The sequence below is a fragment of the Rhinolophus hipposideros genome (assembly GCF_964194185.1).
Source record: "Rhinolophus hipposideros genome assembly, chromosome: 14".
In the NCBI taxonomy this organism is placed as follows: Eukaryota; Metazoa; Chordata; class Mammalia; order Chiroptera; family Rhinolophidae; genus Rhinolophus; species Rhinolophus hipposideros.
Genome location: NC_138060.1, coordinates 38,102,876 through 38,174,964, shown reverse-complemented (window position 1 = coordinate 38,174,964; position 72,089 = coordinate 38,102,876). Strand labels below are relative to the sequence as shown.

At 38.7% G+C, this 72,089-nt stretch overlaps 1 protein-coding gene across 1 annotated transcript; it reads left to right on the top strand.

Moving 5' to 3' along the window:
* Window positions 1-53,190: 53,190 nt before the first annotated feature.
* DAZL (deleted in azoospermia like) lies at window positions 53,191-64,457 on the top strand (the record flags this gene model as incomplete). Its single annotated transcript, XM_081072824.1, has 11 exons — window positions 53,191-53,256; window positions 55,758-55,904; window positions 56,189-56,280; window positions 56,814-56,865; window positions 57,278-57,341; window positions 57,435-57,571; window positions 58,652-58,723; window positions 59,466-59,516; window positions 60,445-60,558; window positions 61,643-61,741; window positions 64,404-64,457. The coding sequence occupies 11 exons, from the start codon at window positions 53,191-53,193 to the stop codon at window positions 64,455-64,457; spliced, it is 948 nt and encodes a 315-aa protein (XP_080928950.1).
* Between the last annotated feature and the right edge of the window lie 7,632 nt (window positions 64,458-72,089).

Genomic DNA, 72,089 nt, shown 5'->3' with positions numbered 1-72,089 from the left:
CCCACTCAGAAACTGCTAGCAGATCCAACATCACCTACATCAGAGGGTAAGTAATTTGCCCAAGGCCACAATACTAACTAATGGGTGATGGAGCAAGCCTTCAAACCCAGGCAGCCTGTCTCCAGTGGACAGGTGTTTAACCATCCTCTATTCCATTCCATATACTTCATAGCATGTGGACACAGTATGTGGACAACTATGTAAATAGTGAGTACATTTATTTAATGAGCTCGGAGTCAGGGATTCCCTGTGCCTCTCCGAATAAAAATAGCTTGCTGAATTGAATGTGATCCTATTAACAATCCTATCACTTAAACATGACAGCCTCTAACACAAGCTTGTTACCTTCATCTGCTGAAATAGTGATCTGTTCCAGTGCTGGGGTAAAAATTGCAGTATGGACTTCTAAAAAGGAGGCATGTTAGCTTCCAACACAGCAAACTCCCAAGGAAATATTCAAGGGAAATTTTAACTATATGCCATTTCTGCCCAAATCCTGGCTTTAGAACTGAATTCCTATTTAAGATGTGTGTGGTGCTGAGTACTGGACATGGAAACCCAGTCGTTATCCCCACATGCACTTACACTCTCAGCGACCTCCTTCCTTCTGACAGAACCCTAGTTTTTGTTCAGGGCATCAATGTATCCAGCCACCACTGATGAATATGATTGGTCTGTGGCAATCACGACAATTCTCTTCCCAGCTTTCCCATCCTCCCTTGGCAGCAAGACTGCATGGCTTAGTTCTAGCCAATGAGATATAAGGGAAAGTCTATTGCAGGACATCTGGAAAAGACTTTCTTAATAAAGGGAGATGGAAACAGAATGAGCCAGACCTTCCTTTCTTTCTGCCTTAAATGCATATATGATGGCTGGAGAAATGAGGAAAAAATAACATAGACATGAAAAAAACAATAGATACACCACCCCTGCCATCACTGAGCAATGAACCAATGACCACTACCAAACTTATTGTTAGGTGAAAAGTACACACCTCAAATTCTTTATGTTTTTGTGGTCATGTTTCCTTTTACTTGTAGCCAAAAATATTCCTTTAGTGATATACCTGTTCCAAAGGAGCTTACCATTCAGTTGGGCAAATAGACACTGATTATAAATAGGTATCTAGATAGATGGATGGGTAGATAGATAGATAGATATAGATCTGTGCTATAATTATATTTGATTTACAAGCTGAAGTGTGCAAAATATGTCTCTCCATAGTCTTTCAAATTCACTTTATTTATTTATTTTTATTAAGAGGCCCTTATTGTGCAAAGCAGTGGAAACTTAATTTCCTCAGTTCAGGCAGGGCTTCTGCTATTCCATGCAGTTGTTTCTAAAGGGTACTGGGGCAAGGTAAACTTCCTTCCAAGATATTGGTGGAAGTAGGTATCTGGTCTTAGGCATTATTTCTCTATACCAGTATCTGTGGAGACATATTCATTCCATCTGGGACCCACATTCCTGATTACAGGTCCTCTGGGCTCAGTCCTGTCAGTGACTTCCAGGTATTTTAGAGTACATAAGGAACCATTTGCGGTTTTCACGCCATACAAGGCCACGAAAAACTGTGGAGCTGCCTAAATCTTCTACTCTATGCCCCCTCTCAAGCTGCACTGTCCAGTGTGGTAGTGTAAGCAAACATGCTTATTTAAACTTAAATTAATTAAAAACATTTTTAAATAAAAATTTAGTTCCTCAGTCACACTAACCACATTTCAAGCGCTCAATAGCCACAGGTGGCTAGTAGAAAGCACATTTGGCAACACAGAGATAGAACATTTCCATCACACTGCAGACAAATAGGATTGTGCGCTGCTCCTAGACCCTGCCATACCTTTGTGAGACCACCTTAGGCCCTATCTGCTTGCTCATGCCATGTAGCCGCTTCTTCTCAGGGACCATGCCACATCTCAGGATTTTGTTCCAGGTGAAGTTCTACTTATAATGAAATCTCATATACCCCAAATGGAGATTCTACTCCCTCCCTTCCCCTAGGCCTTGGTTTAGGAGGAACAGGGCAAAAGCCGAGTCTCAGGGACCCACTGGAATCATTGCTGTCCTGCCTTCTCCATCTTACCTCACCACTAGCTGCTAACCTGTGCGGCTCTTAGCCTTTTTATTCTGAAGCTGCGAGGCCTTGCTGGTCCTCATCACATATTTTTGCCAACCTATGGTCTTTGCCAGGCCCCTCCAGGCAGTGCCTAAGCTTATAAATCTCAAAATCCAGAAAATTCCTTTTCCTGAGGAGTCCACCTCTGTTTGAGGCAGAAAGTATCCAATAATAGTTTCGAATGTTATCCCACCACATAATCACACAAAGAATATATAATTACCATCTGAATGAGTGTGAAGTCCATGATTCAGGGAGAAAATGTAATAAGGGGATCTGACCTAGTTTTGGGGCAGGGGTTCAGAGAAGGTTGTCTGCTCTACCTTTGATACATCTAGAATCTGATCACTTTTCTGCATCCCCCACCACCTGTGTCTCACTCACCATCATCTCTCACCTGTAGTTATCCTGTAATCTCTCCACTTGCTCCCAGCTTCTTCTCTTGTCTATTCTCCACACAGAAGCCAAAGGGATCCTTCAAAAACAAGTCAAATCATGTCACTCGTCTGCTTGGACTTCCGCAGTAGCTCTCCTTATCACCTGGGGGAAATCCAAAGTTCCTATCATGGCCTACAAGGTCCTCCATGACCTGTAGCCATTTCCTGTTACCTTGAGAACATCATCTCCCTTGCTCTCCTCCCTGGTGCCACCATACTCCAGCTACATTGGCTTCCTTGCTGTTCCTTGAACTAGCCAAGAGCACTCCTACTTTCAAGGTCTTTGCACCTGCTGTTCACTTCCTCATTTCCTTCCTGTCTCTGCTCAAATGTCCCCTTTAGCAGAGACACCTTCCCTGTCACCAGTCTAAAGGAACAGTCCCACCCCTCCTTACTGTGCTTTATTTTTCTTCTTAGCACACCCAGCCTTGTGATATATTGCATATTTTCACATGTGTTTATTTTGTGCCTCCCCCACTAAAATATCAGCTCATGAGTAAAGGACCCTTTTCCCTTCACCCAGAAGATTGCCTGGCACACAGGATATATATATATGAAAGAAGTGACCTTTGAGCTGAGAACAACTAAAGAGTGAGCAGGAGGATGAGAGTTGGAGAGGGGGATGGGGGAGAATGATCATTTCAGGAAGAAGGTAACAATTGTGTAAAAGCCCTGAGGTGGAAGGAAGCATGGATAAATTAAGAGATCACTGCAGTTCAAGTACAGAGAGATAAAGTAGTACACAGTGAAGGGTAGTAGTAGGCAGCAACCAGATCATAAGGGCCTCCCAGATAATGCCACGGTCAATGAGAGGCCAGTAAAAGATATTAAGTTGGGTAGGTGATATAATCAGATCTATTTTTTGAAAGTGTATTCTGGATGTGCTGGGGAAGGGACAAGGGAGGGGCCCTAAAAGACCCAGGGAGAGATTCTATAATGTCCTCAGGAGAGAAGATGGTGGCTGAGAACATTTGATTCTCATTAGTAACATGTGGTTTAAGTACAACTTTCTAGGAAGATATCTATTTGATAAGCATCCCTGCATTAAAAAACAGAAGATAAATATCTGCGTGGGTATCAGACATGATAGTCATTTTGATAGCAGTGCATTTAGATTTTATGAATAAGAGGATGTCTAAAAGAGTCAAATAACCTACTAAGACAAATAAAATATATTTCAAGTGAGTATATAAATATTCATAAAAATTGCTATATGTTGGGCCACCTCTACCTGGGAATGGATTTTCTTGATTTGCACCTTTGATCTTCCAGTTAAAATGTCTACTCATTCTCACTTCTAAAACCTACGTGAAGATAACATAGTCATTAGCCACAAACACAGACCTTACATTTCTATAACTGCATCACAGGATCAGATTATTTCTGATAGTTCTAGTTACATCTGTCAATTAGAGGACCATTAAAGCACCTCCTTTTCTTTTTCAGATAGAAGATGATTCACTTGAAAAGGGCATCTGTGTTTTAAGGGCACATATTATACCTTCGGGTTATGGAGAGAAATTCTAAAACAAAATCATTGATTTTTTAAAACTTTTTAAAACATGATTTTTTAAAACTGTTTTTTCAAGGTTATGAAATATTAAGACCTCTTCATGCATACTATTTTTTATTTTAGCAAGAAGAGCTGTAATTCCACACAAAGAACATCTCTCCCTCCTGATTTAGGTTGGGCCCCTACATTCCTTTTACCCGGCAGGAGTTGGCACACTTATTACTAGTTAACTACCTGTGTCCATATCTTTCACCACACTGGCCCCAGAGCCTAGCCCCGTTCCTAGCACAGAGTAGGGCCACAACACAAACTTGAGGATTATCTAACTGACTATCTCCTCAGTCCCTTACTGTCCCATCACATTGGCAACACTGACGTGGGAAGCTGTGTGATGCAGGGAACAAATTGTCCACCTGAACTCAGAGTAGGCTGAGGGACGTGGGCAGGGCATCAACAGAGTCTGCTAAAATATCCTTTTCTTTTCTTTTTTATTTATCTGATTTACAGGAGTTATCTGTATAGTCAAACTACTATTTCTTTGTCAGTTATTCCCACTTTGTCACCTCCAATCGATAACCTGTGTGTTAACTTTGTTTATGGTAACAGAAATCTTTATTTTTGTGTGTCATTAATTCCATCCGTTATCTCCTTTATGGTTTTTACTTTTTGTCATCTTAAGAAATCCTTCTCCATTCCAATGTCCCAAAAAATATTCTACATTTTCTTCTAGTAGACGTATAGCTTTCTTTTTCATATTTGGCTTTTAATCTATCTAAAGTTTATGTATTTTAGATAGATTATATGGAACATACATTACATAGATAAAGTACATGGAACAAGATAGAGATCTAGTCCTAATTTTCCCCATATTGTGAGCCAGTTTTCTAGAGATTATTGATGAGTTAGTTATCCATTTTCCCCCTACCAGGTCATGATGCAACATACGTACACCAAGCCCCATGCACATATGGGTTGGTTTCTAGGGTCTATCCACTTGGCAGCCATTCAGCTCTTCAACTCATCCTTCATTTTGGAAATTACATTTTTTATATCCAGTATCTTTTGTTGACTTTCCTTCAAAACTACTAATTTTTGTTTCATATTTGCAATGTCTTACTTAGGATTAAGATTCCTATTCATATCTGTCAGTAGGTCTCCTCCTTCTACTGTGGGTTGTTCTCTTTGTGGTTATTGTACCATAGTACTTGTTTTCTTAAATTGCCCCATAATTTTTGCATGGGAGCCTATTTTCAGTTATTTGAGAACTTTAACCACTGCTGCTTCTGAGGTCTAACTGGGAGAAGTAGCAAAAGCCCTGCTCAGGAAGGTGTGGGGAATGAGTGAGATACATCTCACAGGTGAGTGTTCCTACTACTGATGGCCAAGCTTAATAACACCAAGTTTTCCCCTGGGTGCCTCTCATGGAATTGCCCCAACCCTCACCCCAAATACCAGCATCTTCCTGAGACAGCCACCCAATTTGGCGTAAGTGGTGGTCCTTATCCCACCCAAAATCTCTCTTAATCTGCCATCTCTGCTACCCTTGCCCCACTCTCACCCAAGCCTTTTTTTTCCAAACAAAACATCCTAAGATCCTTCACTCATTCCTCATTACATGGCTTTCCAACTTCTGATCATTTGTCAATAGGCATATTTTAATTTGGCTTTCTTAAGATATGGTATCCAAACAGAAATACATGGTGTTCATATGGTACTATTTGAACAGGTAAATATCAAGTTTATAAAAATTCTTTCTGTTTCCTTTGTTTAAACCAAGAAATTTTTGATGAGATACTTTAATTGTTAAGTTTCTAAGAGGAAATCATAAGATGTGAGAAAATTATCTGAGCAAGGGAGAATGAGATTTCTATAACCATAGAGTAGAGTGGACAGTGAGGAAAGAACCAACAGAGTGATTAAAACAATATTAAGCTGTTTTCTTAGGCATGTATATTATTAGCCACACCTGGGACAGAGATGTCACAAGGAGACTAAGGAGAAGACACAATGAAATGAAAACAAACAAACAAACAAAAAACCCCAAAGAATATGAGTATATGAACAGGGAAAAGGAAGATTTTGGACTTTGGGAAAATCAAGAAAAAATGAAATTCAGAAATGTGAAGCCCTGAAATTTCCCCATTCACTTCTGAGGGCAGTTTTAGAACTGACAAAAAAAAAAAAAAAAGATTATCTTTTCAAGTGAATGAAATTCATAATATAAATTATTTTCATATTGCTACCCAATCTTTGCCCTCCAAAAAAATACTTCTGAAAGGTACCCTGTTTCCCCAAAAATAAGACCTAGCTGAACCATTAGCTCTAATGTGTCTTTTGGAGCAAAAGTTAACGTAAGATCCGGTCTACATTATATTGTATTGTACTGTATTATATTGTACTGTACTATATTATATTATATCATATCATATCATATCATATCATATCATATCATATCATATTATATTATACCGGTCTTATAGTAAAATAAGACTAGGTCTTATATTAAGTTTTGCTCCAAAAGACGTATTAGAGCTGATTGTCTGGCTAGGTCTTATTTTTGGGGAAACACAGTATGTAATAGGGACATTTGCTTGTAAAACTGTTTAGAGGAATGTCTGGAACTAAATCAGGGAGTGTGTTTTTGGCAGATAAAACCACTGGTTTTGAAATTTAAGAATATTTTCATTCTTAAGTATAGGAGACAATAAAATGAAAAATGTGTATTAAGAAATGGAAAGAATTTTACTATTAGCTAATTCATATTATTCCCTCTTGTGGATCCAAGTTTCAAAGGCGTGGGGCTTATATGTGTTTGTGGAATGAATGAAAGAAAATGTATAAATAAGTGAAAAATAAGATGGAAAAATAAAGAAAGAAGGCGAGAGGGAAAGAAAGAAGGAAAGAGTATTGGTAGCACTATCAGAATTCAGGACATCAGTGACATGTGAATTCCTTCACACGTCTCTACTGAATTGCAGTGGTTAGGACCAAAGCACTTGCAGACTCTTACTTTATGCTTCTTTTATTCCTCTATTTTCTGGGGCTTATCGAAGGAGTTAGTCAGTATTAGCAAATGTATCAAATTGATGATGATGATGATGGTAGTGGTGGTGGTGACACAGATACCACCCTTTTTTCTGCTCCTATTTCTATGAGAATTCCCTGAAAAAGTTATTTCATGTGTTCTCTCCTCCATTCACTACTGTACCCGCTCGAGTTCCTCTCCTCCCCTTCTTTCATGAAGTCAGTCCAATCACGCATTTTCCCCTACCACACCCTCAGAACAGGGTACCCAGAGATCTCCACTTTGCTAAACCCAACCAGTGGCCAAGTCTCAACCCTTATCTCTTTGATTTGTCAGTAGCAGAGACATCTAGCTGACCATTTAGAATTCCACACTTGCTGGCTTTCCTCCCCGTTGCCTCTCTGGCTGCTCTTCCTGGGGCTCTTTGTTGTTTCTCTTCATTTCCCTGACCTGTAGGAGTATCCCACGGCTCCCTCTTACTTCTTTTTATATCAGTGTTCGTTTCCCTCTATATGTTGACTCCCTAATTTTAACTTAATATACGTCTTTAGAACGTTAAAAATGAAAGTTATGCATGCTATAGTAGATAGAATAATGCCACGCCCCCCAACAAGATGTCCATGTCCTAATCCTCAGAACCTATTAATATGTTACTGCTATGAACAGAATTGTATCCCCCTAAAATTCATATGTTGAAGCCCTGTCCCCGAGTGTGGTTATATTTAGAAACATGGCCTAAGGAGGTACTTCAGGTTAAATGAGATCTTAAGGTGGAGCCCTGATCCATTTGGATTGATATCTTTATAAGAGGAGACATCGGAGAGCTCACTCTGTCAGCCATTGGAAGACACTACGAGAAGGCAAAGTCTGCAAGCCAAAAAGAACTCTTACCAGGAACCAAATCAACCAGCACCTTGATCCTGGACTTCCCAGCCTCTAGAAATGTGACAAACTAAAGTTCTGTTGTCTAAGCCACCCCGTCTATGATGTTGTATTATAGAAGCTCAAGCAAACTAATACAGTTACCTTACATGGCAAAAAGATCTTCACAAATGTGATTAAGTTAAGAATCTGGATATGGGTAGAGTATCCTGGATTATCCAAATGGGCCCACTGTAATCACAAAGAACCTCATAAGAGGGATACAGGAAGGTCAGTGTCAGAGAAGACATGACGACAAAAGCAGAGATCAGATAGAGATTTAAAGATGCTACAGTGATGGCTTTGAAGATAGAGGAAGATAAAGATGCACCAAAAATATAAGCGAGGCTTACTGGACAGATAGAGGGACAGACACTTAGACATGTGATGAAGCAAAGACAGCAAAATATTAGTGGTAGAATCTAAGTGGTGTGTATACCGGCAGTGCCAAAAAAACGTACACAAGTGGACACTTCGGTCAACGTTACTCAAGCGGTAGTTCGCCGTAATCAGAAGTGTCTGGACGCTGATGGTAACCACTTTGAGCACCTCTCGTAACTGCAGAAGTCAAACGTGACTTACATTCATTTTTTGTTACCGAAATACATTGAGCATTGCAATTGTAACAGTTTTTTTCCTTTCTTAAAATGCGTATACATTTTTTTTGCACCCTGTATGTGGGTGCTAACTTAATTCTTTCAACCTGTCTGTATGTTTGAAATTCAAAAGAATAAAATGTTGGGGGAATGCAAACAATTAGGTAAATATGATTTTTCCAAAATTTTTGTTACTTGGTTTTAGAAAGGAAAAACATGTGTCTTCTTGCTTCTTCCCTCACAAAGGCCTTGAATTTCTCTCAGTGTTTTATGCTTCTACCTATTTACACTGCCTGATCCCCCTTCTGACTAAGTGTGTGTATTTTAGAAAGGGCCTGAACACAGCAAAAGTGGTTATAATCAGGCCCTGTGGAGACTGAAGACTTAACCTTGACTTAACCTTGACTTAACCTTGTTGCTATTGACTTAACCTTGACATCAATAGCAACAAGCAATAATCAACTGGGTTAATGAGCCTGAGGGAAAAAGTATGTAACCCCATGGAATGCTAACATGCGGGTTGGTAAATGAATCAGCTTGTGACTTCTTATCAAACCTCAACTACACAAGGTCCTCTGAAAACTGGTAATTATCCTTACTTCAAAGGGAAAAAAGCCAGGAAGAAAGAAAATTGATGCTACTTTCAAGAACTATATTCCACTTCTAGCTTATGAGAAAATTCTTGTTTTCATAAAGAAAACAGGCAGTGTCTATAGGCCTTTCTGTCCAATAGGGAGTGGGATCAACAGACAAATCTCCGATGTGACTTCTTGTATCAGAAGTTTGCCATTTTGTATATTTCAATAGCTACAGAAGCCATAGCAGGAAGATGTGGGGAAGAAAATTGGCTTCTTTGGAATGTCATCTGATTGGAATGTCATCTGACACAGAATGGGGGGGTGGTATTATTTGAATATATTAGCTGCTGTTTTCCATACCAAGTAATGAATTTTTTCTTACTCTCCACCTTTCCCCATCATGACTGCATGGTGAGGACAGGCTGAGGTCTGTGGGTTTCTGCCTAAGAAGGCAGACTGCAGAGAATTTATAGTCCAATTCTGGCCTTTTTGAGTTTCTAAGCAGATCTTTGAAATTCATGACAGAAAAACATGAATTTTAATTTACCAAAGCTGTGCTTTTTGAGAGATAATGTAGTTTGGAATTACAAAATCTTGGTTGGAGTATCAAAAAGAAAGCTCTGAAGCAATTAGGGTGTACGCTATCATGTGACATTTTGCCAGGAGCTGAGACAAAGGCCAGACCTCTCTTTTGAGAAGATTCTTCACTACATACTTAATTTCTCTGCACTTCAGTTTCCTCATTATGAAACGGAATTTAAAATATTGACTTTGCTGCCTTGTTTTTAGGATTAAGGGAGACATTGTAGGTTAAGCTCCCAGCACAGTGCCTGGTATATACTGGCACTCCTATCCTTTCCCTTCTTCCATTCCCCTGCATGCTCAGGTCACCTCTGAGGGACAGAAAAGCAGACTCTATCCTGAATATTTAATAACACATGCAATGAGATAAGAAAACCACATTCTCTTAGCCACTGGAAGCCTTGTCCTCCCAGGTAACCAGAATTCATCTTAGAGAAAGAATTTTATCTTTTTGTTTGAGAAATTATTTTTATTAGTCCTTGGGATGTGTGCTGTTCACTGATGTTTCTGGTTTTCCTCCTCCTGGCAGATGGTAGGATATGCTATCCTCCCTCTTGAAGTTAGGTGCAGACATGTGAGTGGAAATGACACACGGAAGACCTTATGAGTCAGTAAAAAAAATTGGCCACATTTCCTTTCCCCTCCTACGTTGACAGCAACGTTTGATAGTGGAGTGTCCATCAGTTTATGACCTTGAGGAAAGATGACGAAGAACAAAGCCTCCAGCTGACCTATAATGAACTATGTCATGAGCAAGAAATAACCTTTGTTGTTTTAAGGCACTAATGTGTAGGGGTTGTTTATTACTGTAGCAAAACCTAGCCCATACTCTCTGATGTCATGCCTTAATGTATAGGAGTCTCTGGAGACCAGTGGTAGCTATAATGGCTTTGTATGGGATAAGAGGAATGAATGTTTTGCTCCATTGTTGGAAGAGGAGCAAGAACACGGACGCGAAGCCAACAACTGGGGAAAGGCTGTGCCCAAGGGAGATGGTATATGCTGTCTATTTCCACAACATCCACTAGAGAACTAAGACTTCAGCTTGTCTTTCACAGCAAATTGTTCCTCTCCGTTTCTTGGGCAACACCTGATTATACTGAGAGAACAATATTACCCAGGAAAATTCCAGGGCATTAAAGAGCCTTTCAGATTTGCGAAATATTGAATTCTGATATTTAGCCCCATTTATGAAAATATGTGGTATTTATGAAAGCCTTTCATTTTTATAAAGGTTCCACAGTTACATTAAAAAGTCATGACAGATGACCTTGGTCAACTTCTCACACGTTTACGAAAGTTACTAAGTAAGAGGTAAAAAGAAATAGAAGGATTCCCAGGGTCAGAGCTCCCCAGTCCTGCCCCATGCATGCCTCTGACAACACCGAACCCACAGGCTGTCAGCTTCCACTGATCACCAGAGACAAAAAGCCCAAGTGGTAGAGCCCTGGAGACTGGGATCAGAAAGCTGGTTTTGACTCCTTTCCTTGCCATTATTTAATTAGATGATTAAACCATTGACTTCACCTCTCTGAGTTTCACTTTCCTATCTTTGAAATAAGGAAACTACTATCTGCCTCATAGGGTAGCTATAAAGAATAAATGAAATGCTACATATAAATTACGTACACTTAGTGAGTGTTGCCTGTCTTGTAGTAAGCTTTCAAGCAATGACAGCAATTACCTCTTTAAAGAATTGCTTTTTATGCAATCCAGGGGGAGGGGGATTACTTGCTGTAAGATATAACATTTCTTTGTCATTGCTATTAATCTTATGATATCTTTATTATGAAGGAGTTCTATTCATAGGGAATTAATTAGTTGAGACATTAGCCCCCTTTTTAAATTGATATAGGAGCCACAAAGTGAGGTTTGGAGAGAAAAAGGAAACTCAGGTCCTGAATGTAACAGACCCTCTACATTGAATTAGAAATGTTGATTGTCATCCAAATAACCCATTTTTCCCACGTGTCACCTTTGAACTGTGTATGTCCTATATGGGCCTGCATGATCTAGCGTCTCCCTAACTGCCACCACCTTACCCCACACACACCTTACTCGTGTGGCGTGCTCAAGGCCCACTGACATATTTAACACTTGACATTATTCAAGCAAACCTTGCTGCTTCCCAGGCATTTACTGTCTAGAATGTTCGTCCATATTCTCTTGTCTTCACTAACACCTATATGCTTCTGAATGCAGCTTAGCTCCTACGCAGGGTAAACTCGAGACAAGCGGAATCTGGACGAGCAATGACTGTAGAATTCTTATAGAACCCTGCTCACCGCTTATCATCTGCTCCTGTGGGCAAGTTCCTTAATCTCACTAAGCCTCCTTCCCTCATCTGATCAGGTGCCGGAACACTGCATCTACCTTCCTTGAGCAATTATGCGGGTTACATGAGATCCTGAGAGGAGCAAGCCCAGCAGTGCCGGTCACCCTGCAGACCTCTCCCAATCCTGTCCCCTTCTCTATTCTTCCATGGGCTGACCCCTCTCTCCAGAGGACTCAGGGACAGGGGCAGAGGCAGAAACCTCAAAGCAGTCAGGACTCCCGCCCAGCCTGCTGCATGGTGTGTGGCTCCCAATAGAAGCCCATTTCCAAAGGAGCTCCCCAGCTGCTCCGCCCTGGAAGTGTTGCCTTTTGTTATAGTAGCACCGCTTCCTTACCCACCCTTGTCCCCCCTCTGGAGTCTTGTTATTGTGCGGGGTGTCAGGCGGGGTCTCTGCTCCCGCTCCCCACATAAGAACACAGGACATGGTGAGGCCAAACAGGAACACCCACGGAGCCATAAGTAGGGGAGTCATACCACTATATTCTCACCGTCGGCATCCACCTCTCTGCAATCCGCTCCTGCTAGCCACCATTCCTTTCTGCTGGCGTAGCCACGGCAGTTATATTAGTGGCCAATGGCTTACGGGTTACAGCTGACGGCCAACTAGCCACAGCTGCTGGCATCTGATCACAGTTGATGGTCATTTACTACCCGAGCCAGCACCTTTCTATGTGAGGCCGAGAGCCTGGAAACTGCTTTCTGGGGTTCTGTCCCCACACTTGTGCTCTCAGAGGACCACAGGGGCTTTAGTATTCACAGTAATTCTCATCACAGTCACTAGAAGATGGCACGGCTAGGTCCTCCGGAGGCCTCAGGAGCACCTCCCTGCTCTACTGAGAAAGTTGAGAGCTGCCCCGGAGCACTGTTTCTCAAACTTCAGTGTGTGTTAGAGTCACCTGGAGGACTTGTTAAAACCCAGATTGCTGGGCCTGAGCTTGGGATTCTAACAAGTTCCCAGGTGATACTGATGATGCTCGTCCAGAAGCAGCCTTCAAGGATTGCATTAGAGAAGCAAGCCTGGGAAAGCTCACCCTAGCACCCACTTTTTCCTGCCCTTTTATTTCTTTTAAGGGCCTGAGGCAGGGCACAGGCTGCTCTCCCATGGCTCCTGCTGTGTTCTCCTGTTCTTAAAGGGCCTTCCTGTTTCCTCACCCCATCTGGGTCCTCTTCTGGTTTCCAAATGATAGTTCCTCTCACCCCCAACTCCGGTTCTCTCCCTTGAGACCACGCTTGTCTCACCGACCATGGTGTCCTACTGCCTAGCAGAGTGCCTGGCAGAGCAAACACTCATAAATAGGTACTGAGCTAACTGAATGATTTCTCTATATACATGATTTTTCATCAGTCAGCATAAACTAGGTTATGCTACTATAACAAACAACCCCAAAATCTCAGTGGCTTAAAACATCAGAGGTTTATTTCATTTAAACGAATGTCCATTGCATGCTGGCAGGGTGCTCTCCTCCTCATCCTCACTTCAGGAGCCTGCCTGAAAAGCCATTTGGAATATGATAGTGAAAGTGAGAAAGCATATGGAAAAGCTCACACCAGCTCTTTAATGCTTCCACCTAGAAATGGCAGGCATATTTGGCTCATAGTACAATGGCCAAATCCAGTCACATTGCTGTGACTTCGCCAATACCCAGTCATGCCATCACAAGTAGGAAAGGAGAACATGGACCACAGGGAAGGAGCCCTATATCTACTCTCCGCTAACTGTAGCCCCGTTTTCTCTCCTTGTTTCCAGACTTGTGTTTTCAAATGCCTATTAGACATTTAAACCTGGCTGATCCTCTAGTATGTTGTTTTCAAAACTGAACTTATTTTAACCCCATCCAGCCCGTTTTTCTTTTCCTTTCTCCATATTACTGAATATAGCCATAGCAAAACCTGTGGGTTCTAACCCTGGGCATTGTCTTTGCCTTTTCCCCTCCTTTGCACAGACAATCAGTTGCCATATTCAAGCAATTACATACCTCAGTCCTTGAATCCTATCTTATACCCTACCCGAAACTACTCCACTCCTATTTATTCATTCCACAAGCAGGTACGACACCCACCATGTGCCAGGAACTACACTGGGCTCTGGAGATATAGCAGTAGGCAGCAGAGTCCCAGCCTGGCCTCATGGAGCTTACAGTCTTAAAAAAGACAGAACGCTGACAAATGACCACACATGGAATCATTTAATTAAGGTTGTAATACCTGGTGTAATGCAGAGGAAAGAAGGCCATGAAGCACTCCCCAGGGGAAACTGACCTAATCTGGGCAATTGAGGACTTTCCTAAGGAAGTAACATTGAAGCAGAGATTTAAGGGTTGAGTGGTGTAACATAAACAAAGAAGGAGGATGTGTTCCAGATAAAGGAAACCCCATGTGCCATGACTCCAGTTTAAAACCCTATTACCTCTTTTGTAAAACAGTTGCAGGAGTCTCCTCCTCTATGGTCTCCCTGCCTTTGCTCTCTACCTGTCCAGTGCTGCAAAAGATTAGGAAGAGTAGGAATAATCTTCCTAAGCAAAGGATTTGCCATGCCATCCCCTCACTCAAACATTTTTAGTGAGTCTCTATTGCCTCAAAATAAAGTGACTTTCGAGGTCCTCCAGTTTTACCCTAATCCATCTTTTTGCCATTTTCTCCCACTTATCCCCCTCACTGATGGTCAAGCCAAACCAAACTGCGCACAGTTCTCTTTACACACACTTTCCAGGTTCTAGCTTTCCAACTTCTAGTCCTTTTCTCTGGCTGGAATGCCTGTCGATTCCTTGGGTCAAGATTCCACCCATTCTTTAGATACCACCTCATCCATGAAGTTTTTCCTTGTAAAGCGGTCATAAGTAACTCCTCTCTCTGCTTAATGCCAGTGATGCTTGATATGACTTTTTCTAAGGTATCTTTTGTGACTAGTGTTTATATGTATACTTATCCCTCCAGGAGACTGTAACTTCCTTACAAAGGAGATCTGACTGTGACGAACTTCCGTTTTTCACAGGAGTCCTTACAGGGTTTTGCACTTAGTTGCAGCTGTATGACTGCAGAGCCCATCACTGTCCCCAGTGTCTGGACTCAGGGATTTGCAACCCCACCTCTTGCCCCATTTCTCTTTTTCACATAGCAGGTGCCCCTGAGGATGGTTTGAGGGATCCCTTCATGTCTTAGAGGGAGATCTAAGCTATATTCCACTTCATCTAGTCTCTGGAACTTTCTTAAACCTCTCGGAAAACTTTTCCTGTCAAGTAAGATACATGCTCCTCTCTCCCTAGTCTAGTCTAACCACTGTTTGCTGGCTTTGAATGGACATGTTTCCAGTTCTTTACAGGGGTTGGGGGTTAAGGACCAGGGGAGCTCATCCTGCCTTTGGAGACTACCTGACTGAAGAGCTAGTTTGAATACTAGCTCTCCAATCTAGTAAACCTGTGACTCTGGACAACTGCCTTAAGCTTACTGAGTCTCTTGTCATTCATCCACATGATGGGGATAATTGTGCACCTGTCCCCAGAGAGAGTGAGAACGTACATTGCAAATGTTTTGTCTCTTGTTTCCTCCAACAAATATCTCAATAAAAAATTGCTAATCCAATCTGCTTTGCTTCCCCTTACTTTGTTCCCCCTTTAACCTCTCTATCTCCATGAAACGGCCAGTTAGTGCCCATTACTCCCACACCTCCATCTCCTCCTTTCCTGCCCTTAGCCTCCCCCCTACACCCACCGTGCCCTTCTGAGGTGCCAGAGCTGGAGCGAAATATACAAGTCCCAGGAGCAGACTGATCTCAAACTCAACCATTTAAACTTGCAGCTTCTATTGTCTGAAAAGTGGAAGGCTTTCACTCTGGATCCCAGAGAGCGTGCTCTTTGTCTCCCCTGGGCCACACCTCATCCAATCATCATGGCTGCTCTGACACCAGCTGCCACTGAGCAGCTTGACGTTCTCCCTCTGTTTACTCCCCTTCCCAGCCGGCTCACTTCCCGAAGGAGCAGAAAGGAATGAAGAGTTCCTCTTTTCTTGTCCATAGTGGTCCAGCCAAAGCCTGAAGATTTTGGCCTGGCTTTGTTCCAAAGTACCATATTACAGCCTTTCTGCTAAACTATTGTATAACCACAAGGAAGATCCCTGGAAAGTCCAGGCAAAAATTTTAATGGGCAAATTGTAACCAACTCCATTGTGTTGTAGGCTTGAGTTTGGTGGTCACAGGCTGTGGGAGCTCAGACAGCTTTACTTCTGAGGACCAGGGATAAACCTGCAGGAAATGTTCTCAGGTCCCCCAACCATAAATGCAAACATTCTGGGAGTCTAGAGGTAGGCACCGATTTTATGAAATCGTCAGACCCAAGGTTGCATGGGTGATTTGGGGCCAGGTCAGGATGATGACCCAATACCAAAGATGCTCCTTCCAGTCTCTTGAGTCTATGCAGCCCATGACTCTGGAAAGCGCCCATTATAATCAGCCAAGGGTTTTCAAGAGCAAGAATATTAGAATAATGGCTAACACATGCCAGCTACTGAGCTAAAGTGTATATGCATTAACGCTTTAATTGCCATAACAGTCCTAGAAAGTAGTCTTACAGAGGAGGTAAAAGAGGTCCTTATTCCACATGGATGCACTACAACTCTCCCTCACCTCCAGCAACGTAGGGGGCTTGCTTTTTAAGTCCAGCGGGCAGCATCCAGCTACATTTTATACTATATACAAATGTTGCGAATTACTGATTTGCCATGTTAACCCTCGGCTATTTTAATAGAGGAAGAGATTGTGTGTGTGTGTGTGTGTGTGTGTGTGTGTGTGTGTGTGTGTGTATTAAGAAGCATACTGTTCCTGGTCTTAGTTATCCACACCTAACAAATGACCAGTTTATTGATCCCCATGCTTATAAGCCAAGCACCTATGCCCAAATAATGCCCTATGCCAAAATAAGACAAATTCAATAAGTAATGTAAAGTTCTAATATCTGTAAACTGTAGACACTCTTTATTTTACAGTTTGTTCCCTAACATTGTACCTCATTGTTTTAACATAATAATTATGATAATAGCTAACGTTTCTGAGCACTTCCAATGTGCCAGATCCTGAGCCCAACACATACATGCTCCCTCATTTCCTACCACAGCCACCCTCCGGGCAGAGCCCACCAGTGCTCCCAGGAGGGACGCTCACAGAGATGGAGGATCTTGCTGAGGTCATACAGCTGGGAAGTGAGACACTTGGGTTAGATGCCAGGCTTTATCTGCCTCTAGAATCCATGCTCTTAACCACATAGTACAATGGGGTAAAAGTAGCTGAAGTACTTTAAAATTTTGATTAAAAAATAAAGAGTATTAGGAACAGAAGGAGAAAAGGGGGGGAAGTCTGTGAACAAAGGAGACCTGGTCCTTCCAGCAGAAATCCTCCCTGATTCCCCTGCAGAATGAAAGGCTCAAGCCCCAGGGAAGCAAAAGCATGAAAGGGCCAGGAACCTGATTCAGAACCTTCACGGGGTTGGGGTGCAGAGCTTTGTGTATCACCTCCACACTTCCTTTCTTCAAATTCACTTCAGCTTTCCCGAACTGTTATCATTCTGTTCCAACAATGGCCTTTCTCCCTGCTTCAAAAACCATCATCTGTCTTAGTGGATGATTTGTATTGACACCCTCTTCTCTTTAAGATTCCTGACTAATAGGAATGCATATTAGGAATTTATAAACTTGGTTTCAAAGACACCACAGGAACAGTATACAATTTTTCACACATTGCTTTGTCCCATTCTAAGAAAAAAAAATAAGCCTACAATGGAATATAGTGAGTTAAAGGAAAGGTCTTAAGTGATAGCAATTGATTTTCTGTGAAGTCTTTCCTTAGAATGCCTTTTAGAAAACAGCAGGGGTCCCCCCACACACTTCCCAGGGGTTCTCAGAACAATTTTCCCTTCTTATCTTGCAAGGCTTAGCTGACACAGAGGTGTCAAGCCACATAGGAGAGGTGTGGGAGCTCAGCCCCAACCTTCATTATCTATTCAGGGAGGAAGGAGTTGTCTGAAACCAGCTCTTATGTCACACCAGCAGCAGCAGCATTTAGTCAGATAATGTGGACCTAATTACCACTTTTAATCTGGTGGTGCAGTTGGTGCTGGTGCGGGGATGGGGTAACTAACAATCTAAAAGTTTATAATATGGCTTCTGTTTTAGGACAGGTTTTAGAGCCTCCTGCTAAAATGGGGTAGCCTCCTGGAGGACACAACCCGTGTCACCAATGATTTCTGGATCACATTCTTCACAATGGAAAAATCAATGGGAAGAAACATTACAAACTACTTTTTTCCTAAGAAGAGCCATTTGTTTACAAAATTTTGCTAGTAACATTAAAAAATATAAAAGAAATCGGTGAATAATAGGTGCATAATTTTAATAATGCATTTGATTTAACCCAATATAGCCAAAACATCATCACATGTAATCAATATTTAAAAATTTAGTAATTCTGCATTTTTTTCATACTAAATTTTTGAACTCTGATGTGCATTTTACAAGTACAGAACATCTTAATTTGGACTAGTCACATTTTAAGTGTTCTATTGAGGAGCACGTGGCTCATGGCTATTGCAGTAAACAAGGCAGATATGAATGTTGCTTAATGTCAGCACATGTGTACATTGCTTTAAGCAGATCTTAATAATAAAATTCAGGACTCATACAAAAACAGAGCGCAAAACTCTTATCATTATTTCCACTCTCTGTCAAGCAAATTGCAAGCACCTTGAAGGAAAGGACCCAACTCATAGACCAACATGTTTATGAATGATGTTGATAATTTTGTGGTTGATTGGATTTATCTGTTTGGATGGTTTCTTTAAATACCAATTACTAGTCTGTTGGTCAAATTTTATATTATTCTATTTCTAAACATTTGAGTTTTGGAGAGATCTCCACACTCTTATATCCAACCACCTAGGCAACCTCTCCACTTAAAGACATCTCAAAGTCACCTTGTCCAATACTGAATTTTTGCTCCATCCTCCCATGCCCCATCAAAAACAAAATCCTTGCCCCACCTACAGTCTTCTGCATCTTAATTGATGGCAGCTCCACCTTTGAAGTTACTCAGGCGAAAATCTTAGAATTATCTTGATTCCTGGATTTCTGTCACACCATGTATCCAACCTTTCAACATATCATGTTGGCTGTACCTTAACATTTACCCAGAATCCACCACTTCTCACCAACTTTCCTATTATCGCCATGGTCTAAGCCATTACTCTCTCAATTCAGGATCCAGAAGACTCTTTTTAAAGCCAAAGTCATATCAGTCTGTCTTGCTTAAAAAACTGCTGGTGACCAAGTAAAAACCAAAGTACTAACAATGCATGCCCCATAAAACTAAATATGCTCTGCCTGTCCTCCCCCATTACCTCTCAAACCCCATCTCTTCGCTCTCCCCTTCACTCTTTCTGCACCAGTCACGTTGGTTTCCTTGCCATTCCTTGAATGTGCCAGGCATGCCCTGCCCAAGGACCTGTGGCCTTGTAGGCACTCTTCCTCTAGGTAGCCACATGGCTCACTCCCTCACCTCCTTCAAGCCTTGCTCAACTCTCCCCTTCTAAGTGGTGCCTCCTCTGATCAATCTAGTTAATCCTGCCCTCTGTCTCCCATCTATTTCCCAAGTCCACGCACATGGCAGGCACTGAATAAATATTTGATGAATGAGAGAATTTCTGTTAGGCAAAATGAAGTATACCAGTACAATTTTCAATAGCTTGAAAATATTTTTCTCTCGCCCTCCACAGACAATTAATGGGCAATTTTGTTCAGTATTAAGTGGATTATACAGCAAAATGCAGGACCTGTTCTTCACAGATTTACAAAATCAATAAAATGTCTCTTCCTTACCATCCCACCTTGTCTTTCAACACTGTGTCCCCACCCATCTCTTTTACTTTCTATTCTGTGTATATTGAACACCAATTGAAGCCAGTTAGCATGAACACAACAGAACAGTGATAGAAATGTTCTATATCTTCACTGTCCAATATGGTTACTAAGCACTGGAAATGTGTCTGGCACAATTGAGGAACTGAATTTTTAATTTTATTTCATTTTAATTGATTTAAATTTAAATAGCCACATGTGGCTAGTGGCTATGATATTGGAAAGTGCCGCTCCATCCTTAATGAACACGGATAAGCTCTTTGAGGAAAAACGTATCTTCCTACCAAAGTGCCCTGACTCATCCATCATATGTAAATTAACAAGAACACCAGTTAATATTTCCTCCTCTTTTAGAATTTGTGAAAATATTATAGAAAGACCGACTTATATGAAATTTACGATCAAATGTAAAGTTTTAAATTAAACCCAAGAAGGTCAGGGTTGGGGGAAAGGAGACTGGAATGAGGGACATAAGTTTCCTCACATCTCTTTCCCATATTCCACTGCCGAGACCAGCGATAATAATACTAATCACCTCCCTCCCATCACACGGTACCAGGCACTGTGCAAGAACCTTTTTTAAAAAATCAGTAAGATCATCAAGTTTTCACAAGAATTCTGTGAGGTTGGTTAGAGAGCATGCCTACCCCTCACAGCTGGCCTGAGGTGCTGTCTGTCTGATCCCAGAGACTGAGCAGTACCCTGTGTGTCCTCTCTCCCTCTCTTCTTACAGCACTGGGAATCCAAATATCTTTAAAATAAATGAAAGCAAATCGACAGCATCTCCATCATCTTTGCTACTTTTATACAAAAGACTAAGTGGTTGAAGAGCAGGAATAAAGCTGAGTTAAAAGCTACTTATTAAATTTCTTAGTTTATTAAAAAAAAGAAAAAACCTAGTAAGAGCAGGGGACTCAAATGAGAGTAGACTATTAGGTTCTAGTCCTACAATATGAACAGCCCGACCCACTTGTTTTCTTTGCATCATTATGGTTCTGAGGGGATACAGATCTTATCTAAGTCCTCATCCTTATTCATCTCTTTATAAAGATGTGAAAATAATAATCCATCCATAGTTAATACTAGCAACAAAGAATGCCCCACCCTCAAGCACCCCTCACCCCTGCTATGGGCTTTACTTCTCCACCCAGCAAGGGAGGCCTAGCATTATATAATGACATGTTAATGAAGAACAGAATTCTTCCTCATTTTATTTTGCATTTCATTTCCAGAGTAATTTGATGTGTGTGTGGAGAAGAGAGGGTGTGAGGAAATGTAAACAGTGCTCATTTATTACAGCTTTAATTTAGACCAGATCTCCCCCTAATCCAATTCTGAGTAGCACAGTTTATACCAGTGAGTAGTAAATGCTAATAAAGATCAGCTGCAGGAAGAGGCAGCACAAAATTTCTGCTGGGTATGCCTGCTCGTGAAAATAACAACAAAAACTCAAATACGTTCACAATTTGTCACATAATTTTGACTTAGATACAGATACCATGACAAAATTTTGGTTTTAAACTATCTAGTTCTGTGAGGTGTGTTCTGCCAACAATCTGCTTAACTACCTCCCCTCAGACTCCTATCCATGGTCACATCCTTGACCTTGTCACAACTCAAACTATAAACCCTCCAAAGTTGCAAGCTCATGATCTGAATTTCTAGGTCCCTCTATTATCCTGTATTATTGTTCCATGCTAACACAGCAAATTACCACAAACTTAGTGGCTTATATGACACAAATTGATTTCCCAGTTCTGTGGGGCAGAAACCTGACTTAGATGCGACCAGGCCAAAATGAAGGACTGTGTTCCTTTCTGTGGATTCTGGGTAGGATCCATTTCCTTGCCTTTCCAGCTTCTAGAGGCCATCTGCATTCCTTGGCTCATGGCCCCCTTCTGCCACCTTTAAAGCCAGCAAACGCAAGTTAGGTCATTCTTAAACCATGTCACCCTGACCTTCTTCTATAGTTACACCTTCCCTGGGTCTTCTTCTACCACCCACTTCCAGTTTTAAAGGCCCCATGATTACACTGGGACTACCCAGATAATCTTCCTATTTTAAGGTCATATAATTAGCAACCTTAATTCTATCTGCAACCTTAGTTCCTCTTTGCTAGTAACCTACCTAACATAGTCACAGGTTCAAGGAATTAGGATACGGAAATCTTAGGGTGGAAGGGATTAGGGGGCATTATTCTGCCTACCACACATCCCAACTTCAGTAATCCTTCTACCCTCAGGCACCTAAAATCCACTGTTCCTACAACTTACAGCTTTCTCTCATCTTTCTTTCTATCTTCATTTCCCTTGTTATCCAGCCGAAATTCCATGATCAATTATTATAACTACGTCTTTCATACATCTTCAACTCCCTCGTCCCCTTCTCTTGTTTCATTGTTCTTACCTGGCAAAACCTCAAAGTGCTGGGTTAAATCCAACTCTGCTTTCTCTGCACCTGCATCCATATAGCTGAAAAAAGTAGCCAGAGCAAATACACTCCAAGTAGGATTGTAATGTTGCCCACCGATTGTATTACACTTCCCTGGTCTGTTCATTCTCCCTCTGTCCTACATGACAATTTCATATCTTTTTGTCTTTCAATTTCTGGCCCCATCTCTCTCATTTACACTTTCAGCCAATGATCTTTTTCAATCAGAAGAGACCTTTGCAAATTCCCTCATGACATCTACCAACACACAAGCATGTGTTCCCATGTACTCTGCCTTCCCTCCTGTTACTCTATTAACAATATCCAAGGCCAGCAACTCCTCAAGTGTTTAAATTCCAGTGCCTCTGCTGGATCATTCCCATTAGGACAAAAGCATGCATTATTTCTCTTATCCTAAAACAAACAACACACCCTCTCTTGACCCTCACTGATCCTTCCAGCTACCATCCCATTTCTCTGCAATCCTTTAGTGCAAAACTGCTCAAAAAAGTTACCTATATTTTCTATCTCCTATTCCTCACTTTCAATTCTCTCTTAACCTTTTACAGTCAGGCTTTTGACACTATCCTCCAACCCCAAATGTCGCCGTGGAGGTCACCAAATAACCACCATGCTGGTAAACGCAATGGTCAATTTCCAGTCTTAATTTTGCTTTATATACTGATGTTCCATCATCCTTGAAACACTTCCCTCACTTGATTTTCAGGACTCTCCTCATTTTCCTCCTCCTTCATTGGCCACTTTTCAGTCTCCTTTGTTATTTTCTCCTGGACCAAAGAGCCAGATCCATCCTTGGGCCTCATGTCTTCTCTGTCTACACTTTCATCTTAGTGAGCTCATCCATTCTCATGGCTTTAAATACATATATATGGTGGTGATGCTCAAATGTACATATCCAAACCTAACATTTCCCCTGATCCCAGACTCATACCCAGTTATTTACTTGACAGGAACACTTAAATGTCTCAAAACTCACCGTGTTCAAAACTGGCTAATGAGCTTCTCCTCAAAACCTGATCTACTCACAGTCTTCTACACTTCGGTTTATGGCAAGTCCATCTTCTTTTTCCTTAGGCTAAAAAGCTTGCAGTCATTCTGGACTCTCCTCTTTTTTTTAGAACTATATCCAATCCACCTCAAGTCCTTGACTTTGTTTTCAAAGTATCTCCCGACTGCCCACTCTCACTATCATCCTGGTCTAAGCCCCATCATCTGGCCTCAATTATTATAATAGCTTCCTACCTGTTCATCCTGCTTCCACCCTTTCCCACCTCTACAGTCTATTACAACACAGCAGCCACAGTAATCCTTGTAAAGCGTTAAGTAAAATTGCGCCCCTTATATATTCAGAGGTTCTCCATTTTACTCAGAATAAAACTCAAAGTCCTGAAAGGGCATACATGGCCCTAGAAGTACTGGCCCCACTTATCTCCCACTGTCCTCCCCTTGCTCTCTCCACTTCAATTTTTTAACCTTCTAGGAGATTTTTTTAATTCTCAAGGCATATCACCACCTTGGATTTGCTATCCTCTCTGTCTAGAGTAACCATTCTCCCTCTCCCTCGACCTCATATAATCATGTGATTTGCTCCCTTGGTAAAGTCATTTTCCCCCAAAGGAAGCTTCCTGGTCACTCAGTTCAAAATTGCATGGCTCATCACTTCCTATCCTCCCTTGCCTGATTTTTCTTCATAGGACTTAGAGCCTTCAAAAAGATTAGAACACATACTTATTTTGTACATTGTTATCATCACTGCAATGGAAGCACCATAAGGGCAGGGATTTTTGTCTGTTTTGTTCACTGCTATGTACCCAGTGTCTGGTACATAATAGGTGCTCAAAAATATTAGTTGGATATGAATGAATGTGTGATTCCTTTTCAAAAGATCATTCTCTGTCAGAAACTGGACTGTTGAAAAAGTTCAGAGAATTTTAAACTATAGAATAGAAAAGTTACTTATTTCTAAAAAATTTTTAAAGGGAATTGTAGTAAGTATTATTCCTTGCCTACAAAACCCATCTCCTCTCTGCATCTGTTTTTTGCAAATACAAGTCTGGTTTTGTTGGTGATGACAGTGTCCCTAACTTCAGGAGTTGAATTACAATAGATCTAAGCCAGTTATGGCAATTCTAAAAACTTATTTTTTTCAGTCACTGTACCTACAGGTAGCCTTGTGCTCTTACTAAACATGAGGAAGTCAGTTGGGGCACATCTGGGAAAGATTCTCTTCTCTGATAAAATGAGAGCTCTTTTCATCCCTTTCTTTTCTGCTTTGAATCTCCAGATGTTTGAGGATATAATGTCTGGAACTGTGGCAGTAACTTGTGATGATGAGTTGACAAACCTTAGAAATCAAGCCTCCACTTTGAGGAGAGCAGAGCAGAAAAATGCAGAGACCAAGTCTTTGATGATACTATTGCACCTTTAGACCAAATTTTGGAACTCTCAGACTTCTTCCTGTTTTGTGAAACATTTAAACATCGTTTTTGCTTACACCTCTGCTTGTCAGATGTTCTGTTCTTTTCAGCCAAAAAGCATTCCTAATGGATATAAGCCTCAGTGAATCTTCGAATGGACTGTGACATCAAGGGACACTGTACCGGGCTGAATTTAGGCAGGTTCACAGAGGTTTCGAAACCTCAGGGTGTATCTAAATCACCTGGCAAGCTTGTTAAAGTGCAGGTTATAGGGCTCTATCACCAGAGGGTCTGATGAAGGAGGTCCCAGGTATGCAGCCGAAACTGGCTGTGTTAGCCATAGAAGAGAGGAACTCAATCTCCTCTCCAAGAAAGAACTTGCTTCTCAGCTGTGAAGACCGCAGTCACCTGAAAACTTCCAGTTGTTAGGACTTGCGGGATCCACCTTAGTTTTTGAGCCAGAGCCATACTCCTCCCCCAACGTGACCAAGTATGGCAGGGGTACTAGGGCACGGCTATTTCTGCCCAACGTGGGTTTCTAATGGGCTCTCTTTACTCTGAAACTCCCCACTGGATTGGCTAAGACTTTGTCAGATCTGCCTCATGCTCTGAGCATTCCCTGTCCAATCCTGCTTCCTTTTCTCTTTCCTTTTCTTTCATAGGGATCAGATGAGCATTGTGGTGGAAAGCTTTTCTGTGGCCAACACTGCTTCCTCCCTTTTCTGTCTTTCACAGCCATTGCTACCCAATAAGCCTCTTGCACTCCTAATTACATCTTAGCATCTGCTTCCCAGAGAATCCAATTAAAACAGTGACATTTTTTAAAAGCACTGAGGGATGCGTCTGGTGCATGTGACCTGTGGTTAAACTTTGGGAAACACTAGTACAGAATTTGGGTTCTTTGTTCCTTACCCCATCTCAAGGGATGAAGAGAGATGTCCATCAGACTCTGCTTCCATGTCCTGGCCTGTGCCTTCCTCTTTATTCTTCTCTGGTGATACTTCCTCTTTTCCCCATTGGTACATCTAGCATAAACATTTGGCAAATGGGTCTAACCATAGTACCTGTGAGAAAACTTTATGGTACAAACTACTTGCTATTGAATCACTTTACAGAGTTGTACAAAATGGTACAAAATGGTTATGCATAAAGCTCACCTTTTTCAGGTGTTGTAGCACCTGTATGGAGCACTTGATAATGCCTTTGCTTTCACTTCTTCAACCATAAGGCCCAGCGGGGGCTCTGATCCTTTCAGTTGCAGTTTTATTTGGATACCTTCTTCCTTCAGTCTTTGGATGAGGGAAATGGATACCCAGTAGGAGCAAGCAAGTGGCAGAGGCCCACCACGAAGAGGAACCCCGAATATGGCAAATGCTACTTTACCATATTGCCTGGAACCAGTCTTACCTGAAGCTCACATTTCAAGTGTCCAACTTTCAAAACTGAGTTTTACTAAAGTCCATCTTTGGATTAATACTGAAAAACAGCAACTGACAGATATAGTGTAAACTAAATTTTTTAATGTTTATTTGAATAAAACCAACCAAAACAACAACAATAACAACCACAACAAAAGAACAAGTGGTCCCACTATTATTCTTGATATTATATCCATATCATAGAGTGCCATTTTATAAAGAGGTTCAGCATGAGTTTGGATGACTAAGTGTCAATTCGTCCAATTCTCATGGTGTAGGCATCATATGAAGGCAGCAAATATATGACGAGCACATGTTCCTTTCTGTCACCACCACCACACACTGGGTTGCTAAAACCAGGAGACTTCCTTGATACTTCTCTCTTCTACATCTCTCACCTTAAAGCCAAAGCTAAGTTGTTTCCAACCTACTTTCTAATGATGTCTCTAAGCCATTCACTTGGCACCACCTCTACTGGCACAATTTTTGTTGAAGCCTCTGTTATCTCTCCTCTGGACTCCCCTGACTGTCGCAATAGCCCCCTCCCACACTTGCTTCTTTTTTAATATTGTCTCCGAATGGCAGCCAGAGGGATCTTTTAAAATTATAAATTGGATTGTGCCACTTCTTGACTTCAAGCCTTTCAGAGAAAGGCTTGAAGAAAGGCTTTTTTCAGAGAAAAAGCCAAACTCCTTGGAACAATCTGATTTTTTCTGTCCTGTGTAGCTTTAGCTTCCTCTTCTCTCCTCCTTGTTCACCACACTACAGCTATTCGGGCATTCTTGCAGCTTTTTGAACAGGTCAAATTCTCTCCTATCCCTGCTTGGAACTATTTTACATCTGCTTCTCACCAGAGTCATCACTCCCTCGGGAAAGCCATCCCTCTCCACACCTGTCATCATCTGGCCTCTCCTAGGATTCTATACTATTCCTTCATAGAACTTGACCATGTGATTGTATGTTTCTCATACTCCACTGTAAGCTTTATGAGCGCAGAGATCTCGTCTATCTCATTGACCACCAGATATCCAACACCAGGTACAATGCCAGGCTCATCACACTATTGAAAAAATGAACAGAATTGATTTGTATCATACCTCAATCTTACTTTCACCAATTTTTCAAGGTGTTTTATCCTTCTATGAGAAAATAAAGGCTTTGATTCTAGTTGTTGATAATTTCTATTTGGCTATATAAAACACTGCATTCTACTAGGTTTCCTAAAACAAGAGACTAGTTGAACAAATTATTTTTATTGGTTCAAAGTTACAATATGCTTCTATATAAATCACTTTGAAAAAAATATATAAGAATATGTTAGAAAGTTTTAAAAACATAGCCTATAACTATTCCCACTAGGCTGAGATTCTCAACCAAGCAATAAAATCCTGAGTTGTTCAGAACCCTACTGAGACCCCACAGTCTGCTTCAGCTCAGCCAGCAACCTGGAAGCCCCCGGCAGCGCGAAGGTCAGAATTACATTTCCACGTGGCTGGGTTATATCTAGATTCTGAGGCCAAGAACTCTTCTCATGGTTGTGATTGTCCCTCTTCCAAGGCAGCATTATCTCACTAAGGGGTGGGGGTGGGGTGGGGGTGAGGTCGAGGCTGGTATGGGAGGTTGTTGGTATAAAGAGATAAGGAAAAGGAGTGAAGTGGTACAAGAGACTCAGGAAGAGTCAACCAACTCTAAGGGGGATGTCAGTCAGTCAGAGAAGCAGAACCACTAGGAGAGGAAGATACAAGAGGGATTTATGTAGGGATTTGACCTTTCACAATTATGGGCTTTGGTGATACAGTCTCTGTAAGGCTCTGTGTCTGGTGTCAGAGCGTGAAGTCTTCAGCAGGGAGTCAGGAAGAGAAGATAGATATAAAGCAGCAGTTCTCATTCAGGGCTGATTTTGTCCCCACCACTCCCACCACACCCTGAGGCCATTTGGCAATGTCTGGAGACATTTTGGGTTGTGATAACTGGAGGACACAGTACTGGTAGAAGCCAGGGTTGCTGTTAAGTATCTTACAATGCATGGGACAGTTCCCCATAATAAGAATTATTTGGCCAAAATGTTAATAGTACTAAGGTTTAAAAAGAAACAAAAAACAACTCTAATGTAAAGAGAGGAACAAACTGGAATCCATGAGTGTAATCTGGAGCCCATGAATATAGACTAGAACCAATGTCTCTCACTGCTTCCAACTTCAGTATTGCAGGTGTCTTACTGATGCCTTTTGTCACAAAGTAGGTCATGCACTTGGCTTGTGTCAGTGAAGCCAAAGAAGGATCCAGGGGCAGGTGGGAAAGCTGCAGGCTCAGCTGCTGCTCCACACCAGTGAGGTGGGCCAGCAGATAGCAGCAGAGTGTGTGAGCTGCCCCAGCACCTGGTGCCTCGGCATTCACCACTCCTGCATCCCCCAACTCTGTCCCCTGCATGTAAAAGCAATACCGCCATGGCTTCCAGATCTTGGGCAAAATGTATCTCGTGGCCCACCTTAAACATACAGGGAAGAAAATTCTGGAAAATTGTCAAATTGACACTTTATAAAGCCAGCACAGGATATACACAGAAGAGTGGTGGATTCATCAGGGTTCTCCGGAGAAGCAGAACCAGTATGCTGTGTGGATAGACAGATAAGTAGATTGGTTGATTGATGATTTATTACAAGTAATCGGCTCATGTGATTATGGAGGCTGACAAGTCCCAAGACCTGCAGTCAGCAAGATGTTAGACTCAGGAGAGCTGACGGTGTAAGTTCCAGCCTGAAAGCTGGCAGACTCAAGTCTTAAGAAGAGCTCATGTTTCAGTTCGTGTCTGAAAACAGAAATAGATCAATGTCCCAGCAGTCGTGCAGAAGAAATATTCTTATAAGCCTTTTTAGTCTATTCAGTTCTTCAACTGATTGGATGCGGCTCTCCTACATTAGGGAGGGTAATCATCTATATTCATTCTACTGATTCAAATGTTACTTTCATGGAGAAACACCCTCACAGACACACAGAAAATGTTTGATCAAACATCTGGGTACCCCATAGCCCCATCAAGTTGACATATAAAATTAACCATCTCAAACTGCTTAAAGCATTTCCTAGATGGTTTTTCAGTAAACACAGGGAGCTGGAGTAAGAGTCCCTTTCCTCAGGCCTTTGTATCACCTTGAGTTTGCTCTTTTATTAGAAGTCGTGTTGTTCACCACACTTCCAAAAAAAGATTCTAGTTCTCATATGTCAATATCTTTTTAAACCTTTCCTGGGATATTCCAGAAAGGATCTACTAAAATGTTGTGTTAACATGAAAAACAAATTGATCTTTTCTCTCCTTAGGAATAAATTGTAAGAAGTAAAAATTTTAAGAGCTACCATTTTAAGTGTAATAAACTCGTCAAGGTCATTTTTCATCTTCAAAACATAACAATTAAGCAGCAAAATAATAAATTCTAAATCTGAAACAGCAAGAATTTGTAGGAAGAAAACAGAAGAGCAAAGGACAGCCTCTGTTTTTACTCAAACCACAATAAAAATCACTATATTCAGCTATAGGTAAAAAGCTTTTGGGGATGAGAGTCCCGAGGAAAACAAAACCCTGCTTTTTATGAAGGAGAAAAACGAAGTTCTTCTGAACATCACTGGTCACCAAGAAAAACCACATCATATCAAAGAAGTTTTAAAAAATCATACTATATTAAATAGGTTAAATGAAAGACCGAAACCTCAATTTATATAAACTTAATTTTTCTATGATATTAATAATTTCAGAAGTTATTGTGCATCTTAAAGCCTGATACTCCTTTGGCAACTCCTGAGTTTCCAACTGAGCTCAGCCTAGGATCTGTGAGCTAATACTTTTTATAATGAAATTACTACCTGGGAAGAATTGCTCTCAAATCCGATTTCTTCAATAGCCAGGTAAGTGGACAGAGAAACACTATAATCTCCATTTAAATGGTGTCTGTCATAAGAAGCCCAATATAACAGGTGAAAACCTAAGTAAATTAGTTTCAATATAATTGAAATATCTTTTCATATTCAACTATAGTAGTGTTCTAAAAGTTAAAAGAAAAATAAATTTAAATATAACATTTCAAAAAAATAATGTGAAATATTTCTGCTTTTAGGAAAAGAGTTCAAGGTTTAGAGTTATGAAACTTAGACTTAATTTCTGGTTTTGCCACTTATGAGCCACATGACCTTGAAAGGGGAAAGAAGAAATGCTATAGACTGAATTGTACCTCCCTTCTCCCTAATTTATATGTTGAAGCCCTAACCCCCAGTGTGATGGTATTTGGAGATGGCTGACTGATACAGTGAGGCATTAAACTTCTCTGAGCTTCAGTTTCTCACTTGTAAAATGGAGATAATTATACCTAAGCTATAGGGTTATTGAGAAAGTCAATGAAATAATATGAGAGCTTTTAATAAACTGCAAAAAATAATACAAATCCATGGCATTGTTTCACTATTCCACATTGTTTGATGTTGTAAATAATTATGATAATTACAGTAATAATCATAGTAGCTGCCATCGATTGAGTTCTTACTGTGTGCTAAGGGCTTTGTACATGTTATATCTCTATTAGAGCCCTATGAGGTAGGTACTATTTTTACTCACATTTTACAGATGATGAAACTGAGCTCCAGAAAGCATAAGAAACTTGCTCAAGGCCAAATGACTATGAAACTGTAGGGGAGGAAACATATCTTTTTCTTTCTACCCTTCTAGGTTCTCCATTGGGTCTCTGTAACAAGACAGTGTAACAAGAAAAAAAGCATGCAAATTTATTTAATATAAGTTTTACATGACACAAGAACCTTCATAGGGAAATGAAGACCAGAAGAAGTGGTTAAACCTGAGCATTTTAAGATGAAGAGTAAAAAGTCATGGAAAAATGTGATAGAACAAAGGATATGAGATAAGTGTGGTCAACTGGGGCAAACGTAGTAAGACCTGTTCGTTCAGATTCCTCTTAGAGTCCCCTTGTCTTGGAGAAAAGGACGCTCCTTTTTTCCAGGTATAGGAAGGGCACCACTCACATGAGGGTACCAGTCGTTTCAGGTGAAGGCCAAAGAGTTTTTGCACTTGTAGTTTCTCACATTCCTTCAGCTTAAAATATTCAATATTCCAAAATGCTACACTTGGGGGTAGTGAGTCCTGAACCCTGTCAAAATCATGCGGTAAGTGCTATACAAGAGAAAGAAAACTCATCAGTGTGCTTTGAAAGCATGGGGGAGGTGGTAGTTATTTCTGACAAGTAGGGGTGGGAACAAGCTACTTTAGAAGACTTCACACACAAAAAGAAAAATTCAGGTTGGATCTTGAGGAATGAGTAAAGGTTCATGTAGCAAGCAAGTGCAGAGGGAGTTAAAGATATTTCAGTCAGAGACAATATCAAGAATGATGGTGTGGGAGTGAGAAAGTGCATAGCATGTTTGGGTCAGTCACAGGTGTGAGGTGAGGAGCAGCAGAAATAAGGGGTGGCACAGACAGGAAAGGCAGTTGGGGGTTAGGGGTCAACAATGGTCTAAGGAGGCACTCTAAACAAGAGGGGTCCAACTCAGGCCTGTAGAAGACCCTAAGTAACCCTCAATGATTTCAGCCTGTCTTCTATTTAAGGAGGTCCTGACATATGCCCCACATAAGGTTGTCCAAGAATGATGGCGGCAAGAATGAGAACTGGTTAACACGTATCACAAGCTCAACCGGCACCAGCCCACTCAATAGTACTGTCTGGCACATAGAGCCAGGAATAAATACCCAGCTATAACAGAACAAAAACACAGGTATTTTTTCAAGTAAACAGCCTCAATTCACCTCACCTGAACTCACATTACATATTTCATTTTGTCCTGCTTGCCAGAAATTGATCCACGAATTTACTGATAAGATGTCTCTGTTGGAAGGAAAACAGAACTGTGCACTCTTTAGTCCTCCTTTATCATATTTTAAAAAATATGAGAGCCATTTCTTTCTAGATATGCATTCATGCCCAAAGGGGTAATAAAAATTTTGAAGATTAGAGTTTATGCATAAAGCTTCAAAAATCAATATCCTAGCCCAGATTCTGGAGTCTAAATATTATTATTTAAGCAGAAAGTTTTCAGTTCCTAATTTCCCACCTCCTTGAGCTAAAGGGGGCCCAACAGTTTAAATCTGAGGTACTGATAAGACCACTCAATGTGTATTTTTTACATGGATTTGAAGAGACTAGAAAACACTGTACGTATTGAATTTATATATGAAAAAGAACCATTAATATTTTTAAATAAACCATTTTGCCCTGCACACTGGTAATGAATTAACTCACCTAGTGACCTGGTTCTAAATCCTTTATTCCCAAGTGCAAAAGCAACAGTAAATAAACTCTGCTAATTAATCCTGGTGTCTTGTCTGAAAGAGATTTAGAATAATTAGAGGAAGTGAGATTTGCCTTGTGAGTGAATTCAGAGCAGACCACAGGAAGACACTTCTGTTTCCGTTGCTCCTGCTCTAGAAATCTGTGGGAGAAAACGCAAGTGACTGAAGAGTTCTTATCTGAAAACACCTCAGGTGGCAATTCGGGAATGTGCAGAGCCTGTGCCCAAGTCCCTTTCAAGCTGTCTCTCCCTGAGCTGAAATCCATCCAAAGTGAAACCAAGACCATCACAGTTACCAGCCAGCCCCTGGGAGGTACTGGAGTCAGTTCCCATCCTCAGGCGTTAGCATTCATCCTCAAGCAAACTAGTTCACTGCCCCTGGAGTGAAAGCAGCCGTTTTCATGCTCCTCCTCCTTTACTGTTCAAATAATTACTCTGGCTTTGGAAAAACCCTGTGGATCATTAATCGGTTATGGACGCTGGACTTTTTCCCTGCCTTGAGGTGAAATGCCCAGCGGGATTCCAGAGGCAATGCCAGAAGAGGGAATTCACCAGACTCCCCTTTACGGGCACCACTGCCAACAAGGTCTTTATTTCAAATCCCTAAGACTAAAGCAAAACTTTCCAAGTTCTCAGAAGCTGCCCATGCCACTCAATTTGGGGGGCTAGGGAACCCCCTTCTGCCGATGACATGGATTATGTGGGGTTTAGATGGCCATTGGAGGCAGGGCATAGCCATTTGCCTCCTTGGAAAAAGTGACCCCAAACAGGCCAGTTTTTCTTAAAAAAAAAAAACAAAAACAAAAACAAAAAAACAAAACAAAACAAAATCCAGCCCTTGTCATGATAGCCCAGGTCATCTTAACTGGAATCTTAGAATTTGAGATTTTAAAAGGCACTTTGAAGATTACCTCATCTAAGCATGCCATCGTACACATGAGGAAACAGAAGTTCAGTAAGTCCATGTGACTTACTAAAAGCCATCCAACTAACTAGTATCCCCTGGAACCAGAACAGAAATCTCCAAGTCCTGTTGCAATCCTTCTGAGGTTCAAGGTAATATGCTGCCAAGAAGCAGAGCTATAGGGTTAATACACCTATTTCCCAGAGCAACTTTTAATGCAATAATAATCTATAAGACATTATTTTTATACTAAAACATAAATGTTAATTTCTTAAAGATTAGAACAAGACTCTTCAAGAAAGTTTCCTGTTTGTGATTGTGTTTAGGGCTATATTCCCAAGCCATAAACACAAGAGCTGTGCTATCAATATGGTGGTCACCAGCCACAGGAGGCTATTGAGCCATGGAAAGATGGTTAGTACAAGCTGAGATAGTCTCTATGTGTAAAACACACATCTGATTTCAAAGACTTGAAAAAAACAGTAAAATTTCTCAATCATTTCTTCTGGTTACACGTTGAAATGACAATATTTTTGATAAATTTGTTTAAATAGAATACATAAGTAAAATGAATTTCACCTGCTGCTTTTTCACTTTTTTAAATGTTGTTCTTAGTAAAGTGGAAATTATACCTGGGGCTTGCTTTCGTGTCTGTTGGATAATGGCTGGACCAGACGGTATCCATGAGGGCTATTCAATAGTCAAGTTCTCTTCCTTCCAGGCGCAAAGTAGGATTGCAGGTCCTGGCCCCTTTGAAATAAAGTGTGGTTATATAGTGTGCTTTGGCCAAGGAAATGTGAGTGGAAGAGACATGTGTTCTGCGCAGTGCATTTAACTGCCCGTGCAAGACACGGCAATGCCCTCCAAGGAAATTGTGGAAGTGAATGTAGAAACTGAACCACTGTCATGCAGACTGTGAGCTGAGGCTCCTGCTGACTCACCTTAGATACGAAATGTGAGCTCAAAATAAATGTTTTTAAATAAGCAATTAAGATTTGGGGATTGTTAATCCCTTGTAGCATAACCTAACATATTCTAAAGTATAGTTTTCTGATGTAAAGTTATGTAGAAAACTAGGCCACAGCAGCCTGTCCCAAACTTGCTTAACTGCAAAACACTTTTGAAAGTGTAATGTATCGACAGGATATTAATTAGAACTCATGAGATATAATGCATACCTAGATTATATTAGTGAAGACAGCAAAAATAAATCACACAGATCAGTTGAGTCAATGGTCAAAATTTGTTTGGCATATCTTATTCTTCTTAGAATAAAACCAAAAGTAAACCATTTTTATGTTAGGAATAAACAAATCAAGTTATTTATTTTAATTTCTAAAATAAATTATGTCCCACCAAAAAAGTTTTTTATAAGAACAACATTTTTGTGACTTTTTAAACATTGTGAGCATGATTAATATTAAAACAAGGCTGCTGATCAAAGACTGTAGTATATAATCCATTCCTAAATTTTGTCTTTACTACATTATAATCTTTAAAAAAAAAAAATCACATTTTCCAGATAAGGACAAACAATATGATCAGTATGCTTTGCTATATTTGGGGACTACTGAGGCAGGCTTCTCCCAAATTCAATTGTTTCATCCTGAATAACTCAGTTCCTTCGTTTTTTAGAAAACAAAGTGTGATTTTTTTCATTTTCACTTTGAAGCATGCATTTTTTGCTTGTTTGAGACTGACACAGTTTGAAAGCTATCAAGACTCTGCTTTCTATTTAAAACTTTCTTCTTTCAAGCTCAGATCCACAGAGAACAAGTTTGTGTAGTATATTTTTACATGCAATCAAAACCAAATATTATTACAAATTAATTTTTGATAGAGATATATCACAACCTTTTAAAGCGTTTTTTAGTATATTCACAAGCCATACAATTATCACTAATTTCAGAATATTTTTATCACCCAAAAGCTAATTCCCATTAGCTGTCACTCCCCACTTCCCTCTTCCTCAGCTCCTGGGCACCACTAATCTACTTTCTGTCTCTATGGGTTTGACTTTTCTGGACATTTCTTATAAATGTAATTTATATAACATATGGTCTTTGTGTCTGGATCCTTTACTTACGGTAGCATAACGTTTTCAAGTGTCATCCATGCTGTAGCATGAATCAATATTTCATTCTTCTTCACGTGAATAATATTCCATTGCATGGAGGCTATGACACATTTTGTTTATCCACTCATTAGTTGATGGACATTTGGGTTGTTTCCACTTTTGGATATTATGTATAATACTGCTATGAGTATTCATGTACAAGCTTTTATGTAAAAATATTTTTTCAGTTCTCTTGGGTCAAATTAAAATTTTAAGACAAAAAAATTTAAAGACAAGCACATAACACAGACTTGGGTAAACTCTGCCTTTATAGCAAAGTGCAGATTAAATATTCTGACTCTGTACATCATGCATGAGGTGACTTCCTGGGGAACAGGAGCATGCTGGGAGATTTCCAGCTGGCTTTTTTTGGTCCCAGTTTGGTCTAGGCAAGAGCTTTCTCCTCATGTCCCCATCACCACCACCATCCTTTACGAGGTACTCATACCTCAGTCTGCATTCTAGGGGACTCCTGAGGTTCCTGGCTGTTATTCACATGTGGTGAGTCAGAGGGGGCCCCTGAATAAAATCTCAGAGCACAGATGGCCATCACTCATGCTGGATGACTGACGAGCATTGTGCTGGCAACTGTCTATCAGCAGTCCTTTCTAGACCACAACAGGAGGCACAGATGGGCATGCAATTGATTTTTAGAGAGCCTCCTGGGACTGGAAAAACACTGCTGATTCTGCTGCAAGTTTATGATCTCTTACTTCCATGCTGCACCCCTTTCAAATGGTTCCTCCCCATACTTCCCAATGTATTTCTCCCCATCTGTGGGTTCTTTTCTGCTTTTTAATAACCCTGCAATTGTCTACCTTCTACCAGCGTGTTTTGAATTCAAGAGTCAAATATGCCCCCTATTTTTTTGTCTTCAGTGCCTCTGTCCACCTAGAGAAGAGGGTGACTCATGTCTGGCTTCCTGGGTTGGGGAAAGAAAGAGGTGAAAGGCCTAGGTAAAGGAATTTGATTTTGATTTACAACTTTTGAGTGGAGGGAGGTAAGAAAAGCACCAATTGATCATTTTCAATATTATCCTGCAATAGCAGGGTTCTTCGTAATGCCCTACCATTTCTTAATGATAAAATATTCCATTTAATTAAGAATAACTATAGTTTGATATTTTCTTAGATATTTAAGAAGAAAGAAATTCAGTAGTATCAATCCTCACCCCACTCCCCACCCTCCTATTCCCTACCCAAATACTACCTACGCCTGGCACAACTACCTTAGCTTTCTGTGGGACCCAGCTTTGGAAACGAGGCACATCAGAACACACAACTACAAAGTATCTATTTTGAGCTTAGTATCATTAAATTCCCTCAGTTAATCTCAAATGAAGAGTCAGGATAGGCTATGTTGCATAAACAAATGACCCCAATCTTGAATTAGCTCATAATAACAAAGCTTTATTTCTTACATAGCTATATGCCCCTGTGGGTCTGCTGTGGCTCTGTTCTATGTTATCTTCACTCTACGATCCCCAATTACAGAGTAACCACTATCTGGAGCATTGCCAATTGGAGAAAAGAGAGAGCAGGGAAAACCACACACTGGCTCTCTGCCTGGCCCAGCAGCGACACACATTACTTCCTCCTACATTTCATTGACCAAAGCAAATCACACAGCCATACGCACGTTCATCAAGTGGGGGATGCATAACCTCTCATGGGAAGGGGCACCCTCGTGAGGGGCCCTGAATTTGAGAGAACAATAAGTAAGTCAAATGCAAAACTAGAACCAGCAAGCCTCACAAATCTTTGGACCCTTATGTGGGACCTAAGACACCAAGACATACTTTTTCTTCTCTCTCAATGAGTTTTTCTTTGAGATCATTTGGTTCCATTCTTACTAGGTCCATACCTCCTGGTCAAAGTCATCTCATTCTACCCCACCATCTTTCCCTGACATTGAATCTCAGAAAGTGGGGATTGGGGTCTCAGACTCTTGCCTCTGAGAAAACCCTTGACTCCTTATGCAATTGGCCTCCTTTCTCCTCTGCAGTAAGTACAGCACTCTGTTGACTGCCTGTTCTACTCCCTTCTCAGAGGCAATGACAAGGGCAGGAGAGCCATCCCTGCAATGGTCTATATAGCTAACTCCAATCCCAGGCCAAGGACTCTGTTAAGTTTGAGCCCCCATTTTTTCGCTGTTCGTGATTTCCTCCATGCAGTGATGTTGACTAGTTACAGAATAAGTGCCACATCTTAGATATAAAATGATACGATCAATTAACAGTGTCAACAGCAGTAATAAGCTGACAGCACTCAAGAAATTCTCTCACACATACATGCTTGTATTTATGTATTTATTCTAAATCTAAAACCCTTCTTTTCTTTGATTGCTGTATCAATTAAGATTGCACTTACCTGCAAATAACAGAAATCCCCTCCCAAATGGTGACTTAAATAACTCGATATATAAGGGAGTATGCTTTTTTCATGTAACGTGGCATTCTAAGTTAAGCAGAGCCGGTACTGAAACTCAATGATGGCATCAAAGACCCAGGCTTTTTCTTTTTCTAGTCCTCCATCTTCAGTGGAATGATTTTCATGTCTGTGTTGGTCAACTCATGGTCCTCCAATGGTTGCTGCCCCTCCAAGTCTCACAACTATGTCTAAGAAGGAAAAGAACAAGGGACAATGGGTAAGGAAGGGGCTTTCTCTTCAGGGGCTTTGTCTTTCTATTCAGGAAGTGACACACTAGGGGCCCCCACCCTCAAAGCGCTTCTGCCTGTATCTCACTGACTTGAAGTGTATCATTTTGTCCACAAGCTGTTTCAGCTTTCACAGCTTCTGTAGTAGAGACGGGTAAGGGAGCGGGGGATTGGATGGAGGCTGAGTTTGGGTCAGCCAGCCTACAGCATCTGCCAGGATCCCTCTTCAGTGTGGAACAGAGAGCCAGGCTTGCCAGCCAAACCAGTGAGAGCCCAGCACAGATCAGAGGCCCTTCTTTTCCCTCCAACACGAGGCCTTATAGAATCTCCATTTACCGGTCACTATTTTTGAGAGAAATGGGAGGGAAACTTAAAGTGATCCTGAGGCACAAATAGAATGAATTCACCCCAAAGGGGGCTACTGACATTAGAAGAGACTAAAATATTACCAAGAGGCCATATTAGAGCTTTCCTCCTCTTCATTCAGACCCTAATCTACCTTTCACAGTGTATGACCTCATGGGGGCCTGTTGAAGAAAGTTAAATGTAAGGAAGCTACCTTTTTTTTTGCACCTCTGACGATAGCACGGGTGAATATTGAATCCTGGTAACCCTTATAATATCAACAGATTTTTAAAGATGAGAAATCCGTGTATCTGCTGCCAATCCTATGATAGGAAGGTGCGATATGTATATAACATCATGTCTTGAAGCACATTGCTAAAACAATAGTGTTTATTTACTGGGTATAAGAGTACAATTTTTTTTGTGTGTGGCCCTAATGTGAATTCATAAGTAGCAATTGTTTCTGCTTGGAATCAAAACAAAAACTGTATTCCCCTTATTGTTATTTTGGATACATCTGTGATCCAGTTGCAACATCTGGAACCTGTTGAACCTAGCTCTTTTTACAAACAAAAAGAATTCTAATATTAATTTTGTTTTTAAAGAGATGGATATTTACTTAAACTAGGGCGGTTTGATATAAAATGTTCAGAGTGTTGGGAAAAAAACAGATTTGTCTAATTTGTGGCTTGAAACAAAAGCTTTTGTGATACTGGATTCTGGGGGAATTTTGTTTTTAATTGTCAGACTTTACAGAAATGCCCAGTAAACATTTGAATGATCTGCTAACAAAGTAGCATTCCTTTAAACAGTGAGCAAAGATGTCAAGAAAACTCGAAGGATTTTAGACTTAAAACATAGCCAAGCAGTCATTAGGTCATTTTTAAATCACATAAACTAAATAGAATGTTTTGTTGTTGTTGTTTTTCTTTAAAACTTATAATTTGATACGGGCCAGGCACGGTGTTAAGCACTACAGACTTGGTATCCTTCCACCTATCCTATCCTTCTACTGATCCTCGAAGGTAAAACAGTATTACCCCCCTTTCATGGACAAGAAAACGAAGCTTAAGAGAGGGTTTATGGCTTGCCCAGTGTCATTAAGTGCGAGAGACAAATCAAATCTAAAGACGTGCTATACTCCTTCCCCAGTTTCACGGATGCTGCCATCCAAAATTTCACATTACATACTTTGGGCAGTGAAGTGGTTTTGAGAGAGGAAAATTAAGGTGGAATAGGCAAAACATTTCACACAGAAGGGGCAACTTGACTAGACCTTCAAAAATAGGTACACTTCAGAGAGGAAAAGTAAAGCTGGAAGCGCATTCTAAACGGAAGGCATACAGAAGGCAGAACGAGAAGGGAATGTTGGTGAGACAGTCTGATGACAGCTATATAGGGTGAAGTAGTATGTTAAAGGGTTCTAAGAGCCAGGCTGAAAAAGTTACATTTAATATGATGAAGCTGGAACTAGGAAACCCTGGATGGTTTGTGAGCAGAGCAAAAGAGCAATATATCGACAGTAGTGTTTGATGGAAATTTAGGTGGCATGGATTCTAGTCATATAACTTGGAATCACCCAAACACAAAATGAAAAGAACATGATCTAATTTTTTTTTAACCAAGGGTATGTCCTGTGGTCTAAAAGAAAGTGGTAGGAATAGAAAGGAAGATCTGTTAGAGAATCAATTTAAAGGAAAACAAATGGAACATGTTGACTAACTAGATACAGGAAATGACACAAGACTGTTTCCCTCAACTATCTTTTTTTTTTTTTTTTTAAGTAGAGTGTATTCTCTTCTTTTCATGTGTCTTTTCTTTCTTTACTCTGTGAATTTTCTTCCAACTTGTGTCCTATTCTGTCCTCTCACTTCCTTTTCCTTATCCAGGTTGGCTGAAACGCTAGCTGCGGTTACACAAAACACAGCATCTGCCAAAAGGGAAGCCATGATGGTCTGAAATTACAGACAAATTTTTTTTCAGTCAGTTCCACACGGGACAAAGGAAAAGTTCTTAGAGGGGGAAAAGGAAACATCTTAGTTTCTCCTTTTAAAAGGCTGATCAGAGATTAATCTTTATTCGTGTTTATCAGATGGTTTTCAGAGACTTTCCTGCTAAGCTCCAAATGTTGGCCTTGTAAGTGTTGTTTTTATTCACCGGACATCTCACCTCTTTTCTCTTCAGCTATTCTCTAAATAGAGGGAGCCAGGGGCAAGAACAGAACTTTAAAAGTTGTTGGACCTCAGCACATTGTTGCCCTCAGATTTCTCTGAGATTATCACATTGCCAAAAACAAACAAGCAAGCAAGCAAACAAACAAATGAACATATAGAAAAGCTCTTTAGAAATCACACCTCCTAACAGTTCTCCATCTCTTTGGCAATTCCTTGAGTTCCAAAACAAACAAACAAACAAAGAAAAAATGTTCTTTGACAGTGAGGGACTGACTGATTTAAATAAGAGCTCTTTTCTGTTTTTGAGGAGGATATCCATGAAAGAGTTGATACTCAAAGGCATTAAAAGGTGCAACAATTGGTGTTTATACCGGAGAGTTCCTTTTTGCTCTTGTTTGTGGCTTACGTCTCTTCAGTTTAGGGAAAGAAATTCTTGGAAAGAATGTAACTCTAGTTCATTGCACTGGACTAGAATTTCAAGAAGGCACCAATACTGCTGTATCCTTTGGCCAAAGGGCTGAGGAGGCAAAAAAAAGAAGCCAGTCACCCACAAAACAATATAAAAAAGACAAGCAACCCAAAAGAAAAATGGTCAAAGGCTATGAAGACAGCATTCACAGAAGAGGAACCTGAATACCAACAAAAAGGAGGAGGTTCAACTCCATGAGCAATCAGGGAAACGCAGAGTAAAACAAAAATGAGATGCCATTGCTTGCCCATCAGGCTGGTAAATTAAAGTGTGATAGTATCAATACTGGCAAGTGAATAGACAAATGGGACTCTCATTCACAGCTGTATAATATATTTTGGTACAGCACTTAAAAGGGCGGTTTTACGCTATCTATTAAAATTTCAATTGTGCGCATCTCATGTCCTAGCTATTATACTTCTTGATGTTCACTGCAGAAAAATACTCATGTGGCTCAAATTAGATTCATTGTATATTATTTGTAATGATGAAAAAGTGAAAAAAACTTAAATGTCCATTGACCAGGGAATGGCTAAATAATTATGGTATGTCCATGTTATGTAAAATGATGCCACAATTAAAAGGAATTAGGTAGGTCTATATACTGACATTAGAAGTCTCTGAGTCATATTGTTAAAGGAAAAAAATCAAGCAAGATGCATATAGTATGATAACATTTGTATTAAAAACACAACAAAATATTACATATTCTAAATATACACATACTCTGTAAGTATAAATATATAGCATAAGTATATATTTTCTACTAGTATACAAAAAGGAGCACATATTTTCCATTAGTACAAGTACTTTCTGTAAGTACAAATACTAAATATTTTATATAAGTATACAAAAGGGACAGCTTAGAGAAAGGTCAGAAATGATTCATACCAAACTAGCAATAGTGGTTACCTTTTGGGTATGCAAAGTTGGTGGGCAAAGGGGATATAAACCTTACCTTTAATGCTTTTATTTTTTTTTTAAAGAAAACATACTCATGTGTTCTCAAAAATGCATAAGGAAAAGAAAAAAATGTGAACATAGAAAGAATAAAACTATGGAAATGAAGTTGAGAGTGACTAGGGATGAGGAAAAGAAGACAACTAAGTTCTACAAGCTTTTTCTCCCTGCTCCTCCACAAGTACTAAACAGCTTTTGCTTCTCTGATTTGAAAAAAGTCTGCTCAGTGATGCTTCTTGCCTCAGAAAAAGCAGTTTCAAAGAGATTTGGAGGAGTATACGTGTGCGTAGGGAGACAGCAGTGCAGGCCAAGGCTGGAGATAATGATCATACTTTTTAATGCAGATAAATCAGAAATGACTAAAAAAAAACCTTTTTTTTTTTTTTTTTAATGAGAAAACACTCAGCTTCCCTCATTATTTGACTACTCTCATAGAATCCAGGGATTTGACACATAACTTTGTCCCACTATATTAGCCCTTTCTTTCTCTGTATAGTTTGCTAATATAGCATAATGGTTAAGAACTCAGACTCAAAAGCCAGACTGGGTTAAAACTGCCACTCTGATACTGAACAACTGTGTAATCTTAGATGAGTTACGTGACCTCCCTGTGCCTCTGCTTCCTTCTCTATAATAATAGAGATAGTGGAGGTAATAATAGTACCTGTTACTATTATAAAGATTAGATGAACTGATAGAAGTAAATGGTTAGAATAATGCTTGGTACATAGTAAACCCCATTTTCAGTATCAGTGCTTATTGTCATCATTTTTAGTTTCAATAAGTCAATCGCTTTTCATGGTTACCTGTTTAGGTAGGTCTTATGAAGGCATTGTGAAGATTAGGTCAGCTTGGTTCAGACCAATCCCGAAATTCAGGCAACCTGCTCAGAAGATCAAATGTTCAGTGAGGACACTATTATGCAGGTCCCAGGGTTCAAGTTGCACAAGCAAGGCTTAAGCAACATTGCTCAGTGGACAGATATCTCTGCAAGTATGCATATGTACACTCGGGATGTATATCGCTATGCAGGGCCAGGTGAATACAGGCTCACTAGAAGTTGAGGCACCATATCTTGAGATTTAAATGAAATTGGCTCAAACTCTAGCCCACATACAGTGGGAATAGCACACACAAGGTCAGACAATTAAGTTCGCGAACTCATCCTAGAAAAAGTGTTATGTACATACCTCATTGCTGAATATCACTACAGTCGAAGTACCTAAGAAACTAAGCTATACACCAACACCAGCACCCAGTCCACCCTTCAAAGCAATTTTGGAACTCTTTTTCTGGAATGGCCATCAGAGCTGTCATCGTATTCCCCTTGATGTCCTGAATGTCATCAAAATGTCTTCCTTTCAATATTTCCTTTATCTTTGGGTAAAGAAAGAAGTCATTGGGGGCCAGATCAGGTGAGTAGGGAGGGGTATTCCAATACAGTTATTTGTTTACTGGCTAAAAGCTCCGTCACAGACAGTGCCCTGTGAGCTGGTGCATTGTCGTGAAGCAAGAGCCATGAATTGTTGGCAAAAAGTTCAGGTCATTTTCCTCTTTTTCACGCAGCCTTTTCAGCACTTCCAAATAGTAAACTTGGTTAACTATTTGTTCAGTTGGTATAGATTCATAATGAATAAGCCTTCTGATACCAAAAAACGTTAGCAACATCGTTGCAACAAGTTCGTGAACTTAATTGTCCGACCTCGTATGCCTCTTCCTATCTCTCTGAGAATTCTATGAGTATGATTTATGCCTTTCCAGGCCACTTTGGGCTCCAAGCTACTGTTCCTGGTAAACTATTTCATCTGTGAATCATCTTGTTGCCCAGAGTGCAGTCCTGTCTATACCATGTTGCTACAGAAAGGGGGAAAAAAAACCTTTCCTTGACATCCCTCTCAGAACACCGCTGGCACAAAGCTTTTATGTATATAGTAGAACCTTATGTCGTGCGGGGTGTCCGGCGGGGAGGCCTGCGGGGTCTCTGCTCCCGCTCCCCACATAAGAACGCAGGACATGGTGAGGACAAAAAGGAACACCCACGGAGCCATAGGTAGGGAAGTCATACCACTATGGTCTCTCTGGAGGCTGGGTTTACACGACCTGCGACCTGCTGTCCGCTCTGCTGCCAACCGACCAACTCTCCTCGACTCTCCTTACTCTCCTTCAGTCTCCTCCTTCACTCTCCTCGGCTCCCCTCCGTAGCCAAGGCAGTTATATCAGTGACCAATGGCTTAATGGCTACAGCTGATGGCCAACCAGCCATAGCTGACGGCCATCCACCATCCGAGCCAGCACCGCTCCACATGAGGCCGAGAGCCTGGAAACTGCTTTTTGGGGCTCTGTCCCCACACCTTAGTAAAGGTTGGAAGCAATAGAGTGGCATTATGCTATGGAGTCACAGAGCAGAGCCATATATCTTTTAGCTGTTAACCCTCCTCTTAAAAGTGCTTTGGTTGACCTTACTCATCACCTATTTCAGACAAGGTTCTTTGTTGCAAGCAAAAGCCACATACATTTTGGTTGACTTATGCAGGAAAGGAATCTCAGAAAGGACTGAAGAATAAGGCTGGACGTTCGTGTCTCCAGGAACTATACGTGGAATCAAACTGCAGCGTCCAGTGAAGAAGCTTCAGCTGCCACTGCTAAGCACTGAATTGCAGTACAGCTGGCACAACGGACAGCAGTGGACATTGCTGCTGTAACTGATGCCATGGCTGCTACTACTATTGCCAACTTTTCCAGAACGTATTCTCTGCAGTCTTTGTGGAATCAGTCTCCTATTCAAAACTTAGGATGAATACATCTCATTGGTGTTGTGTAGGTCATATGCCCAAGTCTAGCTGCAAAAGAGGCTGGAAAAGCAGGCTCTGTCTGTACGGTAGGCATTCTCAATTCTTGGAATGCAAGTTTATGGCAAATATTTTCCATTGTCAGTGCTTCCTGACCTTTAATGTGCTTGTGAGCCATCTGGAGATCTTGTTGAAATGCAGATTCTGATTCATTAAGTCTCAGGTGGGGCCTGAGATGCCAAACCACCCAGGTGATGCAAAGCTGCTGGTCTCCGGGCCACAATGAGTAGCAAAGCTCTATAACAAAGATTTTCAAATTTGGTTGTATATTGCAGTAACTTGAGAAACATTTTTTAAAAAATATACTGATGTCTGGATCTCACCATCATCTGATTTAATTCCTCTGGGGTAATGCCTGGGAATATGAAACTTGCTTTTTAAAAAGCCTCCAGCTGACTGCTGTGTGCTCAGATAGCATCTTTTACTGTAGGCTGCAATTTCTTTTCACTTTGCAAGGTTACTTCTTTTCTCCAAATTACCAGATTTCCAGTTTTGGAGCCTTGCTTGGTCTCACCCTTAAAATTCAATTACTCTCATTTATTATGCGGAACAATTTGACACTCCGTCTCTTAGTTCCTTGGACCTAACTTTGCATAACCAAAGACCAGATAAAGAGTTTTCACAATCCAGTACTTTCCAAAAGTATGCTACCTGTTGTCCTGGGAGGGTGTGATCTGTAGTGATCCATGGAGAATTATTTTAAATGTTAATAGTTATATATTTATTTTAATGTGCATTGATAAAAAAAGGTAAATAATAGATGTGATTTCATAAATATTATTGCTTAGGAAAACAATGTTTTTTTTAAAAATTAGGTAAATAATAATGTAGAGATTCAGAGCAGATACAACAAAAATCATGAAAATGGTTTGCAAATAAATGAGGTTTGAGCATGCATATACTAATTGTAAGCCTTCTATCAAAAGTCCCAGGCTTTTGAGGCACAATAGAAATGGCAGGGATGTTAAAAAGTAGCATTTTTAGTTATCCCTTTCCTATCAGTCTCTAAAGAGTAAGGAAGCAGTATACAGATTTATTTCTGGATTTATATAAATTATGCTACGAGTCTTAACACAATTGGATTGGAATCACAGTCAACTGTGATTTTAAATAACAATTCTTTTTTTCTCTATTAAGTGAAGATTTTTCTGGTTTCAAGAAAAGACCACTGTGGGGACAGAGGCCCAGAAAGCAGTTTCCAGGCTCTCGGCCTCATGTGGAGAGGTGCTGGCTCGGATGGTGGATGGCTGTCAGCTGTGGCTGGTTGGCCATCAGCTGTAGCCATTAAGCCATTGGTCACTGATATAACTGCCTTGGCTACGGAGGGGAGCCGAGGAGAGTGAAAGAGGAGACTGAAGGAGAGTAAGGAGAGTCGAAGAGAGTTGGTCGGTTGGCAGCAAAGCGGACAGCAGGTCGCAGGTCGTGTAAACCCAGCCTCCAGTGAGACCATAGTGGTATGATTTCCCTACCTATGGCTCCGTGGGTGTTCCTTTTTGTCCTCACCATGTCCTGCGTTCTTATGTGGGGAGCGGGAGCAGAGACCCCACAGGCCACCCTGCCAGACACCCCGCACGACAACCACTAACCACTTAAAAAGTCATGATTTAAGCAAAAATAACTGTAAGAATTGTATATTTGATTAAAACTTTTATTTATTTAAGTGTGTTTTTCCAGGACCCATCAGCTCCAAGTCAAATAGTTGTTTCAGTCGAGTTGTGGAGGGCACAGCTCACAGTGGCTCATGTGGGGATCGAACCGGCAACCTTGTTAAGAGCACAGTACTCTAATGAACTGAGCTAACCAGCCACCCCAAGAATTGTTTATTTAATATAAAATATGAAAACTAAGTGAAGTTCCTTAACCAGTAAATTTTTGACAAGAAAATGGGTGGAAGTTTTTAGAATTGTTGAAAGCTAATCCACAAATTCAGAGTCTAAAAACTCCTAAGCAGGAGAAATTTTTAAAACTCCATACCCAGTCACATCATTGTGAAATTTCAGAACACCAAAGAAAAATAGATCTTAACCAGCAATTAAATTGACAGTAGATTTCTCAGTAGCAACAAAAACCAGAAGATAACAGAATAATATGTTTAATATTCTGAGAAAAAAAAGAAGACAACTGTAAACCTAGAATTATATATCTAGTAGAATTATCTTCAATGTACAAGAACAAAATAAAAGCATTTCAGGTGGGAAAAAATCCTGAGAGTTTATCATATGACACTCACTAAAAGAATCTATAGAATTTACTTCAGGCACAAAGTAAAATAATCCAGAAGGAAGATTCAAGATATGCAATGAAAGGGTAAACAAAACATTTTTACACATGTTGGTGGGTCTAAAAAACATGATTTCTAATTTGTAGGAAGAAAACAGAACAGAAGTAAAGTAGTGAACAATAGCTTATATACTGAGAGGGGGTGTGCAGTTAAAACATTCAGGCGTTTGAATTTTTCAAAAGGAAATATATTTGTTTTAGACTTTAAAATAGTAGAATAATCATCTTAAAATATACATAAAGTGGTATTCCAAATAAGTTGAGAGAAAAAGAAAGACACACACACACACAAAGAACTCCTCTAAGTTTCTGACATTTTAATCTCCTTTGTTGTCTGCTATTCTTACTTATGGCAAACATTGTTTTATAATTTTTCATTGTGAGCTTATCTTTAAAGGGTCTTTTTTTTTTTATGAGAATTCCTTTTAGCCTTTTATGGAAGCACGTGGGTTTTATATTTTTTTCTGCCAGGCATTCCAGATAAATCTTGTTTAGGATCTTTTTTGGGAGAAGGTGGGGGTTGGGGGAATCAATTTTTAGGTTTTGAGATTCCAACAACACGTAAGTGCTATAAATCTAAACTCTAAACTCTTATGAAATGCATGTCTAGGGTTTCAGAATTTCATCAGAGTCAAATAATTTTTTTTTCATCCAGAAATGGGACAACCTTCCTCATCTCCTTGTCCATTGGGTGTTTTGTATTTTCCCTACTCCATCCTTTTCTGAAGATAATATCTTTCAGAGACAATGGCTTTTTGTAGTATATTCAGTTCCAGCTCCAACCGTGGGCTATTCCAAATCCTTACCACCTGCCCCTATACTTCCAGGCCTCAAGTTACGAAGACTAACAACATCTTGCCCACATCTAGGATGACCACCTATCCTGGTTTGGACATAGTTTTCAGGCATGTGGGGTTTTCCAGTGCTAAAACCAGGCAAGTCGAGGGCAAACTAGTTGGTCACCCTACACCCCAGCCCTCACACCCAGGGCCAGAAGAGAATCGAGCAGTTCAATAAGTCACTGGTCTGGTTTTCAGTTTAAATCCTGGCATCTTAAGATTTACCTTCATTTTTATGGGTTGAGCTGTATATTAAAAACGTCAGTTTTTATTCTATCCTGTAATGCAGGGGGTTGGTAGTGAGACAACTTTCAGGTTACAGAAGTCCACTATTTTGCCAGCTTACGACGTAACATTTTAAAGCTTTTCATCAGTACCAAAGTGAAGTTTGAGGATGAAAGTCATAGCCAGTTAACCCGTGTGGATATACGTTGTTGGAATGGCTCCCAAAGTTGTGTGATTTGCTCCAACAGCTGACCCACAGCTCAGCCTTGCTCTGAGCGCTGCTTCTCTGACCTCGAGAATGTTCTAGAATTCTGTAGGCAGGCCTAGCGTCTTCCTGTAAGGCCTAGAAGATAAGCTCTCCCCCTTTATAATTCAAATTCCCCGAGGAAAGAAATGCTTGTCTGTGTTGTTCACTCCTGCATCTGCGGTACCCGGCCATCATAGGCACTCAACTGATGCTTCTAGAAAGACTGAACAAGCGGGCCTGACCTATCTGGTTATTGCTTCCAGTCAACCCATCCGCCTCAAATTTCACAGAAAGGCGTGCATGTTTCTTTTCCGATGATGTCTGGTTCCCTGTTCTAGATGGACTTGTTACTATTTCCGTAGGCATTTCAATCTATTTTGGGGCCAGCGATAAGGGGGATCGCGATCGGAATAATCCGCGGCATTCAGGACGCCATTTTGAAAATAGAGCCTAGACACATCGAAGCTTCTTTAATGTTAACACGTATTTAACTATGCATACTTATTTCGAGTATGCTCATAAGGCACTTTCGGGGCGATGTGTGTGTCTGTCAGTCTGTTTCAGGGCGGCGCTTCCCCAGCTGTGCGCGGCCCGCCAGCGCCCAAGCCCTGGGCACCCCCTGCGCACAGCGGCCCGGACGCCTGCGTCCCCCCTGCCCCCCCACGCAGGGGGCGGGGTGCTGTTACCCATTGGCTGAGGCGGCTCGGACGAGCCCCAGTAACCCGCAGGCGCAGGAGCACCTCTGGGAGCCCCACAAGCCACGCCTCAGTCCGCCGGCGCCCCTCAGCCTGGCGGGTCAGAGCTTAGGGCTCCGCGGCCTCCCCGCCACTTCTGTCTTCCCTTACTCCTGGGCCCTAACCCTTTGCCCAGTCGAGGGCAGGCGGAGGGCACGAGCAGCCCCAACAGCAGCGCCAGGAGTGGTGCCAGAAGAGCAGCCTCTGCTCCTCCTCGAACCCCATCGGTGGGAATTGCTAGCCGCCGCCATCATGGTGAGCTGAGGAGGAGGCCCAAGGGACACAAGACCGGTGGGGTCCTCCCAGGTGGCCAAAACCCGGCTTTGGGGAAGGAGAGGGCGGAGAGGAGCAGGAAGCAGGGGTCGCCCCGGCTTTCCTGTCGGAGGCGCCGGCCTGGCCAGAGGTCTGAGGGAGTGGGCAGCAGCGGCCGTCCGGGCGGCCGGAGCGCGGCCTACCTGGCACCGCAGCGCAGACGAGGAGGGGTGTGGTGGAAGGGCACAGCCCAGGGGAGCCGCTCCCAGAGCCCGCGGGCAGACCACATGCAACGCCCCTACACTCCATGGCCACCTCCCTCCACGGCGCGAATTAGTCTGTGGAGAATCGGCTGGGTTCTCCACCCGCGGGGTTGTGGGGTGCGGGAGTCGCCTGTCCCCGCCCCACCCCGCCCCACCCCCGCCCCACCGCCTCCCTTCCCGCGCTTACTCTCTGGAGACAAGACCCGAGGCAGCGCGGCCTCCACGACATGGCGTCGGGCCGCCAGCCACCAGAAAACCACATGGCACCGGCTTTCTGAGGGACGCGCTTACTGTCTTTGAGGGTCGGAGTTTCCTTTGGAAGTGGCTCCTTCCCGGGTCCTGGGGAGGGTTGGGGTGCTGTGTTCGTGGGGGGCACGGAGGGCAGAGGGGCCGCAAACAGAGGCGTCCTGAAGGCTTGGCCCGCAAGCCCAGCGAGAGGCGGTGACTCAAGTGCTGTTGCGGTGGCCCCTTGTTCAGGCCCTGGTGCTAGTGGCGCCCTCCTGGGGCGGACGCACGCACGACACTCACCTGACGTCGGAATTTCCGCCTGAAGTCGGAGTGAGTTGCCTTTACTTCTAAGGGACCACAGATTTGAGAAGTTGAGACCTTTTTTACTCGGGGCAACAGTTTTCTTGTCTAGGTAAACCAGGAGCTTTAAACCAATCGTACGCACAGTAAGTGTCTTTGGGGCGTACATTTATATGAGTTTTGATAAATGGATGAAGTTGGTTCACCACCACCGTAGGATACAACTCGGAACACTTTGAACAACCATTAAATCACCATGTGTGTTTATTGATAGTATAATTACTATTCTCTCCAATTTTAGAGGTAGAAGGAGGAAATTTATATACAATTTATATTAGTACGTGTTGAAATAAAATTCATAATTATATATAATTTATTTGTAATAATTATTTGTGTCATGTAGTTATCCATGTTAATTATTTAATAATTACTATGAGTTACTATAAATGATTATTTATAATAATTTTTCCTCCATTTTCAGAGGAAAAGGGGAAATGCTAATAGCTTATTGATTTTTTTCTGGTTATAAAAGTAACATGTTAACTCATTTGAAAGTAATAAATGTAAGAAAATAGAGGTCCACCTTAATCCTAACACCTGTTAAAATTCCTTACGACCTTCCAGATTGTTTTTGTGCATGTATTGCATATAGGTAGGTAAATTTTATTTTACAAAAGTTGTACCATACTTCATAATACTATTTTACAACCTGCATCTTTCCCTTAATATAGTGGACATTATTTCAAAGATAAGTTTAAAATAACTTTGAATATGTAATGTTAGAGTATAAGATTTTACCATTACTTCTTTTAGCAAATTCTCTTGTAATGAATAATTTTTCTATATTAAAACAATACTATAATGAGTATTTTTATGCAAATGTGTTGGTATGCTTATTCTATTAATTCCTTGAAATAAATTGCCAGGAGTGGAATCACTCAGTGAGTTAAGCCCATTTTATAACAATTTTAAGTTACACATCTTTCTAAGTTACTCTTGATAAAGCGTATACCAGTATATATTACTATTGATGATGTGTAGAGTGATCTATTCTCCATATTCTTTCTGAGAGGAATTGTACTTTTGTAAGTTGCCAGTCTAGTAACTGGAAGATATTTCACTGTGTTGATGTGCTTTGTTATTAGTGAAGTTGAAGTTTGTCCTTAGCTTAAAAAAAATTGTTTTATAAATTCTGAATCCACCTTTCTATTTGTGTATCTTTTTCTTAATGATTTATAAGAACATTATATTTATATTAAGCCTGTCACATATAGTAGAAAAAAATTATGGTAATGATAAGGAGGTGTCCTTATTCCTAGTTTCAATGGAAATGACTATAATGTTTCACTTTTAAGCCTGGTTACTGATGACTTAGAATTAGATAAAAAAAATAAGATTAATTTATTTGGGTGTTTTAAAAATTAAAAACATGAATGTTGTACTTTATCAAATGGTTTATCAATGGTGAGTTACAATAATAGATTATCTAGTGAACCATCCTTGCATTTCCAGTGTAAACTATTTAATTGTGTATTTTTAAAATACATATACTGATGGAATTTTGTATCTCTGTTGGGGGCATGAGTGGGACCATCTTAATCAGGTTTTGTTATTCAGATGGTGTTAGTTTTATAAAATGCATTGAGAAATACTCTTTTTTCTCTTTGAATTTTTTTTTTTTAAAGGAAAGCATTTTAATGTTCTTCCACTTCTTCTTTTACTTACCATTGTTGCTGTCTGGGTGTCTGTCCCCCTACCCCAATCCTGCCCACGCATACACAAATTCTGTTTCTTTACAGTTTGAAAAAACTCCCAGTGAAATTGAGCCAGGAATCAAGTGTTTCCTTAAGATTGTTTTTAAAAATTAATATTTTTCTAGAAAGTTAGCCATTTCATCAAGATTTCCAAATTTACTTCCATAGAGTGTATACATAGCATTCTCTTATAATCTCTGGTCGTATCCCTTTTCACAACTAATGTGTCCTTTTGCTTTCTTGCCCTTTTTCTTGCTTAGCTTTCACCAGGATTGTTTGTTTATTGTTTGGATTCCACCCACCTTTTCCCCCTAAGAGTTTACTATTGGATTTACTTAAAAGGTTTTATTCTGATTTTTCATTTCCTATTTTCTTAGTTTTTTTGCTTTTATTAGCACCTTTCTGTGGATGTAGCTGATGACTACAAATTGTAGATTGTTTTGGGTATACATAGACCTTGGTTTGCTTGCATGTTGATATAGTAGTTGAATGAAATAATGTCAAAAAGATGACATCCCAGGAGTTTAGTAACAATAAGTTTTTTTCAGCTTTTAGTTATCTTTGTCTTTTGGTTATCCAACTATAATAGATAATATATTACTGTAAATAGCAGTGATGAGAATTGTGTATATGACGGCCTCCAAGTTCACCCCTATTTAATATCTCACATTACTCATTTCAAAATACACCAACTACTTGAAGGTATAATTAAGAAAAATAATTACTACTTACATTTAATTTACATACAATTTATTTTCTGAATACTATTGATGGTTAAGATTAATACTTTAACACAAAACTTTTGCTTTAGCCTAAACATTCATTTGTGCAGTATTTTTGGCAAGAGTTTAATAGTAACTAAAGGTTATTTATTGGTTATTGATGTTGTGTATGTAAATTATAATTATATGTAAGTATACACACAGTAGGAGTTTAAATAATCCCTGCTGTTCAGTCTTGTTAAAATGGAGTACTTTGCTTACTTTGTTAGCTTTGAGCGCCACCTGCTGGCTGAGGACTACGACATGATGGTGCCTTAATTTAAGACGTTTGGACTCTAGTAAAATGATTTGATGAATTTTATATTCAATATCCCAATTAAGCAGGCAGCCAATTTGTGCGCCCAACTCCAACCAACCTTACTATAATATCTAATGACGTTTTTTTTTCTTTTCTCCAAATTAGTGTTTAGTTGTCTCGAGTATCCATTTTAGTTTTGTAAAATAGAGTATGAGAATTAAAATTTTCCTGTTTAGTTCTGGCGACATAATAGGGTTTCTCAGCCGTGACCCTATTCAAATTTGGGGCCAGATAATTCTTTGTTGTGGATGGCTGATATTTCATTATAGATGTTTATTGTAACCCTGGCCTCTGTCCACCAGGCACCAGGAGCACCACTCAGTTGTGACAACCAAAAATGCCCCTGGCCCACAAAATCTCCCATGGTTGAGAATCAATGCATTATCATAACCCCTTATAATCTGGCACAGTTTTCTGGCCTGATGTTACACCTCTAAATTAAAATACATCCATCTGTTGTGATTCACAGAAATATAACACTGTAAATAGTTTATTAGATAAAAGGGTATCCAAAGTTCATCCACAAATAAATGGGAAATTGAGAAGAAATGTACAGAAGTTTTGGAATCACTGTTTTATTTATATTTTGGAATTTTGAATGAGCTAATTAAAAGGGATTGGTGAATTGTCTATAGAAAAGGGAAATCTAGTCGAGTTCTCAGTAATTCAAGATATGTGGCTTCTGTAATATAGTCTCATTTAGAAAAAAATTTAAATTACTAAACAAGTTTATGGGGTTTTTTGTTTATGGGGTTATAATGGAAAAACTTTAGAAACCATTTTTTACTCTCTCACTTTATGGTCATGAAATATCACTGTACCTTAGTTAAAGGAAAAGAATTAGGAAATATTCAAATAGACAAAAATAACAATTATAAGCACAAATTAATAGAGAATAGCCAAAATGCTCAAATTTCGTGATTTGACAATTTTTATTAGTATAGCAGTTTGTAGAATCTTCAATTTATCAGTAACTTTTAGCATTTAACAAAATAGGAACTCTATTTTCTCATTGTTACTAATTTCTATAAAAATTACTATGCTTATCGTTTAAAAAATATGTATCAGTTGGTTTCTTTTGTCCTTGTTTTCCTCCATGCAGAGTTGTAATAGCTTTATCTCTTACTTGCAGCCTTTTGTACTTACCTCTTATAATTAAAAAGCATTTTATGAATTTCAAATGAGCGCATGCACCCTAAAGTACTTTCTTGAAGTTCCAACTCAAATTAGTTGTAAATTAATAAAGTATCTACAAAATAAGTAAGTAAATAGTAAAACCAGGAAATAAACATTTTTTTGACCTATTGAAAACAAACTCAAATAACAAGACACTAACTTATATTGGCATATCACTTTATACTTTACTAAATGAATTCACAGATGTTACTTCACTTCATTCTCAAAGCAATTTTTCAGAGATAAACAGCTACCAAGTAAGTGGCTTATAACCTAGTAAGGAACATGCACCTGCATCTCCTGACTAAATCAATTTTTGTTTCACTATGCTATACTGCCTTTTCAATATATATGTTACCAGTAAATTATACTTCCGAAAAATTTGCGTTAACCTTTTTGTGAGAAGACAAGACAGAGTTCTGACCAGAATCCAGAAAAATGAGTTTCATGTATGAGTCTCTTTTTCTGAAATAAAGATGGTATCATTTGTATTTATTAGCCCACGAAAGTTGGAATTATTGTTTGGACTCATTTGGTGTAATTCAAGAAGAAAAATGTTATTCCAAAAAATGACTTTGAACACCTTAGCATTATAGAAAAGTATGATAAGCTCTTCTTTATAGGAGCTGTGATATGTGAGCAAATAATGTTTTCATGAACATTTCCAAAGTAAAGCAGGCATACTAGCATAGGGAGTATTATAAAACCCATGTTAATTTTGGTGAAATAGAAAGATGAGGCAAAAAAAATTGGTTTAAAACTTTGATGTGTGTATTCTTATTGATGCAGCTCTTTTTTTAAAATTTCGTTTACCTTTTCAAAAGATTTACCATGCTTCCTAATAACTTACTTATAAAATGAAAATTTGTTTATTGGCATAAAATTTGCTTATTTGGTTGGGTGGCTTCAATAACTTCAGTTTTTTTACAAACCTGATCTTTATCATTTTTTTTAACCAGTATTTTTTATAGTATTTTCAAAAACTCAATGTAAAATTAGTATCCTGCCACAGCATTGTACAAGAGATGGTGATGAGCAACACTGGGTTTAAGAAAGTGCTAGAGCCTTTTGTTAAAATTTCATGCTGATCTATTCTGATTTCTTTACTTCCTGAGCCTGAAGTAAGCTGTATTGATAACTAATTTACAATGAAAATAATTTATATGAATATGTTTTATACTTGAAAAACAAAAGTTATATTTTATATCATGTGTTTTTTACCTGTACACAGGTTTGTACCTATATATCTAAGTGATATCTGCTTTCCAAATTACAGTCTGCTGCAAATTCTGAGACTCCGAACCCAACCGTCTCCAGAGAGGCCAGCACCCAGTCCTCGTCAGCTGCTGCCAGCCAAGGCTATGTTTTACCTGAAGGCAAAATCATGCCTAACACCATTTTTGTTGGTGGAATTGATGTTAGGGTATTCTACTCTTATTTCATTCATTTAAAAAAATATTTAGTAAATAATGGGATTTTGACCTTTGTTGTAAATCATAAGGTTTTTTGTACTTTATGTAGGTTTGGAATTAGTTTATGTTTAACTTATGAGGATTAAAAATACCTTTGACAAGAGCTTCAGGTAGTTTGGGGATACTTGGGGGAGATATTTTTCCATTTCCACATTATCAAATCTTTTTTTATACTATGAAATTGAAAGTTTTGAAAGCTGAATTTTTACAATTGAAATCAAATTCTTTTCCATAGATGGATGAAACCGAAATTAAAAGTTTCTTTACTAGATATGGCTCAGTAAAAGAAGTGAAGATAATCACGGATCGAAGTGGTGTGTCCAAAGGGTAAGTAAAACATGTTCAGTATAAACTGTAAAAAATATCTGAACTATATTGTCTGTAGAAGATCAGAGAATTCAAAACTGGTATTCTTACATTTGTATAAATTAAATTTGTTGCTTTGTTAATTTCTTTCATGTAAAGAATAAAAGTTTGCTGCCAGCTCTTTTATGTAATCATTTTTCTAGTATTAGTGTTTAAATATTTTCCATCTTCATTTCACATAAGTAGATTAATCAGTTTTATCAAAGAATTGTTTTCTTTGCACATCTCAGTACCTTAAATTTTAGCCATTTTGTCATAGATATTAAATTCAGGTTCAGGAATTTTCTGTTGATAAGGTTCCCACACTACCTTAATTGTAAGAAAAAAAGGAGTAGTATTTATAGTAATGTTTATATAACATTTACATCTTAATATTTATCTCAATATTTCTTCATCCTTTATCATTAACACTTTTGTCAGTTATTTCATAGAATACTAAAAGTTTTAAACCATTTGCTGTTGTGATTTTATGCTTCATTTATCTGCCTTTTTAGCTATGGATTTGTTTCCTTTTATAATGACGTGGATGTTCAGAAGATAATAGAAGTAAGTAATCTTCTTATGGAAAAATCTCTTAATTAGAATATGGATGCAATGTTTAGTATTGTTGGAGTCCTGAATATATACTCAGTCTTGTATAAAATATAGAAACTGATTCACTTCTTTTTTGAAATCCAAACTTGGAATTATTTTACATAACATGTCAGAACCTGATTATTTTTGATTGGGCATCTAACTTCATGAATCTAGAGACAGTGTAAAAAGTTTTGATCAAATTCCATGACACCTCTGGACACTTGACTAGTGTACTGAGGTAAGGTGCTGATAAATTTTGATTTAGTAGGTTCTTACCACTGATCTTTGATATCAGAAATTTTAGAAGACTTGGGGTGTTTACCGAGTCTTGGAAGGAAAGACTTGGAAATTAACTTTAGGTTTGTTATTGTTTTATTTTCAGTCACAAATAAATTTCCATGGTAAAAAGCTGAAACTGGGCCCTGCTATCAGAAAACACAATTTATGTGAGTAAAGAAAGGAATTTATCTTGTTGACACCTGTGTACCTTTTTCAGAGAATTAAAAATAGGCTTTGTTTTCTTTTTATTCTTTAAAAAGGTGCTTATCATGTGCAGCCACGTCCTTTGGTTTTTAATCCTCCTCCACCACAGTTTCAGAGTGTCTGGAGTAGTCCAAGCACTGAAACTTATATGCAGCCGCCAACCATGATGAATCCTATAACTCAGTATGTTCAGGTAAGAATTAACTTACATTCTTTTTTTTTTTTTTTTCATTTTGGAGCTCTTATGGATGAGGGTACCTTAAAAGTAAGCTAGTCTCACTTCTTACCCTCTGTGGAATTATATCCACAATTTCCGTGATAAGTGATAATACTGTCCCTGTTTGAATACTTTGAGTGATGGGAAATCTGTTTTTTGTGTGTTTTTTTTATAAATCTGTTGTTCTTAGTGTTATTCCTTATTCTAAGTTAAATCTGCTTCTAAATAGTTTGTAAGTTTTTATCTCAGAGCTGACCTCTGTAGCCTCAAAGAGCATATCTCTTCCCTTTTTGCCCCTATAACTCCAAAAATATTTGAAGACAGCTTTTCTCATGTGTCTGCCTGGTTAATTCTTCTCTAAGGTTAGCAATTTTTCTAGCTATTCTTCATTTTCAATAATTCCCAGATGCCTCCCCACACAGATTGCTGACTTTTGGATGTATTCTGGTTCTAGAATGGATAGGTTTCTGATGACTTAACTGTATTTGTAAAATCTATGAGTAGCATATAATTTGGTTCTGGTTACTTTAATATTTGAAGTGGTATTTGGAATATTTACTATCTCCTATTGATGAAAAATACTGTTTATTTTCTTGGTTCATTTTACTTTACTTCAGTTTAAAAGACATTTTATTTGCAAGAAAAGAAACAAAATAATAATGAAACAGTGCCGCAGTGTTTCTCTTTTGTTTACATTTTCCATCTACCTGAAGTATATGGTATATCTTTACTTCTTTTCTTGCTCTAAACATGACTAGAAGAAAAACCCTCCTTGTTCCTAACATTTACTGTGAACTATTACCTATTCTGGGTATATTCATGTTTGCTACTGCCTAGATGTTTTTAATCAATAAATATTTGTTGAAAGATTTAAGACATTTTACTGTGTCTTTTCCAGTTTGAGGTTTATACTGCCATTAACTTTTAGAAGTAAAATACAGAAAACCATAAAGTCTGTAGGAGGACTATACCCATTGGTTACACATTAGCCCATGATATCGTCAAAGAAACACAATACTACCTAAAAGTATTTCTTTCTGTAAACTTTGTTTTCAGGCGTATCCTTCTTACCCAAGTTCACCAGTTCAGGTCATCACTGGATATCAGTTGCCTGTATATAATTACCAGGTAATTTAAGAGGAAACAAAATCATTTACTTTGCAGTGTTACTGAGGCCTTTATTCACATAAATTTCCCTAATAGTTTGTCATTTAAACTAGTTAAATATGATTAAAATTTAAGAAAAGACTTTAAGGTCTTTGTATTATTGGAAATACGGGACTAATGTTTTGACAGGACTATTCTTAGCAAGAAGATTTCCCTTGTACTGTCTTCAAGATTTTGTATCCACTTCTATATTTCAACATCTATTCCTCCATCTTTGCTTTCAAATAGCTGAAACACCCAGGCTGACTTACAAATTTTTCTAGGGGAATAGGGTGAAATAAAATGATTACTTAATTCTTAGAGCATTGAATCTCAATTATATTTAATAGTGTTTATTTTATGTGGCTACTACATATAGTAGTTCTCTGAATTTCTTCCCATAGATATGACCATATCTATGACCCATGACCTTATCAGTAGTAATGAATTCAAAGAACTACTACTATCTTTGAGTTTTCGTGAAAGCCAATTCCAGAAAATTGAGAAAAAGGTGGGGTTTATATATGAAAATAATAATAAAATCCTCAGGTATTAGAAACATAAAATATTTCTTTCTTTCATTCTGTTTCTTTTGTTATAATGAATGCAAGGAGCCAGCATGACAAATACTTCAACGTTGTCTATCTCATATCTTTGTGAAAATGTGTAGGAATATTTAATCATTATTTCCATTTTATTTTTTATTTCATTTTTATTTTTTAAGATGCCACCACAGTGGTCTACTGGGGAACAAAGAACTTACGTTGTACCTCCGGTAAGGTGAATTAGAACATGTACTTCCGGTTTTTTAAAGTATTTTTTTGTTTAACTATTATATATTTCTTAACCTTTTGCTATATCATGTTTGCCTAGAAATATTTTTATTTATTTATTTATTTTACTAGTTTCAGGTGTACAAATATTTTTAATTGCCTTCTTACATTATGTGTTATGTTTTATTAATTTCTTGTCAACTCAGGTATATACTCCCATGGGAGAAATTGCTTTTTCTTCTCAGATTGTTTTTGTGTGATTAAGCAGTGGCTGCTCTCCTTTTAACAGGTGCTCAATTACTTGCTGCTCTCCTTTTAACAGGTGCAACAATTACTTGTTGATAGAATACATAAACCAAGAACGGTAGTATTAATACCTGTGTTAATGCCAATTCTATAGATTTAGAATTAGTATTGAATCTGCTTCTAATTTTCTACCTATAAAAAAATCTGAAGAGAAGTAAAGTAAATGTTTTGCTGTAATACTGTCACATGTTATATAAGAAAAGGAATAAAACAAAAGAGTGCCACTTCTAAAACATCTGAGCCTTTGTTACATTCTGTCTTTCATCGGGACTGGATATTTGACGGATATAATATGAGTTAAAATTCTCAGATGGATATAATATGAGTTAAAATTCTCAGGTGCTTGGAAATATCCCTTCCCATACTACATTTTGAAGTTTCTTTTTCTTAGAGCCCTTCTAATTCTGATTATGTTAAAGCTTAAAAGTCATTTCAAAATAAGAGACTGTCTTACTGCATTTCAGCTATTCAGTTTAAAATAAAGTTTTTGTGATAATGTAATTGAACTTCAGCACGACCCACATTTAAACTTTCAATATTAGCTCACCAGTTTGAAGAATAGATTGTTTGCAAACTTATCTAATGTACATCTCTTTAATTACATTTTTATCATTTTAAATGTAGGCTTATACAACTGTTAACTACCACTATAATGAAGTTGATTCAGGAGCTGAAGTTTTGTCAAGTGAATGCTCAGTTCATGAAGCTACTCCATCCTCCGGAAATGGCCCACAAAAGGCAAATATCTAATTTTATTTATTAATATTTATATTTTTATATTTAGCTTTTCAAGTTTTAATAATGGCCCTTTGAGAAGTAAGTGTCTTTGCCCAAATTTAAATATGGGAGCCATAAATTAAAGAGCTTGACTAATGGACTGTTAATTCATCAGTTTATATTAAAGTTAATACAATCTCAGGCACCCCCAAACTTTCAGAGTGTGTGTGGGGGTGTGTATAAAATTTCTGACTCAGCAGTCCTTTACTCTGTTCCATTTTCATCATTTTGTTTGTTTTTTAAGCCATACTTTAATAAATACTGTATTAACATGATTTGGCAGAATGCAAATGGGCAGGTTTTCTCAAGGCTCCTATTCTTCAAAAGAGGGACTGGTATGAATTATATCTACCTTGTCTTACCAATTTAAACATTTACTTAGCTAAATAATAACATTTAATTATTTATGGTATTCTTTCCATAAACATATATGGTAGCTTTCGAGAATGGTGGAGTTACTGGTAATAATTGAAATGTTGAAGTAGACAGTTGTTTCTTTTTTATCATTGGAGCATGTTCCTATAATAACAACGCTCTTTCTCTCTTGAATTCTCCTATGTTTTGGTAGCATTGAAGGATTTTTATTGTAGTGTGTGACTTTGTCCATGTGTTTCTCTGGGGGAAAAAAGGTTGAGAACTACTGAATTATATGGTGAAAAAAAATTCCCTGGTTTGATATGTGATTAAAATTTGAAGAAATATTAAAATAGCTTACAGTATAATTATATCAGGTTTTATCTGGCATATATTTTTCTTGAAATGTTGAAGTTCACTATTTTCTAAGAGGAAAAATTAAAGAGCCTTAAGCAAATATGTTAGGGTTTTACTAAATTGAGGTTTTTAAATCTGTACTCTATCACTAAGGTTATAAAATATTTATTGAATTTAGTAGAAAAGTTACATACTAACTGCCGTTGTAAGAATTATGAATTCCATAGTAATTCTTTAGAAATAAGTATGTGTATTCATTAAACTTTATATTAAAAATTTGTAGCAGTGAGTAAAAGGAATAGTCTTTAGATTACTGAAAAGTTCTGTGTTTCAGAAATCCGTGGACCGAAGCATACAGACAGTGGTATCTTGTCTGTTTAATCCAGAGAACAGAATGAGAAACTCTGTTGTTACTCAAGATGACTACTACAAGGTATGAAAAAAATAGTACACAGTATAAAAAGCATATTTGTCACCTATGAAACATCTTTTTTTCCCTGTTGCATATATATTTTGAGAACAGAGAGCATTTAATTGAACTCTTGGCATTTGACTGTAACCTGTTAAACCACTGTGAGTTTTACCTGGCAGTGTATTTTACGTTGCTCAAACCTTGATATAGTGTAGTTTGTTCTTAGGGTAGGAATTTTTAGCAGAAGCTTATAATTGAAAGAATTTGTGAAAGAAGAGAGCTAGAAGAGAGTATTAGCTTGACAAAGTGGAAAAAGAAAATTTTAGATACAGAAAGCAGAATTTAAGAGTACGTGGATATTGGACTGAAGAGAACAAAAGAGAAAGGTGACATACTTGAACAATTTGGGGGGAGAAGAAGTAAAGTGAAGGAATACAAAAAGTTGAGAAACAAATGGAGGTTGATTCAGAGTTGGTGAAGTGGAAGAGAATGTGGGTATTTGAATTTAAGTTCTGGTTCCTGATCCTGGCTTTATCACCTTGGATAAATCACGTAAATTTTACTTACGCTTCAGTTTTCACAGGTCTAAAATGAGATACAAGACTAAAGGTCTCTAAAATCTCTTTTGTTCTGAGTCTGTGAATATGGAAAGGAACTAGCTGGTCACTCCAATGAGGGAGGAATATTGTGTGTGCTTACGAAAGGGACGTTTTTTGTTTTGTTTTTTAATAATATGTTTATTGAGATACAATTTGAATATAATACAATTAACCCCTTTAAAGTGTGCAGTTCAATACTTTTTAGTATATTCGCAGACCATGACCACAATCAATTTTAGAATATTTGAGTCAAGCGAAAAGTAAACCCCCTACTATTAGCAGTCACTCTCCATTTCCCCTCAACTCCTCTAGCCCTGTAACCACTAAGCTACTTTTTTTTTTTTTAAGGATTTTCCTATTCTGGACATTTCATATAAATAGAATAATACAACATGTGGCATTTTGTGACTGGCTTCTTTCAGTCAGTATAATGTTTTCAAGGTTCATCAATGTTATAATATGTATCAGTACTCCATTTCTTTTAGTTTATGGATATGCTATTTTGATTACTTCTATTTTTTGGATCTGATGAGTAATGCTGTGAGCATTTGTGTGTAAGTTATTGTGTGGACATGTATTTTTATTTCTCTTGGGTGTATACCTAGGAATAGAATTGCTGAGTCACATGGTAAATATGTTTCAAGGAATTGCTAGAATTTTTCCAAAATGACTACACCATTTTATATTCAAATGGAATTTTTAAATCATTGCTTTGTGTCTTAAAACAGGCAAGGAGAATAGGTTTTTTTGTTTTGTTTTGTTTTATCTATGAATGGGCATAGCCTGAAGCTTAAAGCCTTTTTGATGGATGTACTGAGGACTTCCTATAATGCAGAAGAGTAGAGCCATAGCAGGATTAAGTTCTTACCATCTTCTCAACAGGGAGTAAATACATTCATTTAAAGTTGACATTTGTTCTTCTGTTGTTTCATTCTACATAGACAGCACCATTTAAAAGGAAAGAACTAGGGGTATATGACAGCTTTTCTTCCCTCAAGTTCTGAAGGTTAAATAGACAGTACTTAAACAATTTGCAAAGCAGAAAATGGTCTTTAAACTTGAGTTTTCATCTGGTATTAGACAGAAGCTTCCCTTTGAACGTTCCAGAGTTTTCTCCTCTGGGCTAGGAGTCAGAAGTTGGTAGTCTACAGTTGTCTGACATGAAGACTTACTTTGATTGGCTAAATGTTATTGTTTTAATTGAATTTGAATGCATTGGGGCAGGGCATACACTGTTTCCATGGTACATTCTATTCTGTTGTCTTAATTTCAGCTCCTTCATAATTTTTCATATCCTGCCTGACCTATGAAGATATTTGTGACCACTTTTTCTGACCTTTCTGACCTTAAATAGGGTATTACCCTGTTGACAGTTACATAATTCCCAGAAATAACCCTTTATATGACAACTGAATTTAACCCTAGGTAAAAGGCACAGTTTAGCTAAATATGTAGAAAAGAAAATACTATTATGTTATTACTGGTTCACTCGGCTTCATTCCTCTTTGCAAGGTCTCACATCTTTCTGTCTACACATCTGCAGGCAACATATAAAATGAAAGGAAAATTTTGCATATATTTTTAATTTTTCACTTCATTTCCTAAAGAATGATATATCTTCATCACAGGTGAAGATATAAACATGCCAAAATTTTTACCTTTTAATCTAAAAGCATGGGATTTTGCCTTAAAGTGCAGTGCTATTCTCAAGCTATGATTTCTACCAGATACACTTCTATTAGTAAAAACAGTACTTTTGAAAATTACATGCATTTTCCACCAGCTATCTTTGGGTCTTCACTGCCAAATCATTAATTAAGAATTTACATAAAACAATACTGATTCTAAGTCTTCTGTTTCTGAATTTACCAAGATTTCTTTTTTAACTAAATTGTTGAATAAAACTAGTCATTGCTACATTTGTTATCCCAAAGTACAGGAATACCTCCCAAAAAGGATCACTTTTCTCTCATTTGTAGTTTTTAAGCCCAAAATAAATGCTTTAAGTATTTTACAACTCTTTAGGTCATAGCCGTAACAGAAAATTTTCAATGAATAAAAAGGACTGTTTTTCTCTCTTCTAGGATAAAAGAGTCCATCATTTTAGGAAAAGTCGGACAGTGCTTAAATCTGTTTGATCCTCTCTACTAACTTTCTAGACTCATGGGAAGATGCTGGTTTTGAATATTAAGAAGAGACAAAGTTTTTCACTATTATAGAAATTTAATTCTGAATGTATTGATAAATCACATTAATACTATACAAATTGTATTAGATTGCCTAGTTTTATTTTACATTGAAACTGTTTTTCATTAGATGTTTGTTTAGAAACTAGTTCTGTGTTGAATATGTAGTTGAAAGTAAAAAAAAATAATTGAGACTGAAAGGAATAACTTTTAAGATTTATCTGTAAGGATTTCTTTAAAAAAAAATTGAAATTGACATTTGAAGAGTTTAAAAACAAATGCTGATTTTCAAAAAATTGTTTTAAAAAAACCCACTATTTTGAAAGGTCAGAATTTTGAATACAAGCATTTCATTTCTCCAGCAAGTACCTGTGAATAGTACAATATTTACAATATTGTGCTTTACATTTATGATTTGTCTAGAAATTTGTCAAGAAAACCACAAAAGCAGAGTTTTTAAAACTGCATTTTTAATCAGTGAAACTCAGTATACAGTTAGCTTTATTGAAGTCTTCCTTATCTAAACCCAGTAAAACCAATTCTAAACAGTCTAATCAGTGGGTCTTATGTTTATTACTTGGAAATATTTTATCTTTTATCTGGTATCCACGCATAGCTATTGTATTTGATTGGGATGGTAATTAGGATAGCGAAAATTCTGGACCTAATTTTTAAAAAAAATCCAAGACACTAAACTTGACTAGGTACGTAAGTTTTTCAGTGAGTTACCATTCTCTTTTTTTTTTTTAAGAAAAATTTTTCCTTGAAATGCTAAACTTAATGGCTGTATCTTAAATTGTGCAAAATATTGGTAATAAAGAATGCTGAAGCTTTTTTTTTTATGTCACTTAAAGGTTGTAATCAGAGTATCTGAAAGGAATTGTTTTTATAAAAACATTAAAATATTAGTTATTTGTTAAAAAGCAAATAGATTTTTATTTTTCTTAGCCTATTGTATTTTCTTTTTTAAAGTAAAGTGTGTCCAAGAGAGTCAAAGTAGTTTTGGCGTTCTTAAGTCACAAAATTTGTTTAGTAAGCATATCCCAAGAATATACTAGAGTCAGAGTTAACAATCCATTTCTACATTAGCTAGTCTCATTAGACATCATGTAGTGTACAAACAACTAGAGCACCAGAACTGTTTTGCTGTACCCACAGTCTTGCTTTTCTGCCTGTAACACCATTTTTCCAGGAAGCTTGCTCCTAAAATAGGTGATATAAAGATGAGAAGTAGCAATATGAGCAATTTGAAGGCTAAGCCTTGGAATAATAGCAGTGGGATAATATTTTTTCTAAGGGAAACACTTACGTCAGCATCATTTAACCTGCCACGGACATGAGTTTAAAATGGCTTCCTGGCCTGTCTTTCATTGACCCCTTCACTAAAACATGAAGACTCCTTTTATCCCTAACTTAATGCAGCTACCATGGGGCATATTATCAGTGCCCATTGTTGTCTTATAATTAGTAATAATTTTCATTCTGAATCTGAAGGGAAGAGTCTTTTTAACTTAAGGATCCCCAACAGGGCTTTCCTGTGCCTCAAAATTTGAAAGTACCCTGAAATTTGTCCTTTTTAAAATTCTCTGTACTGTTTTTTGTGTGTGCTATAACATTCTTACATGTGTCATTCTATGATTAAATCTCCAGGTTACTATAAGTGATACCTAAATTCTAAAGAGCCACTTCTAATTATCTCGGTATGACTTTAAGAAAAATAAGGGAATAAACTTTTTATTTGTGTGCTGTTTTGTTGGATTTGAAGTATTTAAAAGAGTAAGGTAGGAAGAAGTGACAAAGTCCTGAACCTTTCAAAATGGAAAATTAATTTTGAACTTAAAAGTATGTTCCTGTTACCTCTTACTGATACTGTCTTTGCATAAATCAATAAATAGAAATAAATTTTTTTCAAAAGCATTTTTGACCTACTTATTCATGTCATATTAGCTAAAGAAATGGTGGGGAGTTGGGTGTGTAGTATGTGACAAGGTTTAAATCCTTGAAACTAAAAACTGTAAATGTTGTTCAATTTGTTAACCTGGCAGAGTTACTTTATAAAAGCAAATTTTGGTACATTGTATTTTCATAGCTTTCTTTTATGAAATTAAGAGATAGGTTTTCATGAGAAAATAATCCCTCTTAAATGTTGAGTTGGAAATGGTTAACAGTGAGTTCCAATGCAGTGAGTGTATCAACAGTGCGGTAGTAGGAATGCTGAAAAGTCAATATGATTGCAGTCTCATGGCTAGGGTCCCTCTTTGGACTCCATAAACATTCTATATACTGTACACTTTGGGCCTAATCTCTGTGACGCTTTTTTTTTGGGGTATTGTAGTTGTCAGTAATAGAGTTTAGATTCTTCATATTGCACTTACTTCATATGAGGATGGCATACAAAAGATCATTATTCACCACCTCTTCCAGTTCTAGCTCCAGTACTCCCAGTTCTATAAGCAGAGGCCATAGGAGAGGAAATTCTCCCCATTGGGTACTGCTAATGCTATATTTTATAACTGACTCATTACCAGAAAATTGATTTTGATAACAAGGTTCTGCAAGATAAAAAAGTGTCTTCTGAATCATCAAAGATTAAATTTTGATGTTTGAAGTAGATTAATGTACAGATTAGTAATCCTTAAATGTGCATGAGTATGTATACACACATACATATATATTAATACTAATCATTATCCAGAACATTTGATTAGCCCTGACCAAGCTACATAGTTTATAAAAACATTTTGAAACTCTAAAACTAGACTACATATATCTTAAAATAGTTTCTTTAAACCTACTTGATATTTTAAGCATATTTGCAGTTGAGGATTACCACAAAATTCTCAACACAAACCAAGTCTTCAGGATTGAAAAATTTCATACAGCACGTTTTTTGTAAAAAGTTTCAAGTTACAGCAAAATCAAGTGACTCAAAAAAGTCACCCTTGTAAGGAGTGTATTCTGCGTATGCTTCCTTTTCCTAAGAATATGTTACCTTTGTAATTGTTCAAAATAACCATTCAATATTGATTAGCACCTTTAAACTGAAAGGAAGTCATTGACTTTCAAAAATAAATACTGCACGCATTGTAAAGCCGTCTACCCGCTACTCGGAAATTCTCTTGGTTGTCTTTTAAGGTAAATTCATAAAAATGGGCTGCCACATTGCTTAATTGTTTTGCCAGCTTTCATTGCCGTTTGAGGGTAATAAGGAGCAGTAGTGATAAGGCAGCATGCTACTCTGCTTTTGCAAATAAGGCAATAGAGAGGGTGGGGAACCATAAGAGGGAGAAAAGCGGCAGTGTTTTTCATTGACCAAGTCTTGCAAATAGGCCCAGCTGTTGAGTGTGATAATTTGGAATTCCAGAAACATGTCTTCTAGATGAGGAGTGCTCCTGTGCATATTTTGATAACTCTGTAATCTAGCCCTTCCCAACATTAAGTGTAATATGTCTGTGTGTAGCTGAATCTTTTTTAGTAATTCCTCACCACCCATCATCAAAAACTGAGTTTTCCATCTGTAGACATACATTTGGTAGTAGAACACAATAAACATAAGAAGTTCAAACTATAAACATGCATTTTTGAATGCTCATGCAAAATATTCAATCTGCATAGCAAAGAAATGATAGGTAATTCTGCATTGCATTTAGAGTTAAAAACATCTGTCCAATATGGCTGTAGCTGTGGGCCAATCCCAAGACAATGCAAAAAAATTATCTCTTGATACAGAAGTTGAAACTACCACTGTACAATTAAGCTCTATGGTAGCTATATTTTAGGGTTTTAACTGGCCTGAAACAAAGTTTTCCACTTGTGTCTCTAGTTTGTTTTCCCAAGGCACTTGGAGGCTTTGTATCTTTTGTGTAACTCCATTAAGGCTGTGTGCCAGGAACATGCCTTGGCCCTCATACAAAATTCCCCAATACCAGTTTCACTAGGCCTTTAACAGGAGAACAAATGCTTGTATGATTGGGATATAGGGGTCATTAAAGCACTTTAAATTTGAAGCAATAGTAACATTTCAAGCAGTTCAGAAGGTTGGAGGTTTTATAATCCTTAATCAATTTATTTTTTTTTTTTTTACAGAAAACAAATCTAGCAAAAGTGTATGAAGGCTCTAAGCACATCTATTGTCTTTCTCCAAAATAAAATGGTAGAAGACACACTCTATTCTGGCTCAGTCTTGGGTGAAGCTATTTACTATAGAAGAAAGGAAGGGCTGACACTCAACTGACCTGTACTGGTACAGCCAAATGAGCTGTTCACAGTGGGCTGGTCCCCTCTGCCCTTGCACATTTGATAACATTTTTAATATTATCAAACCTACTTCCCCCTGAACAAACCTGACTGGACCAGTGAGAATGGAGAGGGGTGATTTAAAATACAGAGTATTTTTTTTCTCTCTCTTTTTTTAACAACTAAGCTGATCTCCTGCCTAGTGTTTGAACTGCTTCACAGTGTGAGTAAAATCTGAATAGTGTTTAAATAGTACACCTGCTAAATGAAAAAAATTTAACTCTGAACCTTTTTTTTCTCAACATGGCTTGGTTGCTGCTCATCATTCTGGTTGGTGGTATGTATATCTTAAACAAAACGCCATACACTCACTCACATATCCATAATTAGATGAGCCCTGGATTTGATGAGCACATGTTGTCTCAATGATAAATCTCACAGGGAAGTCAAAGAACACCAGAACCATCATCTGGGGTGCTTTTCAGAAATTCAGACTCCTGGGACCCATTCTCAGATGCTCATACTCTGTAGGCTTGGGTGGATTCAGTAATCTGCATTTTTAATAAGTCTCTCAGGATTCTGACCTCTGCTACGCTCACTTTGGGAAATACTGCCCCAGATAGCAATTGCTCTCAGTAGATCATCTCAGGCTACCCCTAGTTTGGGGATAGCTGGATTTGGGGAACAACCCTGTCAGGTCCATTTTGATTCCTTCCTAAGGGATTTTGTTTGCTTATAGCTTAATTCGTCTTTTCCTGCCAGACTTGTGCCCAGGAGTGCCAGTTGCCCATAGGCAAGAATGGCTCATGAACAGGTTGAAAAGTGGATCGAATGAAGTTTGAAAGCCAAGACTTGTGGCAAAAAACAAATGGTAAGAGGGAGTGGAGTATCTGCAGGGAAAAAAAGCTGGATTATGAGGCCAAGTGCAGGCAAACAGGGTGAAGGACTAGGCTCGGCGGAGAGGGGGCAGCTTGGAACTGGGGAAGCCAGAGAGAGATACCATACTTGCCTCCTAGAGGGAAGAAACTATACCTTTGACCCACTTGACAAATTTGAACAACATATTACCCAAGGTTTATAGAAGAGCATGGCCTGTCATTGCTCCTTTTCCTGCCTTGGAATTAACTATGTCTCATCCTTAACAAGAATATTAATAACAAATCAATACTGGAAACAATGTTAAAAAAATCAAGTTCCAGAGACATTCTTGGGCATATTGAGATCTGTATTGTTTGTGTGTGTGTGTGTTTAAAAAAGTCACAATTTACATAGAAGAGTATAAAATAAGTATACTTTTAAAGAATAATAGATACCCAAATTAGCTTAAGAAGTAGAACATTACATTAATTTATAAGTTCTCTTCATGCCCTCTCTGATCATACCCTCTTCCTCTTCAAGAGATAACCACTAAATTGAATTTTGGTTTAATCATCCACTAGATAATTTGTTGTTTCTTTTTTTTCACGTTTATTTTTTTATGGCTTTACTTGTTTTTAGGCTCCCTCCCTTTCTCTTCCCCTCCTTTTTGCCCTCCCTTCTTCCCTCTCCCTCCCTTCCTTTCATGATTTAATTTTTAAGAGCAATTTTAGATTCACAGCAAAACTGAGAGGAAGATACAGAGATTTCCCATATAACCTTTCCCTTACCCCATTATCAACATTCCCCAATACAGTGGGGTGTTTGTTAGAATTGATGACCTACATTGACATATAATTACTCAAAGTCTACAGTTTACTTTAGGGTTCACTCTTGTACATTCAGTGGGTTTGGACAAATACATGACCTAAATTTATCATTACAGTATAATACAGAGTATTTTCCTTGCCCTACAAATCCTGTGTTCACCTATTCAATCCCTCCAACCCCACCCCGACCCCAACCCCTGGCAACCACTGATCTTTTTACTGTCTTCATAGTTGCACCTTTTCCAGCATTAGTTGAAATTATACAGTATGTAGCCTTTTCAAATTGGGTTCTTTGACTTAGTAATATGCCTTTAAGTTTTCTCCATATCTCTTCATGGCTTGATAGGTCATTTCTTTTTAGTTGACTACATTAGCTGACTAATATGCTGCTGTCTGCATGTACCCCAGTTTATCCATTCATCTACTGAAGAGCATCTTGACTGCTTCCATGCTTTGGCAATTATGAATAAAGCTGCGACAAACATCCGTGTGTGTGCAGGTTTTTGAAACAGAAGTTTTCATTTCGTTTGGGTAAATATCACAGAGTGCAAATTGCTGGATTGTATGGTAAAAGTGGTTCTGTAAGAAACTACCAAACTGTTTTCCAACATGGCTGTACCCTTTGGCGTTCCCACCTGCTGCTCCACATCTTTGTCAGCATTTGATGTTGTCAATGTTCCAGATTTTGGCCATTCTAATAGTGTGTAGTGTTATCTCATTGTTGTTTTAGTTTGCATTTCCCTGATGACATATGATGTGGGCGTCTTTTCATACGTCTATTTGCCAGCTGTATATCTTTTTTGGAGAAGCATCTGTTACGGTCTTGGGCCCATTTTTTCAAATTGGGTTGTCTTATTGTTGAGTTTTTAAAGTTCTTTGTATATGTTGGATAACGGTTGTTTATCAGATGTGTCTTTTGCAAATGTTTTCCCCAAGTCTGTGGCTTGTCTTCTCATGCTCTTGAAATTATCTTTTGCGGAGCAGAAGCTTTTAACTTTAACAAAGTCCAGCTTATTGATTATTTCTTTCATGGATCATTCCTTTTGTGTTACATCTAAAAAGTCATTGCTTTACCCAAGGTCATTTAGGTTTTTTCCTGTGTTACCTTCTAGGAACTTATAATTTTGTATATAGGATTAAGTCTGTGATTCATTTTGAATTAATTTTTGTAAAGAGTGTAATACCAGTGTCTAACTTCACGGGGTTTTCTTTGTATGTGGATGTCCAGTAGTTTCAGCACCATGTGTTGAAAAGACTATCTTTGCTGTATTGTATTGCCTTTTCTCCTTTGTCAGAGATCAGTTTACTATCTTTATGAGGGTCTCTTTCTGGGCTCTCTGTTCTGTTCCATTGAGCTATTTTTCTATTCTTGAACCAATACCACGTTGTCTGATTACTTTAGCTATGTAGTAATTCTTGAAGTTGGGTAGCATCAGTCTTCAAACTTTGTTCTTTTTCGATACTGTATTAGCTATTCTAGGTCTTTTGCATCTGCATATAAATTTTAGAATCCGTTTGTCAGTTTGTATCTACAAACTAGCTTTCTGGGATTACATTGAGTCTACAGACCAAATTGAAAAGAACTAACATCTTGATAATGTTGAATTTTCCTAGTCATGAACATGGAATATTTTTCCATTTATGCAGTTCTTCTGGGATATCA